We start from the raw sequence: 72,089 nt of genomic DNA, 5'->3' as shown, positions 1-72,089 counted from the left end.
CATTGAGGGAGTAATTTATTTCAAGAATTTGATCATTATCTATATGTTGGAACAAAATGTATGCAGGGTTGAGGAGTGACTAGTTATGTGTAATGACATTATGCTATTAAATTACAAAATTAATGTAATTAATTAATGTAATGAAATTCTGAATTGTGCACAAGCCCGTTGGCAACACATGATGGCTGAGATATGATTGGGTAAAAGCTCTAATGCAAAGTTACACTGCCAGAAGCACTACAGCTGAGAGACAGACAAGCCATAAAATCAAAAGAATAGGCTATTGGGAATAATTTAATAAGATTAATTGCAAATATTAAAATGTAAGTCAGTTATTTTGATGAAGTTTAGGCCAGCAGAGAAGGCTTTGCTGGGACTGACGGCCCACCACTGCGTCCGAGTTAGTCCTAGTGAGTTTTTTTTTTTAACCCCTTACGGACACTGCTATAGCAATACAGCAGTAACAAGGATCAGTATGGCCTAGCAAACCATTCATTAATTTTCTGTAACCACTTGGCCTCCAGAGGGTCGCGGGTTGGAAGTGGGGTACACCCTGGACAGGTCGCCAGGCCATCGCAGGGCTAACACAGAGAGACAGACAACCATTCACACTCACACCTATGGAGAATTCAGAATCACCAATTAACCTAACAAGCATGTCTTTGGACGATGGGAGGAAGCTGGAGAGAACTCACGCAGACACAGGGAGAACATGCAAACTCCACACAGAAAGGCCCCAGTCAGCCAAAGGATTTGAACCCAGAACCTTCTTGGTGTTTTTTAAGTTTTGTAATAAAACTAATCATAAAAATGGAGTGAAGCAGAATCCAGTAGTGGATGTGGTATCATTGCATGGCCTCTTCCTCAAATGATTCAGAATTTTAAATTAGGTAACAGAAACTAAATAGAGAACAAAAAAAGTAAAAATATCCTCGAGTCAAATTCCAACTATTCCTGTCATCATTAGACCAGAATTATGAATTACTTGCTGCATCTAATCCCGCTGTAAATGTGTTTAGAGCTTAAGCTTTCCTGAGGTTTACTGGCCATGCCGTTTGAAGTTTGAAAGCTATATAAACAGTTTGAGTGAAACAGTTTGCCCTTTATGATTGGTCTCACACAAGACTATGTGTCTTGTGGAAAAGCATTTACGCTAGAATAAGAGTTCACCAGTTCATCGCTGAAAACAGGAACAAAAACGTCATTGTCTTTATTGTCTCGACTCTTTCTCTGTGACATCCTCGTGCCGAGCAGCAGGCCAAATGCTCAATTTGTTGCACACTCTGTGAGTTTGGCAAAAGGCATTGATCCCAGTTGTTCAACCTCTGGCCATGCTGTGGGTAGCAATAATAATGTTTGTGTTCCTTCTAAGAGTCATTTACTGTGTGTTTTTTTGTTCGCTCGCTCCAAACGTCAAACTGAATTACACTGAAGCCACTTCCAGAAATTTGTGAACAAAGCCACACACGTTTCCATGTCATCTGAACAAACAGCTGTTCTCTTGTTGTTCCCGTAAATGGCTCGGTTAGGTTTGGTTTGTGTGGTCACTCGAGGGTAGAACAGTGCAAAAGTGGAAAGCTTTCTTTTTTGCATTTGACTCCACTATGAACTGATGTTTTGCAGAGAACCACGATCCTGTTTTCATCTTTCTAGTTTCACCTCGAGCCAAACTGAAAAGTGAAAAAGGAAAGCTATCTCTAATTGTCAGTGTGAATGTGAGGTGATTTCCTTATAAGAGCATGACTCATGCAGCACGTCTCCATGTTTGCATACAAAGAGGTTTTAAAGGGGAACTACTGTTTTTTACAACCTGGACCTTATTTCTGGCAGAAAATACGGTTGTTTACTCACCCAAATAACATTTGCACTCGTTTAGGAAATAATTAGATCAACATATATCCATATAGCGGGTGTGACAGGGCACCGAGACGCAGCCCTAAATAACGCATTATCTGCCACAAAACTCGTTCATTTCTCCAATATCTTGTTATGATACGCTAGTGCTATTCCCCGTTGAGTCCGGAGTTACCTGTTATCATCATCTGGGGTCTGTAGATTGACCTACAGACAAACAATACGCTACGTTGATCTAATTATTTCCTAAACGAGTGCAAATGACAAAAAAGTTCTTTGGGTGAGTAAACGACCGTATTTTATGTTAGAAATAAGGTCCAGGTTTTAAAAAACAGTAGTTCCCCTTTAAGGTCAAGAAGCTTTTGTTTCTTAAACTGTATTCTGTCTTTAAATCTGTACCTTTAGGCCGAAAATGTGTTGACTAGGAGGAAAAAAAAACTTGTTTAGTCCATGTGACTCATAGCCAGAATGGCTGGCAGGTTGTTCCGATATGAAGGTTAACTGAGAATTTGACCAATAATAGACTTAAGGTGCCTTGACTGTGTCTCATTTGATAGAAATACTCCATGAGTTAATTCTAGTGAGTGTTTTCTGCCCCTTACAGCCATTGCCTCCATTTAACATGAGCACACAGCTGATTCTGTTAGAAATGTGGTTTGTCTCCGATGCAGTGGACATGTTTTGATTCTGAAATAGTCTGGAAGAATTTTTATTGTACATCATAAAAATATTGTTGAGTGATTTGATGGTAACAAATGCTTCCACAAAGTCTTCTCACTGTCATGACTTGTAAGTGCTCTAGCACGCATGTCTCAAAAGTGTCTCCAGAAGTTGTGACCTAAGCGTGAAGGTCTCACAGTGCACTGTTTGCCATGTTTGCCTTTTTTTCAATCTATCATTTCTCATTTTCTTCAGTTCATGCACTCATGTCATTCACGGCTTCAGAGTAATTATTTGGGACAAGGTCATTTTTATCAAAGTCAAATCCACCAAATCCACTTATTAAATCGGAATCCGTTCAAATCCCTCATTGGAACTTATTAGGTTTATCTCTCAGCATCCGCCAGTAACTTAAGACCGTAATCAAAGAACGACTGTGAAATTGTTCAGTTGATCAATGGATCCTCTCTCTAGAGTTCATCTGTGTTTTAAAACAGCACAGCTTTTGGTGAAATCTTTAATTTTAATCTTTAATTAACTCCAGTCGATGTCTGCAGTTGTTAAGGTGCAAAAGAAGCTGCAACCTGTACCTTTTCAACTAGTTTTGCTAATAAAAGCATGACGCGAGATAAAAGGTTAGCGATTCCCTGCCGTCACGTCTCAGTGAACTCAGGTGCTTTGCCGAGCACCTATAAGAATCCATTCCTCCTTTCACTCTTCAGAATAAATCTCCAATTTAAACAGTACTGAACCGAGCCGTGAAACTTTGAAGTGAGGGGGACCAGGGAGAATTTGACTTAAACAGTTCTGCGCACGGGGGCAGCAGGTGACAGACACGGAAAGAAAACCGGGCCATCGCTTACACTCGGAGTCACACCTTCAGCCCCCTCTCTGTCATTCAGTTTTCTTTCTTTTTTTTTTGTTTCTTGCTGTTCTCTCCTTCACCCAGTCAGTTTCACCACCCTGAATAAAACATCACCTAAGAGTCGCTCCTCTCTCGCCTCCAAATGCCACTGCTTGTTTTCCTTCCATGCAACAGCTTCACAGCGGAAATCTAAACCCTGAGTCCCAAAACACAAACAAAGCGCCGAACCACAAAGACATGCAACAATAGATAGATAGATAGATAGATAGATAGATAGATAGATAGATAGAAGGGTGCCTTGTTTTATTATTCTCAGTCGACCCATTTTGTTTCACTTTTAAATTAAAACCACTGAAGCGCAGAGTGGCAATATGTACAGTCAAGGATCTAGAGATTGTATTTGTATCTCATTAAAACCTGGACTTCTGACTCCTGAACTTATCATTAGCTGGTCCTCACATCACTCCTGGATGAAAAGGATAGAAGTTAAGCAGGGAAAAAAAAAAACATATTCAAATGTCTTACAGTACAGCAAAATCAGAACATATGTTTTTATTAAATTAAAAGTTTTTTGCCCTTGCTACTTTTTCTACCTTGATCCAGCTGCTTCTCTCTCTAGGTTTTTTTTGTGCTCTTTTGTGCAAAATGTACTCTGAACTGTTCACCGGGATCAAGAATAAAGACATACCTGCAGTAGTAACATCATTTAGTATCTTGATGCTAATTAAACCAGCACAAAACCAGAGTGTGAAAGCAGAACTCTTGAGGTCGCGCGGGCTAGATTTGCAAAAGCTTTTTAATGAAAATGTGTGCGCCAGTAAATTGTTTGAGTGGACAGAGATTAGATTTAAGCAACCTGATTTTCTTTCCCCACAAAGCAGAGGACTTCAAAGACTCAAATTTTTGCACATTCAAGAGAGCATCTTGGAAATGTAATCAATATCACATTTTGCATGCATGAAAACATTGCAGGATCACATTTATTATCAAGATCAATCACAAGATTTATTTATTTAATGGATTTACTAAAGCAAAAACACTTGTTTGTATTCCTGTGGCCAAGAGGCTGTGACAGAATGCAGACAGACGGTGAGGAACATAATGGTGGAATTAATGCTAATGTGTGCGCAGTGCTTACAGTGGGCGTAATTAGAAACAGAACCGCTGCGGGCATGAGAAAACAAAATTAACACTGCTGTGTTGTGTCCCATGGGTTACACAATCAGATTAAGTTTGAAACAAGTGCTATCTGCTACCTCCTCTGCTCTACCTTTGATTGATTAAAGAAGTACTGTTTTAAGATGGGCCGCGCCCCAGAGCTGTGCATGTGTTTTTTCAAAAAGGAACATCTAACGAAAACACATAGTTCAAGAAATTAGAAGTTGAACTATTGAATCTGAGTTAATCGAACAGAATACGAGGTGGCAAAAACGAATGTCAGGAGCATGGGTACCAGAGAGAAAATCAACACATACAACACATGACCTCACACTCAACAGATATGCCGTGTTTTCCAGCATCTACCTCAAAGTCTCCGTGTTCTGCGTCTGTGTGCTGTTTTTGTCTCTCCATTGTGCACCCTCCAGATATTGCCTTCCCCTTCCTGGGGCGGTCTGTTGTGCACCTCTGTTCTCACTTGCTCACCCAGGTTGGAAGTGCAAAATGAGAGAACTGCATGTCATTAGATATCACGCAATTGCACCTAAATAGCACGCCACTTCAGGCACATTCTGCATGCCGCGGCATCGCGTTTCTAAGCTTTTCCCGTCTGATTTTTATGCCGTCAAACTATACATGTGACGGTCCTGATAACGTTACTGAGAGTATTACTCAGGGTTATTATTTTTTTGTTATTTCAGTCTGAGCTATAGTTGGAGATTATTTTAACCTTTTTTTCACTGCTGTTGAATTAGTTTCCTCTGTCTTCTCTTTCTTTTACATTTGTCGTCACCCCTTTCATCTACTAGCCCAATAATGGGGAAAATAAACGAGCTCACGAGCTACACTTGCAAAAACAAATGCGTTCTAATGTACCTGTCAGCATTTGTTTAAAACAATTACTCTTAATGAATCTGTTACTTAGTAAAACCCATTTTAGTGAGTGGGCTAGGCTGAGCAACAGAAACACCTCTCTCTCTAGTTCTGTTCAGTTTAACAGCGTCACAAATGACATCTTCCACAATGATTATAGAGTTTTTTCAACATAAACTCAACACTATAACAGACATGAAGTTAAGATTCAGTGCAGGGCTGTTAGATTAGAATTCATTTTCACTGGTGTACCCAATGTTGTGGCAAGCAAGTGTAAGTGTATGTGTGTATTTGGCGGTGGGAACACTGCAGGGACATTGGATTGCAGCACTATCACTGACATTTATACTCTTGCTCAGTATCAAATTGATCAATATCCTCCCTGCTGCTCTCTGTATTAGTATTTGATGGATAGCAAGAGACCTTTAACTCCGCTTCACTTCTTCCTGCTGGCTGCAAGCTTCACACTTGCCTTATGGGAAATAGGACACATGGGAATCTATGTAAAGGTCCCAGCTGCATGACCTCCAGGTTTTTATTGTCTTTTGTTGTAGCGATGGTGCAACCATATCTGAAACTAGCTATTAATTTTCTTTCTAACTGGAATATCGGTGTCTCCCACAATAATCCCGATAATCATCTACGGAAGATTTATGGCTTAAATTTGAGCCGTGTAATAAAAATAGAGATGAGAGACAGGGAGCAAACAAGAAACAAACAAACAAACAAACAAAACAAGGGCTCTAGTCTGCTATGAATGCCTAATAGCATAGGAGCGACAAATGAAGCATTTAAAAAGAGATCCACATTCTGAAATAACAACAAGCATGACTTGTAGTAAAAAGCCCTAATAAGTCATGTTCGCATATCTGATTAGTAATAAGTCATGCTTTTTAAGTAACAAATCATTCTTTTCATGAATCCCAAATTCTAAACGAGGACGATGGATACACTGATTATGCGCGGCCAAAAGAGCAGCGAGCCAGTGACACAGTCTTTTATAATACATTAGAAGCACACATTTCCTATCTTAGAGTGCGCAACAGCGTGTGTTTGTTTGTACAGGTCTTGTGCGTGTCTCTTGACTTGGCTCGCTCTCGTCCAACTGTTGAACTTGCCAAGCTAATCTTTCCCTGGCAGGCTGCTACGGCAGTGTTGTTTGTATACTGTCAGCAGTGGGACGCAGTTTAAGAAAGCTGTGTTTCCACGGACATCCCAGCGTGCCAGCTATGAGAAGGAGAGTCCTGGCTGGGCTACCGTCAGCCACACACCAGGAACAGGAAAACAGACACGTTGGCTTAACTGTCTTGTCTTCCTTTTATTCTTTTACGCTTTCCCTCTCCACGTGGCTCTTTTAAGAAACTCTGTCATATATTTCACATGAGCCTCAGGCCTCACTTTAACTTTCCACACTGATTATGGGCGGTTTAGACTTCTGCGTCAATTGATGCAGAATCTACGGCGACAGTGCAGAGCATACACAGACCCTAACGCCTTAGCTGACGTGCACCTCCCAAATTCAATCAATAAAGATAGAACACAACGAGCAAAGGTTAACTGAGGAGGTTCGGAGATACAGACATTTGTATGACACGTCATTATTGAAAGTGAAGTAGGATGTGGAAACAAACCAGACTGATGTTCGCACAAGTATGAATCGCTGGTACCGGCGTCGGCTATGTGTGTGTATACGGTGTCTATGTCCCGCAGTACTCTAAATGAGCCTTTAGAGCACCATTCATTACCGTCCCCCCTCAACAACAGCTGTTAACAGACACTAGTCATGCAAGTTGCTGATGGGCTACACCCACAGATGTTCCTGTTTACACCTCAACCCCCCACCATTCCCTTAGAACTTAAGAAGACACTCAGATGAGTGGCGAAACGTCTTCAAGAAACTCTACCTCTAAATCCAGTTGCATGTCTGACATTTTTGGATGTACTTGCATATATTTGGTGTTTTGCTTTGTTTGGTTCAGCTCGAATGACAGTGCCAGAAATGCAGCTGACTGTGTCCATGTTTCTGCTGTATGACTGGTAGAATCGGTCTGAGGCCAGAAACTATACCAGCAACAAAATGCAGTGGCCTATAAAAATGACGGAGGGAAGGCTCCTATATTTCAGTTTGCTGCACTCCATTCATTTTCATTCACATCAACTGCAGTTTTCTGCATGGAAAACTTGATTTGTTTGACATGATGATGAATGGAGGGAGACTATGCGGGCTATAAATTGCTGTATGATAGTGGTTATCGCCGAGATAGAGGTGGCTGTGAGGTGAAAAGTGGAGGTAAGAATCTGAAGCTGAAACCAGTGGGATAGGCGAGCAGAGCAAAGAGTAGTATTGGATTTATTCAACTTTAAATTATACTCTATGCACTCAATTAACACAGGTGCACTAGTATAGCTATTTCTCTGTGGAAATGTTCCTTATTAAAATCATAGCTCTAAAAAGAGTAGATGTATGTTTTTTCCTTTTTTTTGATAAATAAAATTAACTTGGCTTAAACTAGATTGAAAAAAAAAAGTTTTTAGATTGGTACAATCTTTAGTCTGCAAACGGCTTAAAGATTCCCTCCGGGCACATTTTAATTTATTTAAAAATAACATTCTTGGGAAAATAATTTAAGTCAGATGTGGGGGTTTTCCTCTCAACAAAAATATTCTGAACACAGAAGAAATTCTTAAAGTTATGTTGATTTCCTCTCCCTTATTGGAAAACCCAGCATGTATGGGGCTGATGATATATTACGTGTGGGGCCACTCACATAGTCAGGCTCAGAGGCAGGAAGGAAATGTGCATTTCGGTCAACTACTCACATAAAATAGATGTTTTGTGTCTTGGCCCTGACCTTGTCTAAGCTTCCCTAAGGACGACACCAGACGGAGAGCCTGTGTGTTCATGCTGCGCTGGAAGTGGGCCTTCTCAAAACCCTGACAGCTGTGGGAGCATAGTTTTCAGGTGAGCAGCGTGAGCAAGCGTGCAGCAGAAGACTGAGCGGGGCTTTGCAGGTTTAAGTACGCTGCCGTGATTACAAGGGCATGCTGGATGTGTGTTGCAGTGACAGGAGTCTTGTCGCGTCAATGTTGCAGCAGACTGGAATTGGGTTTGCCTGATCTAGCACACGGGCTTTGTTTCATTTATTCATTTATGTTCTATTAATGTCTAAGCAAGCACCTTCGCGTTCAATACGTAGCGAGTGTCAGACATGTAAAACCTGAGCAAATCCCAGTATGTATGCGATGTGACAGTGCTGTAGTGGTGACACCATGTCTTATAAAAACATTTCTTTTTGGAATATTATGTTAACAGCTGCAATGGAGAATAGTGCCAGAACCAATAAAATTGTAAAGGGAATGTAAAAATAAGTGTCACGCTGCTTTGAATGCTCCTCTTCAGTACTCCATCAGATAAAGCGGGCACGGATTGTGGTTTGGAGCTATGAGCCCCATGCACAAAAGCTGCAGCGTGCACAAAAGCTGAGTGGTGAATATTTTAGGGAAGATTTGAAGATTTACAACAATCATGGCAACTGTTGCACATTAATAACCCCAGGCTGCTACAGCGCACACGGTTACTGGTGCAAGCTGCTACCCAGAACTCAATAGTAAATGAGGTTCCTCCAAATGATGAGTGTTTCAGATTATCGTTTAGAACAGCAGGATTGTGGTATTGTTTTTTTTTTTTTTATTATTACATTAACCCTGATTTATGGATCTGTCAACATATTTTAACATATTTCTCTCGGTGTCTCCTCTTCAACCGTGACAGATTTGCTTCTCCTCTGTATTCTCCGCTTGCACGTCTTTCGGCATGAAATAAGATTCCTGTTCGTGGTTCTCTGTTTACCAAACACCTGCTTGTTGCTTGTGACACATTCTGCAGTGGCGCTCGGATGGTTGCAGAATTGCCCATCAAAGTGAAATGTATTCTCCTCTCCGTACCACGCAATTACCATATTTAGATTACTATATTTAAATGTAAACGCAGCATATTATTCACGTGTATGTAACGTTGCTATCTCTCAACATATCCCATTAAGGGAGAGGCTCAAAATAATGGAGAGAGGCTAGGAGAGCAAACTGAAAGGATAGGGCTGCCACATTATCAGTGGAGACGGTGATATATGGAGGGTCGGAGGAGGTTTGTTGTCCTTTAGCCCCAAACTCTTTAGCACACATGACAGCGCCTGCAAGTCCTGAACGTTGGTGCCTGAACCCTGGCTTAGTGAAATGATTTCAAAGTAAACAATCAAGAAGTTTTTTCATCTAATCCCTTTGAGGATTGGAGCCCGCCTGTTTGTTTTCACACATCTGTCTAGAGCGGATTGATCGGCACAAAGAAAAATCATCATCTGAAATATGTAAATATCTGAAGCCTGCTTTTCTCAGCAGCTTGACTTGAGGTGAGCAGATGGGAGAGAGAGAGATCTGTTACTGGAGTCACTTGTGATACTGAAGGAAAATAAAGGCGCTGAGGGTTAGGGAATGCAAATGTTTGAGTGTTGTGCTGTACGTCAGAGTCAAAGAGGTGAACAGATGGATGTATAAATGATGGGGGGACAGGGTATGTGGTGAGGGCAAGAGACAACTGGAAAATATGTGATCCGTATGCACACGGATAAAGGGTTGGATTAAAAGGGGAATCAGTGGATGACTATGTAGTAGTGCTCGGAGGAGGGAAAGACGGGTGATGATGAAGAGAAAACACAACGTTCCATCTGGCTCGAAGGGAGCTGAAGTCACAAACCATTATATCACGCGCAACTGAACTGTGCGCTGCAAAGTGTACATTTGGTGGCATGCGATGCACAAAATGCACCTTTGGGCTGCATGTGTCTCAAAGTGCTTCTTGTACATCGAAAGTAGAGAGGAACATTTTTAATTTTGACAGTTCGTGCTGAATCTGTTGCGGGCTGTTAGTCCGAGGAGAGGAATTAAATATAAATCAGAGATTTGTCAGTGTTTCTTGTACGTACAGTCACACAGCTTACGGCGCTTTATATGATCATTCTCACCTCCGTCTTTTACATGTTGACCCAGAATGAACCCTGTTGACACCCCGTTCGAGCCTTCAATCATTTAAGGCCCATTTTGCCACGCCATTTCCCACCTGTTCAACGTCGATGGCAAGACTTGATTTCATTACAGTGGCATTCATGAGATTGACAGGCAAAGTATTGCCCCCCTCTTTTCTATAGGCGAATTACAGAAGGTGTCAATCACAGCAGTTGTTCACCGCTCTGAGGGAGCAGGTGATTGTCAGGTCGTCTCCGGTCATTTGAGCTTTCAAGAAATTCTTGAAATTGATGAAATTCTTCTTTTGAATGTCACTGAATAAATGTGTCATAAATCAATAACGATGTTGTCTACCATAGTACAGTTTAAACCTTTTATAAAAAAAAAATAAATAAATAAAAAAAAAAATTTCACTATGTTAAGTAGATGATATACAATGGAGGGAATATAGTATACTATAGTATCTACTTCAGTTTAATCTCTAACAGAGCTCACAAGTCCTGAAAGTACACAAAGAGAACCCAATCAGACAAATGAAAGAAAAGAATTATACCTGTGTTTTTGTTTATTTGGGAAATATTACAAAAGTAAGTGTATCTGTGGAATTAAGTATTAATTTAAAAATAGAGTCCATCTGTTCAGAAGTACTTGCAGCCTTATGAGACCCAGATGTTGTTCAGTTAGTGTTTATATATCTGTGATTTTTCTACAGTCCAATCTTCACAAACACATGTCTGTGGAAGTGTGTGATGCCATGAACAAAGAAGCTTTCTTTCAGGAAAAGAGTCGTTGTTGCTCATCAGGCTGGAAAAGATGGTTACAAACCTAACTCTAAAGAGTCTGGAATTTGCAAATACACAGCACAGACTGTGAACAAATGGATTTAAGACGACTGCAGGAGTGATTGACCAACAAAGAGACTGTAATAGTCTGAGAGGTCACAAAGGAATCCAGGGTAACTTCTAAGCAACTAAAGACCTCTCTCACATTGGGTAATATTCATGTTCACGAATTCACCCTGAGAGGAACTTTGAACAACCATGGTGTGCATGATAGAGTGGCAAGAAAGAAGTCACTGCTCTCCCAAAATAATATTTCTTTCCATCGGCTGTTTTCTGTGGACAAGCCAGAAGATTATTGGGAAAATAATTTGCGGCCAGATGAGACCAAAGTAGAATTGTTTGGTTTAAATGAGAGGCATCATGTTTGGTGGTAAAAAAAAAACAAAAAACACTGCATTCCAGCTTAATCTCATCCTGTCCATGGTGATGTCCTTGTTTGGGCCTGTTTTGCTGCATCTGGGCCAGGATGACTTGTCATCATTGATGATGGAATGAAATCTGAATTATACAAGGAAATTAAAAGAAAATGTCAGAACATCTGTCCATGAGCTGGATCTGACGAGAAACTGGGTCATGCGGCAAGACGACAAGAACACAAGTCGTTAAACAAAAGAATGGTTGAAAAAGAAAGAAAAAAATCTGTGTTTCGATACAGCCATGTCAAAATCCTGACTTTAATCCAGCAGAAATGTTGTCGAATGATCTGACAAAAGCAGTTCATGTGAGGAAACCCACCAGCATCTCAAAACTGGAGCAGTTCTGTACTGAGGAATGAACCTTTATCCTGCTGTAGATGACTGATCAGCAGCTGCAATGTTTAGTTGCTGTTCTTGCTGCACAAGGGGATCACACCAGATCCTGAAAACAAGGGTTCACTTACTTTTGCAACTCACAGATATGATTCATTTTCTTGCATAAGCAAATACAACAGCATAGCATTTCTGTTTTATTTGTTCATAAGTTCATGTATGGGTTTTTGTGTGATTTAATACAGATAAACACACTTGATGGTCGTGTGCAAAGGCCGTGCATTTGCATGTAGCACTTTTCAGACCAGATTTTACGTCAGACACGTGTCCCGCTGCCTTCAAATAGGGATTTAATTGTATCCCTTGAAACTGAAGTTTTCGAGAGGTTGAATGACATGAGGATGAAAGCTGAAGACGTGAGATGGCAGAGGACGAGAAATGGGCTGGAACTAAAAGCATTTTGTCTTGCTCTTCTTTTGTTCCCTCGCCTCACCAAGAACCAAACGTCAAAAGGAACAGACTGGAGGAATGGAGGGAAAGAGCCACGGCGGAGGCTGTTTGTGGCAGTTTGTACTATAGTTTATCAAAAAAATGGACACGGTATTGATGAAATGACCCTGGCAGAGGTGATGTAGAGCAAGCCTGAAATCTGAATCGCTGCCAGCACTGAAAATACTCCTGACACCAACTGGCAACGTTACAAGTTAAAAAACAGCTCTCGCTGTGACATTTACTGTGAGTTATGACATCCATTATGCTCGCACATTAGTATTTCTAACTCCCCTGTTGTGTTTTGAAGATCTCCCAGTGATGTGTCCAGAGGGAGCTCTGGTTACATTCCAAATCCTTTGCAGAGGGTATTTGTCCTCCTGCGAAGGAGTTGTCGCCAGTGGCTTCTCTTGTCTACGAAACAGAGAAGCGGCAACAAAAAAAAAAAGCAATTCTTTCTGCTTATGAAATATGAAGATCGATGAGTTTGTACCACACAACACAGAGGAAGAGAAAAATAGAAAGTGTGGCAGTTGCAAAGGGGTCTCTCATCTGTAATATCTGGGGTGGGGGGGATAATCACTCATGTCCTGTTTACATAATCATGCTTATTTGTTTTAATTGGATCCCACTGTATCATGTCTTTGGGTCCAGACCATGCTCAGATCTTGAAGCTACATCCCTCTCTCTCTTTCTCTCTGCTTGTTTCTCTTCTATTTTCTGTGCATTGTGTCTTTCCATCCATGTGAAAGCATTTGGTCTTGTCTCAGTTTAGGTCACTGTAGCAAGAGACTTCAAGTGAATTCACCAGTTTAACTGTAATTGATCCACGAGGGCCAAGTAACCAGTTCTTTGGACTGTGAGCGCTCTGTTCTATCCGTTTGTGACCTTGAAAAACTGATTCCACGGCTTTATTTCTCCACAGCTGGAATAATGCAACGCCAGAACTCGTGCTTCCGCCAGAAAACACTTGTCCTACTTCCAGCTGACACAAGTGTGTAGGTGTTCAGCTTTGTCAGAATCCAACACTCATCATGACAGTATATTCCGCCTATCCTTGCCTGCTTTGGAGGTCAGGTTATATTGTGGATTTGTTTCTTCCTAAAGAGACTAAATGCAGCCTTAAAGGCTCCGATGAGGCCCTACTGGTTCTCACTGAACGCTGTGTAAAACCCTATTATAGACGTTCTTTTGTATACACTAGTTCTGATGCTTATTTAAAGGTGTGCTAGAAATTGTATTTTAAATATTAGGAGAGGTCAAACATGCGAGCCACTGCTTTTTCACCGCTACTTGGTTTTAAGACTTCTGCCCTCCACTTTGTTCCAGGTTATACTGAAAACTGTAATTTATTGTCTCTGTGATGCCCATACTCAGTCATTTGTTATTTATCTGGTCACGTTGCGCCTGCCGCAGTACACCAAGTGCATACTGAAGATAGGGCCTCTGAAGAATGACAGCAATGTGTGAAAGGAGGGAGAAGTATGTAAAGTCAAATTATGGTTTTAAATTGAGGAGGATATGTGCCAGATGGATGAGTGCTGCCTCGTGGAAATGAATGAGACGATCAGCGTTTAATCATGTGCAGGGTCTTGTCGTTGGCACGCAGCGCTGAAGAGCAATGAGCCATGTGGAAGAGAAATTATGTGAATGTGAAAAAAAAGTCATAAATGTATAGTATGGTATAGACTGTAGTATAATGTATAATGAATCTCTCCCTGGTAAGTTTGATCTTACTCTTTAAGTTGTGATTTCACAGACCTGAGCTGGACTCACTGAGTTTATGCCCAGACCAGATTTGTAGTTAATTGTGGAGGAAGATGTTTGGTCGGTATATGCACAGCAAACTGGCCTAACTGGATAACACCTTTCCCTCTTTTCTGTAAGCAGTAAAACGTTATAACTAACACATTTTAAAAAAATCAACATAATGAGGAGCTATTTGCAGAAATGCAGTATAATTTTTATAATAGCCCCCTTTATGGGCAGCACGGTGGTGTACTGGTTTGCACTTATGCCTTCCAAAACCATCCAATTTCTCACTCAAGACATGCTCATTAGGTGAATTGGTGACTCTAAATCGGCCGTAGGTGTTAGTGTGTCCAGGGTGTACCCCACTTGCGCAATGACGGCTGGGATAGGCTCCACGACCCTCCAGAGAAGGGTTACAGAAAATGAATGAAGTGGTGCATTCGGTGGAAATAATGATGCTTTGGGCTGAAGGATGGCTGACAGGGCAGGAAGCTTGGTGGTTGAGATGTGCAGGGACATCACAGAGACAGCTGTTAGGGTTATCGGCAATTTGCAATTTAAAGTAAGACAACATCCCGAATCTGTGCTCTTATCATGTGCAATCGACAACCGTGTTTCTGGACATCCTAACGTTGTTGAATGAATTCCTTTGTTTCCAGGCACAATAATCCTGCAACTTTAGTGAAGCACTCATTTAAGAAGTCTCAATCTGAGAAAGGTTTCCCGTTTCTGGCAGCGAGTTGAGGACCTCTGAACTGGCTATTGTAGCATTTTCCTGTGCTGCGGACTAGCCCCTCCATTTGCATAACTTTGTCCTCTCATTTCGGCACCGGCGTAGGTCTGACGTTTGGTTTCACGGCAACAGTTTCACTGTGGTGTGTGGAAAAGCTATGCACACACTCTCCATCTTGGGTTCCTTTGCCTCTGACAGTTTTGGTCACCTGTGTCAAAAGTCTTCTTTGATCAGTCTTGTTTTGCAGAGAAGCTGCAGCGTTCAGGACGCTAGCTGCTGTTAAAACTACTAAATAGTACAATATCAGTCAAGTGCACGTTCCATGTGTGGGACACATTGCAGTATATATTTAGAACTTGTCGTGTTGCTTGTGTTGCCGTGGGCCAATTAAAAATGGACCATGAACGGGGCCCACAGTTTGTACACCCCTGTTCTAGAGGATAAGCAATAAAACACAAGTCAATAAATAACCTCCCTTTTCTACAAATTTTGTTGTGTTTTTGGGGTTGTTGAGTAAGCCTTAACTTCATAGAAGCAGGTCCTCATCTGTGGAGTCCTTCGTGTTGTGCTGCCATGTTTCTACTGTACGTGGAAATGGACAAACCAAATACTTGGCAAGTGTGGGTTATTCATTTGGCTTCAATCAGCAGCCTCACAGCTACATATGCCTCCAAATCCTACTGAAGCCTGCTGTCTGCTCTGAAAACCCTGTACTTTAAACTTCACTGAACAAAATGGAAAGCTACTTACACTGCTGGCAAACATAATTCAGGGAGTAGTTTCCTCCAAAACATATTTTAGTAGGAGATAGGGTTGTTGTTGCTTTTGAGTTATGAATATCAATATAATGTTTGGTTAAATCAAACTATGCAAGAACACAAATTATTACAACTTTCAACATTGCAAATGTAAAGTGCTTTTACGTACGGCTGCTGGTTATGTTAAATTCCTTTACCACCCTATGCGGGGAGACCTGAAAATTAGTTTTATTCTATTGTACCACCTCCTGTAATATCACATAATCTCCTGAGATCTGCACGGAAAAATATGCAGCCAACTGCTTTTGGTGTGATAGAAGGTGTGAAGGTGACGATTTCCAGCTGGAAATACATGGCATGCGGCGTGGAGACTCGGGGGATCAGTGTATGAGACATATAGTAATCTGTTTCCCAGATGCATTCAGCAGAGACTTCGCTCTCTGTTCATTTCGTCTCTCTTAATCACGTTGGTGTCTGCAAGGGTATTCAATGATATGCGTGCACTGGGTGGACGCTTTCAATACCACTAAATCGTCCCTTTGTCCTATTTTCCTGTTGAGTAATCTCCATCATCCTGCTTTCAGTCCTCTGCTACTGACAGTTTCAGCTATAGGATTTCTCTCATCCTTCACTTGTCTTCGCATATTTGTTCCAGCCCCCCATTCTTTCACGGCACTTTCCACGTCCCTCACTTTTTTCCCCGACGATTTTATGGAATTAGAACGCTGCCATAAATCGTGCGCGCGCAATGAGACTCGCGCGAGCGCAAATCAAACATCCGCGCGCGCAATGAGACTCGCGCGAGCGCAAATCAAACATCCGCGCGCGCATTTTTGCCCCCCGAGCGCTTTTCCAAGCACTCGCGAGCTATTTTGTAGCTCGCGCGCGCGCAGAGTCCGCTCGCAAAACTTTCCCCTGCTCGCTCGCGAAACTCTCCTCTCCTCGCGCGGAAAACTGTCCCCTGCTCGCGCGCGAGTTATTTCTTTTACTGGGCGTTTTTGTCAGTGAGGGGGACGGGCCTGGGGGCATGCCAATCACCATTGTATCCCCGAATATAATTGGTTGAGCGTATTGGCCAGTTGAACAGCAGGGTACGGCAACACTACTAGGACAAACGGGACAAACCATACTTATTCACACTCCAGAACAGAAGGTGGCGGTAATGCACCAAAAAGCTGGTTGCCGAACCGCCATTCAGGTAACGTCAAAGACAGTACCCTGCAAACATTTCATCAACCTTGACGGCAGGTCTAAGGGGCGACCTCTAGCGTGAAACGAGTTTAAAATAGGTCTAGGTCGCGCTTCGACCACAAACCAACTTGATGAAAAAAATAAATGTAGGTCTAGGTTGCACCTCGACCACAAACCAACTAGAAGAAAAAATTAAATTATACAACCAATCGGATGAGAGCCCTTCTAGCCAATCAGAGGCGAAAAGGGCGGGACCTTCTACTCCAAACCTGGCAGCGGAACGACTGCAGAGAAGCAAGTACGGCACGTACCGAACAGTTTTTTCGGTAAGTTCGTTGACATAAAACATTAGAGACGGTTTATATGTGTTCATTATCATAGACTGTAGGTTCATATTGCAACTTTCTGTGTTTTAAAAAGTGTCATTGACCGACCGTGCGTTATGTGTTTAACTGTCGAGTGGATTTCAAGCTAGCTGCTCACTCGGCTAACATAAACAGGGCTCTTCAGTGTGCTTTCTGTCTAATATTCTGATATTTTTGGACTATTGGAGTTTAGAAATCCAGACATAAATCAGTGAAGCACTTATACAGACGAGCTGACATGGAGGTGTCCAGAAAATGCATTTTTTTCCCCAAGATAATTTGAAAATGTTAATTTATCTTCATTAAAAAACAAACAAACAAAAAAAACAATAGTAGCCTAATCTATTGATTAGCTGTTAAAATGTTAATATTCAGTGGATTGTGAACATAAAAATTTGACTCCCAATGCAATGCCTAATTGTCTGCTTTGTTAATCAACAATGTTTCTTCTGTTTAAGATCATGTAATGTTTTTATTTTATCATTATCTGGGACTTTATGGCCTATGTAAATATAACCAAAAAGCAATTTATGTCTGTTTCATGACTTAACATTCATGTGATGTATGTAGGTGAATTAGATGGTAAAACGGTGTATAATTTCCCAAGATGTGTTTAAGAATTGTTAAGTAATATACTTCAAATGTTTTTCCAGCTTCACATGACAGAGTGAGGATCTCCACTCCAGGTGAAGGAGCCATTGATAGGAGGGAGAGGGGGCCAGAGGAGATCGTGATCGCCTACAAAGTGTTTTTCAACTGTGTGGGTGTTTTTATGTTTATTGCACATACAGCTAAAAATAAAAGAGACCACTGCTGCGATTAAATTGGGATTATTCCACTAATGTTGATTTCTAAACTCCTCCTAAGTTTGAAAAGTAGTGTTGTGTTCTAAAATGAATATGAACCTGTTTTCTTTGCATTATACAACGTCTGAAAACACCAGAATTGTTTTGTCATTTTGACCTGTTGCCATTTTCTGCAAATACATGTTCTAAATGATAATATTTTTTTTTCCAATTTGGGAGAAATTTTGTCAGTAGGTTATAGAATGAAACAAAACTGTTCATTTTACTCAAACACATAGCTATGAATAGTAAAACCAGAGGAACTGATCATTTTGAAGTGGTGTCTTAACTTTTTCCAGAGCTGTATGTGTAAGAATCATGTTGGTCTGATTAGTTTTTAGTTTTTCAAGTGTTCTGATTGTTTGTGTAATAAAACTTTAAAGAAATTGCACTTTTGTGTTGTCAAACTTATAATTTCCCCCCAAAGGTAGGTTCTGTTAATACATTGTATTTATATAAATGTGTTAATTTATAGCAAAAAATATTTTTAATATCATTTATTATTCATTAAATGTATTATCTATATGTAAACACTAATTGTTACAGTTAATCAGTCAGTTTGAACAGATAACATTTCGACGTTGAACAAACGTTAAAACGACGTCGAGACCTAGACGCAGCCAGGGGCTTTAAAAGTAATGCTGAAATGCAGGTTGAAAAGACGTCAGATCGCAACGTCAACATCTTCTCTACCTGCATTTGTCAACCTCTTTTTAACTTCACTGCAGAAACAACATCTAAAACTCGACACATACAGCTGTAAATATATATCAGAATATTTACTGGATCGTTTTTAGAAGGTGAATAATGCGCGCTTAGAAGACATCTGTGTTACAACGGGACGTTGTTTATGACCGTTAAAAAGACGTCGAGGTTGCAACGCGACGTCGTTTCAATTTGCCTTTCAGCATTACTTTTAGACCTCCTGGCGACGTGTACGTTTAGACGTTGTTTCAACGTTTATTAGACGTCGAAATGTTTGCAGGGTTGTGTCTCTTAAAAAGAGTGTCCATGGGCATCTTTGCCTTAATAAGATTTTAATAAGAAATAGCCTACTATATTTTGACACACATCTGCATCTGGACCATACGTCTATATGCTGCTCTCATAAAGAGAGTTGCTGACGCCTATATAAACTACAGGCCTTCTATCTTTTTTATTTTTAGGATTTTTTAACATTACGTTTATAATTTTCAGGGAGAAAGAAGAAGTCTAAATCGAGAATATGAACAAAACAGTTTTACCAAAATAAAAAATGTCGTTGTGCAACAGAATCCAAGTTACAAAAAATGATCAGCATTTTATCAGATTAATGTCGACGATGGAGGGAAGGAAAGACAGCACTCAGTGAAACATACTGAAGTTCATTGCTCTGTGTGACATTTTGCAAACTTTCAAGTCAAGACACCAAATCACAATACATGTCATTCAGGCATTCGGGGCTGTGTGGTTTGTCCCGTTTGTCCTAGTAGTGTTGCCGTACCCTGCTGTTTAACTGGCCAATACGCTCAACCAATTATATTCGGGGATACAATGGTGATTGGCATGCCCCCAGGCCCGTCCCCCTCACTGACAAAAACGCCCAGTAAAAGAAATAACTCGCGCGCGAGCAGGGGACAGTTTTCCGCGCGAGGAGAGGAGAGTTTCGCGAGCGAGCAGGGGAAAGTTTTGCGAGCGGACTCTGCGCGCGCGCGAGCTACAAAATAGCTCGCGAGTGCTTGGAAAAGCGCTCGGGGGGCAAAAATGCGCGCGCGGATGTTTGATTTGCGCTCGCGCGAGTCTCATTGCGCGCGCGGATGTTTGATTTGCGCTCGCGCGAGTCTCATTGCGCGCGCACGATTTATGGCAGCGTTCTAATTCCATACGATTTTGTCCTCGCCGTCTGTTTGGCACCGCGTGTGTCTGTGCACGCCAGTGTGTGCGCAGACTGTACATTCGTGAGACGGCGTGGCTTAAGTTGTCACAGATGTCCTCTACAATGATTAGCCCCAATTCCACTATTCAGCTGCAGACCGACAGTCACTTTACAGCTTCCCCTCGCTTTGTATCGCACTTTCCCCCCTCTCAAACTTACAGCGGTGAGAGCTATGGGTTCCTCTCATGCCCTGCACTGCTCTGCTCTGCCACCCCTCTCATCTTGAGCGTCTCTCTCTTGACTTTATCCTCTCAGACTGTTAATCCTGTCTAGTCCCTTGCACCTCTGACACCGCTGACCCCTGACAAGTGTGGATCTAAAGAGGAGTTGCCAGCAGACCTGCGGAGCCTGCTCCTCATCTCTGCTCGGAGCTATCCGCTCGAGGCTACAGCGGCTTTTGCTTGCATCATGCTTTCAAATGTCTGTCTGAACCGCTGACAGACAGTTGTGCTGTGAGCATTCACCTGTCTTGTTTTTACAAATATAGAGAATGCGTGGAATAAAAATAGAGTCGTTTGAGACGAAGTGCGGCTTGCATGGAAAACAGAGACGCAGCAACGAGAGATGGCAGTGACAAAAAGCGTTAACAAAGGTAGTCACGACTGGCACGTCTTGTGTTTGGCAGAGTAGCCTGCAGCTCATCATGACAGGGTTTATGGGTTTATAGCTTATACACAACATAAACAAGAGGTTTGGATTTCATCTGTCGGCCTGCTGTATATAAATCCACTGCCCAAACAAAACTGGTGTGTATGTCTTTCTCAAGAGCTTCAAAAGACGAATCAATAGTTAAAATACACAAAGAGAGGACACAACCACCAGACAGTATTTTCTATCATTGATCTGTCAAATAACTAGACTGTCAGGGCCACACGTTAGCGAAGATGTTACTTTAAGAGTCCTCACACTCCACTTTATGAAAGTTTTCTCACTAGGGTTTTATACTTTTTAGATCAATAATTCTCATTGTTGACTACAACTAAGATTGTATGCCGTCTGGGAGAACAGCAAATAAAAATATATATATATATATAGTAATATTTGTGGGTTGTTTATGTGTGAGTTTTCTGATAAAAGTTGAATAAACGCAGGTGAATTAAACATACTTCTATAGAAACAACTGTGAGCAGATCTGTGGCACCTCGCCCCAAAATATTCAGCAGCCGCCTTCAGCTTGTGAGGAGACCGTTAGCTGTTAAGTCAGAAAGGGTCTGAGAAAAATCGATGAACTGTGCGTCGATCACCGATAATCGATTCTGTGCACGCCCGGCTCCTCGTGAAAAACAGACTGTCTGGTCTGGTGAGGGGCTGAAAAATGCCACGCAAGTTTTTATCATCTGTTAACATTTAGAGAAGACTTGCTGATTGTCCATCCATTATGTGCAGCCTGAACAAAAATATATACTGAATATTCAGTATGTATTCATTAAGGCACATGAAGCACTAATGAAAATTCAGCTTGGCTCCCATTTACACTCCCCTCTCTCCAAACACTCTGAATTGCGCATTAAGAGAAGTCTGAAAGTCTGAGTGCACTACCAAGAACTCATTTCATTCATCATTCATCTAAAGCTAACTCCTTTTCAATCTTCATGTCTCTGGGGATTTGAAGTTTACTTTCAGCAACAGAAGATTTTTATTTTATTTTATTTTATTTTTTCATCATTTATACGAGATATCTGCATCGAGCTGTCGAGACACTGAAAGGACAACAAACTTTTGACCCTAAAGTTGAGTAGGAAGAGAAATGGATGTGAGATTGCAGTTTAAACGGTTGGATGAACTTGCAGCTAACACAAGGCACCAGGAGTACCGAATGGGAACCGTATATATTTCTGAAAGACAATAGTCTGTAGTATAGATACAGTAGAGCTTTCTCTAAATGTAAGGTAAACCAAAGCAGCAACCACTTGGGAGCTAAAGAATGAAGCCATAATGTTAGCGTCACTCAATAAAGTTCCATGAATGATCAGTCAAGAGTGCGGCTGCCTTGAGCGACAGCTGGGCGCCGTCACAGGTCACAAACTATCTAAGCGGCACCTGCTCTCCTCGGCTACACTCACGCTCTGCGTCTTTGGCTGTTTTAGAACCAGCAGAGAATTGGGTGGAGTTGGGCACTGCTAAGATGGTGACAGTTTAAAAAAAAAAAAAAGCTCTTGAGAAATCATAGAAATTGTGACGTCGCGGAGGGTTTGTCCACCTATTTACACAGCCAATGTGCAAACCCAGTTATAGCTGATCATTCACTCATTCACTGTAATATAAGTGCTGTAAATGTTTAGATTGATTATTGGGTTACACGTGGGCATCAGCATTATCTGAGCTTTATTCATTTACTTAAACACACACTGTACCTTGATCATTCTCATTGTGTTAGCTGTGTGTCATCACTAATCCAGCCACTTGTGGAAAGTTACTACCAACATAAACTCAAGTACTGTACTGAAAGTGGAGTCACTAAGTATTTTGAGAACTTTTCACTTCTTGTTTTGCTCCAATGCATTTATTTCGCAGCAATAGCAACTAATATGATCATCAGTTTAAAAAATATAACACAGAATGGATTAAATTACCCCAAATTTTATAAAATGGTTGAAGGGTCCCACCAGTGGACATCATTAAATCCCCCCAATTTAAGAGTAATCATCCAGAGGTTCATCAATATGCAGTTCACCCTCAATCTAAATTAGCTTCGATTATTATAGCAAATACAGACCAAAGGCAAGGAAAGTCCGGATAATAAATGTTAAATATATACTCTCATGTGTTTTTACTGACACTGCGCAGTGTGTGCAAACCATTTCATCTTATAATGTGTGCTTTTTTCACAGCGTTGACACTTTTATCACCTACATGACTTATACATGAGCACGCTGTTTATTTTTTTTTTGTGTAAAGTAAATGCATTCTTCATCCATTTTTGGAACTTATCTTTGCACTCATTTCTGTGACATCTTATGCTTCCCTTGGGGCTGAATAAAGCGCCATCGTGCCTCATCTGTTCCCTGACCGCAAACTCTCTGGAACATCACTGGGAACATCAAAAGCGATAAAAAGGCTGCGCATTTCGTACTGTCACGCGGAAAAAGAGCATTTCTGGGACATTGTCAAAGAGCGATCTGCAAAACAATCTATCAATATGGGGTGCGGCTATCATGACCTGTGAGAAAATGTGTATTAATTAAGCAGTAATGTGACAAAATCGTCTTTGTAGATGACATTTAGACTCTAATCAGTGTATGTTGTACTTCAGAAGCCCTCCAAGCAAGAGACATACACTTTTAAATACATCTGCACATACTATACATGTTGGCACATTTCTGCACAAACCTGTGCAGGATTGTATCTGCCTACGAGCTAAACTTGGCCACATAAAAGTGTAATAGAAGGTCGAGACAAAATGCCATAGAAAAATCCCCCACCTCTGGTCCCCTTTGAAGATTATCTCCAGTGTGTGCGGTAATAGGGATTTAACCACAAGCAGCTCCACTCGTAACCCCAGGTGATTTAACTTGTCTCTTCCCTTTACAGGTAACGCCAATGAGTAAATAAGAAGACTGAATATATTTTAATGTTATCTCCTCCCATAAATTTCTTTCAGAAAGACTGCCTCAGCAGCTTGTCTTGGCTGCAATGAATATTGTATTGGCAGTGGCTCATACTGTGTATGCAAATTACCGCCCAGTTTCCAAGACAAGAGTGATTTTCAAGTGAAGGATGGCATTTCATTTCTATACCCTCTTCTCTTCCCTGCTCTTTAGTGACACTTTGTGTAGCTTCCAACAGATTGAAAAAGAAATAGGCGGGGACATAAGTGTCCTCCATTTGATGTTCGTCGTCACTGCTTGTAGTAACAATCGCAATTTGGATGTTTCTTTTATGGATTTAAGTAGTTATGAGAGTTAAATCTCATGAAATAATTTATGCATTAGCATGAATCTGAACCACTGGAATACTCCTGTCTGTCTGTCTCTGTTTTTCTCTTAGATGGGAAATGCCTCTGAAACATTTCTGCTCGTGTCCAGAATATCGAAAGACAATGACTTCCTCATGGGAACTCTCTACACAATTTTTGGTACGTTTGTTATTGTTTTTGGTTTTTTTAACCATATAAATGTGGATTCAAGTGCAACAGTTCCTGTATGTTCTGCTACTCTGTCTCCCAGGTGTTTTGTCAGTGCTGGGGAACGGGATTCTGCTCTTCGTGGCCTATAGAAAGAAGTCCTCCCTGAAGCCAGCGGAGTTCTTTGTGGTCAACCTGGCAATCAGTGACCTGAGCATGACCATAAGTCTGTTCCCACTAGCAATTCCTTCAGCCTACGCTCATATGTGAGTGTCCGTCGTTCTTTTTCCATCTTTGACGCAATCTCCCTTTAACGTCACACTCAAGGGGCGAGGAGGGAAAGAGACCAACAAAAGATGACGGTTGGGGAAGTGGTTAGAAAGGTCGGGCTGGAGCTGCCACTAAAGACTATATGTCCCTGTAGTTCTGAAGATGGTGGGGCTTTAAAGACCTGAGGAGGAGTTCACATTCAAGGCACACTGATTTCAAAAGGGTTAAGCATTTCTCTATTGCATTACAAACAACAAATTGGGGTGGATCTTTGGAGACACTTATGCATCAGTTATGGAGATTTGCAGAGGTTGTGTCTAAATATGCCATCACGCTTTAGAGTCTTATTCCCCTTTTCAAGAACTTATTTTTGCACACATTACAGTAACATTTACTCGCTGAAATCTTTCCAAACACTGTCCTCTGACTGTTGAGCTGCCAGATGAAAGAAGGTAAACAGAAATTTTGATACTTCAATTTGACACGCCTTTAGTTGTGACTGCGCGCTCAGAGGCAGGTCTTCAAAACAGCAGTGAGTGATTTCTTGGTTTTTTAAATTCCCCCTTGTGTTTTTACCTCTGAGGCTTCTTAAAATGTGCCCCACCTTGTAGGTGAAGATTGTTGAGCCCATCTGCACCCTGAGAGGATAAATACAGATGCTACCCAGTGCTTAAAAAAATACACACACTTCCTCTGCATGAAGAGCTCGCCCTAAAATGTTAATGTAGTGTTTATGCAATAGCACAATTTTGCGCTATTCTACCATTATTATTGTATGCAAAAGTACCTTTTGCTAGATTTATACAAATGGAGCAAATAGCATTTACTTTACCTGATTTTAAACGTATTCATATATTTTTAATGTATAACTTTTACTGGTATATTGTCCAGAAATTCCCTCTTCTAAAGAAGCTTCCTGCCTCCATCACCTATAAAACATGCTATGAAAAAGATGCATTAAAAGGGTCAATATAATGTTGCCATTTTTGTCTCTCGAGTCTCCTGCTTCATCCCTTTGACCTTCCCTGACTACTTCTCTGATCTCTGAGATTGTGTGTCTGATAGCTGTCATACGTGCAGCACTGGGTCAGATTGCACCGCTGCTTAATACAGCGGAACATGGCCCAGGGGAAGGTCAGCAAAATGTACAACATTGCTTGTCTTGTTTACAGGAATGCAACAGAAGGATTCTGTAGAATAACAGTTACTTAATGGGGAGCTGTGAGGTAGAGGTTAGATAAGCAGCTTTGGAACTGAAGGGTAATGGGTTTGCATCCAGCCTGTTTCGAGTGTACACACTACAGCGTGAATGAATGGATGGGTCACGCAGAAAAATAACTTCCCCATGTGGGATCAATACAGTATAAATGATTATTATTAATAGTATCAGGGTGCCAGTCAGTAACAAATGTTTTTCCCATTATGTCTCTCTCCACTCCACTCAGGTGGTTGTTTAATAGGACAACCTGTATGGTCTATGCCTTCTGCGGTGTTCTGTTCGGCCTGTGCAGTCTGACCAACCTCACGGTGCTCTCCTGTGTCTGCTGGCTGAAGGTCTGCTGCCCAAACTACGGTAACCAGTTTTTATGCTTTACTTCATTATTCCGTATAAAATTACCATCCCCACTTTAAAGCTAATTCACTGAGGCAGTTACAGCTTGGATGACTACATATGCATCTTAACATCCCATTGAGATGCATTATTATTGTGATTTTATTTCATTCTTTGCGTCCATGAAAATCACAGTTTCACCCATCTACGAGATACATTAAAGTTGTATTGTATATTCTACCTCAAAATGTACATTTAAAAAATATATGTCTTTGTCATTAACATTTATTATGGAACTTCCCATTTTTTCTAAAAGGCTGGCTCTCCCTATTCTGGTCCCCACATTGTTGATGATCTGGATTCTTGCTCTCCCCCGCAAGCGAAAAAACCTTGAATCTGAAAACACTCACACAATAAAGTAGTGAGGCCAGCGACTCAGGGGCTCATTACAAAGTAAAAGAGGCCATGCTGCAGTAATGTTAATGTTCAAGGCCATGGGTTAACCTCTTCAACAGCAGCATATGTAAATAAGGAGATGTTTACAAGGGCCCCATAAGATATTAAACTTGAAAAAAAAACACGAACCATCCAATTATTGAAATTGCATTATTCCTTGGCTGCATGTTTTGGCTATACACATGGTTTTGGAGCTGACTAATGAAATTCAAATTGTGTTGTTAATTTTAAAGAAGAGCAGAGTGAATCTTTTGCAAGTTTAGAACAATGCTGTAACTCCAGCACTTTTTCAAAGGCATCTGGGCCACTTTAATAGATTTAAAACCGTGTTTTACTATATTGTCTTTTATCTTTTATTGTTTATTGTCTTTTATCTCATTCGTTAAACCATTTATTAAATATGTACATACATCATATATGGAGACTTACAGGAGGTTGTTTAAGTCAACAGAGTTTAAGAGATTTGAGTCACCCATATGTGACATTTCACTACACTCTGGGTTGTAAATGATTAGACGTCATTTCTCTCATGTCTTCCTTTCATCTGAGAGATCTGTGTGAATTTACCAAGAAGTATTTCTCCACTGGGAAACGAAAAATGAAATTAAACACTTTCCCTAACATCTTTTCTCAAACAACGCTGATAGACATTCAAACAGTTGACATTCAATCGTAAAGCCAGCTGAAGGTAACCACAGAAAAAAGTGCTTAATGGCACAGCGACTTCCATTTCCATTATTATCCAGCTGTGCTTCAGGGAAATTGTTCGCAGTTATCAAAGAAAAATGAAAAGGTACTGTAAATGTCAAGGATGGCTGACCCCATTTTCAAGTGTCAGACTGGATTTAATGCGCTTTCATTTAGAGTTAGTCACACACGTGGATGCTGTTTTGTTAGCCGGATCACAAATCTGATTGGAGTCCATCTTGGTTGTCTAGAGGCTACAGGACTGAGCCACTCCAGTTCAGAAGGACATGTCAACACACCTGTTGTTAAAAAGCGTCAAAAGAGGAATAACGTATTCACTGAAGCAATATCAAGATTTAAAGACGGCAGCTCAGCCTGCTACCAGCCACCCATCATCTCACACAAACACATGGATCAATCATATTTATTAGGTTTACTGTTTTAACTCTAACCTCATTTATAAAGATCAATGCTCTCCCACCCACTACAATCAGTAACTGAAGAGGGCAGGAATCAGATAACGGAGACAGCAGCTCTGTGTAGCACAAAGAGCCTTAAAATGGTGAGAGTCACTTACAATGAACGCTCCCTGTGGAAGCTATTTCTACAAGCTGATGCAGTTACAAAGACTAGAAGTGCAAACATTATGCATGCATCTACACCTTTTTAACATCCCAATACTAACTCAGGCTGTCTCAAGTGTTTCTTGGATCCATTTACGCATTTTTTCTCCAGCTCTTTGATTTTCCTCAGCCATCCGATGTACGCAAAATGCACAAAGTGTAGATGATAAGTAAACTAAACTCAAACCAAAGTCAACTCAGCGCCCAATTAGGCCTGGTAGCTTCTTTCAGGGCTTTCAGCTTCATCAGCTTCATCAGAGATTAATTGCTCGGTTTTCACGGAGATCTGTTGCCATGAGAAGCCCGACTGCGTCAAAAGCCAAAACAGGCAAGAGGTTTAACGAGTACGGCTGCAAGAACAAAATCTTGGGCTTCTGTATGCTCTCCATGACAACTGAGAAAACTCAGTTTAAACTGATGAAGAGCATGTGGTGTGGTGGAAAGCTCTTGAAAGCTTCGAATTAGTTCGTCAATGAGGAATTCTAATTTGAAGAATGAACATCAGTTCTTAAAATGAAAGATACAGTTGTGTGATATGTTATCGAAGTCTCCTGTAGGCTCCTGAGCAGTCGGTATTGCGGTCCGATGTTTGAACCCGAACCTGTGAGGGGTTGTCGTGTCTTTTACAATTTTGCCCACGTTTAAAAGAAAACATCTGCAAGTTAAGTGACTTTGATAAAATTCCCATTAAGGGGGCTGAAAAAACATTAAAATACAAAGCTTGGTTTTTGTAATTAAAGCAACAGAAGGAGGCTTGGCAGCAAACACCGTGATATTGTCAAAGCAATACAAAACAACTGACAAATCTCTAATGAGGGCAATCAAATGTGGCCAAAATGCAAATGGGCTGATTAAAAAAAAAAATGCACGAGTGTAAAGAGGAGTCGTCCTGTAAACTCAAACACAGACGGAAAACGAAAAACTCAACTGAAAGGGACAGGCAGCTTCGATGTGAATGTTTCTTAGACTTTGTGGGGATTATCAGTCACATCCAGCAAATATTCCAATGCTGTCACACTAATGACTTCTAATGTTATTCAAGGACATTCATATAAGAGTTCTCCATTCTCTCTCTGAGAGAAACACATTTCCAGATGAAGTGGCACTCGTCCCTCTTGAAACCATAGTAACCATAGGACAGGGAAACGAGCCATGACATATCCATCCTATGATTCGAGACATTTACGCAACCAAAAGAAGCACAGCTGCATCTGCCATAAAATATGCTTTCAATAAAATACTTGAAGAGAAGAACTCAACGCGTCAAACATATGTGGAAAAGATTTAGTTTGCGTTCTGTAATATTTTTCTGCTTAGTGGTTAAACAGGCTCATGGCCGCACTGTGGCCCCTCAGCGATCATGCAGTTTCACTTAACATTAACTAGTCCTTCATTGCTAGAATGGCTCTAAACTGTTAAGGCAGCACATTGTTAAAGATCATAATTAAACTTTTTTTTTTCCCACGGCAGCCATGGAGGATTTATTTAGTGTACATGATTGGCTGTGTCTAATCCAACTATCCTCGCTGCGCAGACAGTTGAGTTAGGGTTCATATCTATTTTTAAATACTCTCTTGACACTCCCAAAGATTCTTCCATTAGCTATAGATTTATATATATATCAGTTTGAGGTTAATTCAATTTCAGATTTGTTCAAGACTCATCATTCCTTTCTAATTTGCTCATTAAGCGATCCCGTTGGGTTTTTCTTTTCTTTTTCAGTCGTTCTGTGAAAATGTGATAATTTGTCACAGCACTGCTTGGCTATAACTCATAAATCATGATTAATTTAGAAACAGACTGCAATACATCCAAATTGGTATTTAGTTTCAGTTCATTCAGAAGCTGCTGTAGTCACTCTGTGGATGGGTGTACATTTACACCTCGCCTTACAATCCAGCGATGCTCCCATTTATATGATTCACACACATACAGTCCGTGTGCCGATACACGCCGGAGATTGACAGCGCTTGATGCACAAGATGAACAAGCCCTGCGGGAGTATAATTAGTATAAAAGGAAGGTACATTTGTTCAAGGAAGAAATTAGCACAACTAGAGACAGCAGCACGTGTACTATGACACAGGAAACGTAGCAGCATGGGTGAGCTTTCAGGCACAGCTGGACTGCACGGAGCAGACGAGAGGCAAACACCACTTGCATGTCACATTTCAACTAATTCTTTGTCTAAATCCCACTTCACAAGGCCAGAGCAGAATGAGAAATGATTTCCGCACTCCAGAAGGTTTAACGATTGCACCTAAATAGGCACGCTATAATGGAAGGCTGCGTTTCTAAAGAGTTCCTCTTGTCTGTTTTCCTGAGGAGCACCGATTATAATGCACAGTGTAAAACCCAAGGGGACAACGAGCCTTGCAAATAAAGGTGTTTGAAATGCAAATGAGCACAAATAATTACACTTTTATGAGAATTCCCTGCTAGGAACCTTGCACAAATGTACTGTCCTCGTGCCTCTAAACTAGTTTATACACTGTAACGGACAACCCTCCTAGTCGAATCAGGGGTACGGCATCACTGATGTGAATATCCTCACAATCACAGCGGACGTGAAAGCAGTTTCACATCAACACAAAATCAAAATGATCATTTTAACATATGATCAGATCTAGATTACAGTTACAAACAAATCCATTTTAACTAATAATATGCACATAACTGCTCAATACCGAATGATTTATCGACAGCGTTGGATTGTAAGACGTGATCAACAAAGGCAGGGGTTATTTTGAGTGTGTTACTCACAAGTACCATCTGTTGATATGAACCACGCATCTAACAACAAGGAAAAACAGATCTCGGGAGACGAAACATTCTGGAACAGTTGTGTTACAGAGTTATCTCAAAGCATTTCGACTGCATCCGAAGGGAATCTGAACCAACGCAAGACTAATTAACTACTCAGCTGAGTAGCACAATGTCAACACATCTAAACTGCAACTTCAGAAAAAATAGCCACCTTAATAGTATCACAAAAAGATTATAACCGACTGGTAAATAATTTGCCAGTGTCGTGTATAAAACTGAACCATTTTCTCTATTATTTTCATTTACTCTCAATATTTTTGAGCCAGAGAAGTCCTTGATCTTATAATGAGGATAATTTGTCTATGCGTTGTGTTATACAGATTTAAAATTTTAGGAAATTGGATAACAAGTATCAGATCTAGAGTGCAAATGGGTGGACACTTAAGCGCAGTTTATACCTCTGCGGGACCTAGATGGCCTAATCTACGCACGCAGCCTACGCCAGTGTAAGCCATTTATACTTGTGTGCTCGTCAGTCTGGCTTGCTCTGTAAAAACGCCACTGAAAAGCTAGTCTTTTTTGCCAGTCTGGTTAATCTTTGTTTCTTCCTCCTGCTTCACTTTCAACAATGGTGACTGAAACTTTCGCCGATAGCTCTTGTGGTCTGCATCGTCGTGACGTGTAGTTACATTTCTGGCGAGGTGCACATCAGGCTACGGTGTTAGGGCCTGCGTAAGGTCTGGGCTGCAGCTACAGCGTCAAATTGATGCAGAAGCATAAATGGCACATAATTCACAGTTCAGATATTAGAATCAGGAGAGAAAAAAGCGTTGATGCATCTCTATTTAAAATGTTTGAGCACATATTTGAGGAGTTCGGCTCTCCACGTAAAAAGTGCTCAGGAGCTGTAGATGGAGTTTCTGATCAGGTATTCTCTACTTGAGACAAAAAGCCATCTGTAATGGCTAACTACTCCCATCCTCTGCACCAGACAGTTCAGTGAGAGCAACCGGGCGTAATCACCTCCCCCCACCCCTCAGCTTGAACTGTAAGAGGGGTTGACATCCTGCTGAAGAGGCTGTGTGGTGCCACAGATAAGGCTGCATGTGTTCTCCTCCTCACTGATTGCACACTGAAGAAGCCGCTGCCTAAATCAATTATAGTAGACTGTGACTGTTTCAGTGATTCCCATGCACCCCTTTATTCACACTCTGGCATGAGTGCAGTTAGCACAAAGTGCTGCACCACTAGTCATATAGATAAATAGTAATGTGCCATGAAGGCAAGTTACACATATTTAGAAGGTCCTAGTAACACACAATAACACTGTTATTAGCATTTATATTTACTCTCTTTTATAATCACGAATGACTGTACAACTCCAGCAAATACCTTCAGAGGAAGTCAGTCGCATGGTGAGACATTGCTTCTTTAACTGAAACGAATGGCTAGCTTTGTACTATTATGCACAGGCTCTTATGCTTGTTTACAAGTTTCCTGATATATATATATATTATTACTGTTAAGTGAATATGAAAAACAGCACAAGGACAGGATGCATGATTACATTACAGAGAGAAAAATCACATTTTACATTCACCTTTTAAACTGGCTAGAATTGCCAGCGTCATCAAATTTTAGTTGATGATTAACTGTAATAAAAATAACTGATTTGTCTTTGTCAATCTTTTGTTTTGCAGCGTTTTTATTTAATCTGTGCTGAACAGCTGCAGATATTTGGCTGAACATTGTCCCCATTAAAAAAAAAAAAAATGAACACAAATAAAATGGTCGCTGCCACTAATTAAGCAACGAAATAACATAAATAAACGAGCGCCAGTCAAACCTCATACAGTGGAAACAGTGACGGTGATGACTGCCGTCAGTTTAAGCAATTGCAATCAAGCGACTGTGTAATAATTGTGTCAGGCCTACTGGTGACTGTGTTTCTCGGGGCATAGATGGCTGAGCCTCCAGGGGAAACGGCTACGCCTCTCAAGTGTTTTTTTTTCTCGCATGTGTCAGCCCTAGGCAAACATGCGGCTCCAACGATAATGTTTATGTTTAAGTCGCTGGTATTACGAAGTCTACTAACTTCACATGTGCTTTCCTGTGGTCCATGTGATCGAAACACGCCTGAGGTAAAATACGCATCGGCCGCAAAACTTGATGAGGAAAAAAAAGCTTTCTCATCCTCCTCACATATACACATTCGTCAAACGTCCTGTTAAATTATTTCACCACTCACTGGATGATATCTCTTCACTCCCTCCTTCTTCTCTCCTCCTCACTCATTGCCTGTTATCAGCATCAGGTAAACCAGACTCAGTATGCTTTGGTAGCATATTGTTGTTCTGCTGCTGTGCTTATATCCTTCCTCTATGTCCTCATCTGACTGTAATCATTCCCTCCTCTGTACCAAGGTAACAAGTTCTCGTACTGCCATGCCTGCCTGCTGGTCGCTGGCATCTGGTGCTACGCTGGAGTGTTCGCTGTGGGTCCCCTGTCGGGCTGGGGAGAGTACGGGGCTGAGCCTTATGGCACGGCGTGCTGCATCAACTGGCATGCGCCCAGCCAAAGTTCCGCGGCCATGAGCTACATCGTCTGCCTCTTCTTCTTCTGCTACGTGGTGCCGTGCACTGTCATCTTTCTGTCCTACACGTTCATCCTGCTGACTGTACGGGGCTCCCGCCAAGCCGTGCAGCAGCATATGTCCCCGCAGAACAAGATTACCAATGCGCATACACTTATCGTTAAGGTAGAGGCATCGGCTTTCTTATACACTGAACATTATTAAATGTATGAATTCATGTTTACATAACAATTTTTTTGTGTGTTGTCGTATATCTTTTCAGCTTTCCGTGGCCGTTTGCATTGGTTTCCTGACAGCATGGAGTCCGTATGCTATTGTGTCCATGTGGGCTGCGTTTGGCAACCCAGCATCTGTACCACCTATGTCTTTTGCTCTGGCAGCTATCTTTGCCAAGTCCTCCACCCTTTACAACCCCATTGTCTATTTGGTCTTCAAGCCCAACTTCCGCAAGTCCGTGTGCCGGGATGTGGCTCTGTGCAGAAGGTCACTCTGCGGATGTCTGTGCCAGAGCAGCTCTGCGCAGAAGGGAACTTGCATGCAGCCTCATCACAAAGAAGAGTGCAACTCTACAAGGTTATCCAATGGACTACCAGAGAACCACGGGACCTGCAGACACTGCCCTTGCCCTGAAACAGTCACTGGTACAAGAGAAAATTGCATAGACTACAGCCCCCAGCAGACTGCCAGGATACTGAAAGGATCTCTGCACAGTGAGGTCGCTGTCAGTCAGCTCTCCAACGAGCTGCAGAGCGACTTCCTCTAGAGAAGCAAATGCAGCCAGAAAGAAAAAAAAAAATGGAGGAAAAAAAGATGGCAAGACTGCACACTGAAAGACATTAATCACGTTAGGAAAGCGGGAAAATGAAAGAAAAAAAGAGATCAAGACTGACTGAAAGAAAAACTATATAACTTTACTTATGCCTCAAATATGTGATACTGCCAAAAAACAAAAAGAATAAAACACAGAGAGAAAAAACACATGACAGTTAAGTTAAAAGCCAATACAGGAGGATTAGGAAGCCAAACAGTCCACAGATGTGTGCGTCAATATCACATCAGGTCAAATTAGCAGCAACAAGCATCTGACCAACATCCAGCAACCAGGACAAGAGGAGTCACAATGCAAATCAATGTACGCTGGATTTAGAGGGAGGAACTGATGCTGAAACTTTCCGCTCCCTCAGCCACCTTTTGTGTGTTTACTACAAAGTACTGTATTTGACAATGTATTGGATTCGATATGTAATTTATTTATGCATGCCTCAAGCTGAAGGACCACAGGGTTGCTGTTGTTATATTGTAAGAAATTAGTGCTGTCTCCTCATTGCCGAGGGTAGATTAAGGTTTCAAAGCCCCGATGCATTGAACTACAGTGTGTCAGCCTCAATATTCATCCTAACACAACCAGACCCCTTGGGGAGGTAAAGAACAAGGAACTGAGGAAGAGATTTTGTTTAGCGAGCCCCCCGTTACCGGTGTAAAAATTGACATTTTGCCCTAGAGGTATTGTATTGACCCCCCTGCAGAAAGGCAATGCCAATTTTGTCAATGTCTATATTGTCTAATCACCTCTGTCCAGAACAGAAAGCATGACTCAATTACGGTGTAGAGAAAGAAGCTCTGGGGGCACGACTTCATATATTTCTAACGCACATGAAGCTCCACTCTCTCCCAGTGTACTCTGTGTGGAGACTTTCTGTTTGGGACAATCAGCTTTACAGTTTCCGAAGACCACCGGGTGAAATAAGCTACACATTTTAAATTGTGTAAAAGATTTGTTACAAAATATTTGTATGTAATGTAATTCTTTTTTTTTTTTTTTTTTACAAATAATACAGTTTCCATTTCTGACATAAAACCCAGGCAAAAACACTTATAGTATTAATCGAATGTTAATGAAATGAAAGTGATGTTTATTGAAATCACATTAATCTAGGATTACAAGACTGAAGTTATGTGGCTGTCTTTGGTTTAAAGTCTTTATGTGTTAAACGGAGAGCTTGACAAAGACGAGAACGGGGAGCTTTGGTTTCCAGGAGGTTAATCGTGGGCAGTCAAGTAGCAATCTCATCCTAAAAACGGACTGCGGCAGTGTGGACTTTGAAGGATAAATTGTGGGTCTTATTTTCATACGTTTGGTCCTGTGTTTTATTGGTCATGTGCTCACCAGACGTACAATTAAGCCTGGTATGCCAAGAAACAAGCTGACGAGGCGGCTGTAAGACAGCCAGTACTTCAGCCAGGTCGGGGATATTAATTTTTTTCGTTCATTAAATGTGGCTGCTCCAAGGCTTTCGTAAGAGGTCAGACCGTCACCTTTCCCTCGACTGCTTTTAATAGATTTTGCTTCATTCCTGAATTTCAATTAACGTGGCTAGTGTCTTATGATTACCGACGGCAATGAGGTCCATTCCTGTAAAAATAAGACCCATAATAGTAAGAAAAGCAGAGCGATCGTCTAATCGGATAAGCCTGTTAGTGTCTGCGCAAGAAGAGAGTGGGGGGAAAAAAACGTGGTTTATTTATACTGTATGTGAGTGTATTTTTCTCGTGTGCCTCTGTGAGAGTGGGCTTCATGGGCAGGATGTAACAGATTCTTAGTAAATTACTTTGGGTGGAATGCCCAAAAAGAAAAGAGAACACTAAAATGTTCCTTAAGCCATTATAACAAAACAGGAGACATTAACTTTATGTCTATGCATGAATATAGACCACTTGCCTTTAGTGCTCCCTTTACCTGTTGTTCAGTAAAAGAGTTTGTAATAATAGACACACAAGGCTTCGCCTCAGCACCTGCCAACATTACTCCAATAAAAAATGCCCAGCGAGCATAGCTGAGCTCGTGTTTGTCCAGCAAGCGATTTTGTACTTCCCCTGGCAGCATAGGTCATCAAATGGAAGTACAAAAAGACCTGCCATGGACAAGATTAATTAGATGTGCTGGGGTGCATGTTGTGGTTGACTGGCGTGACTTTCATGCCATGATTCCTTTCTTTACTGTGCTACCGAGTGGCAAGACTGCAGTCCCGCGCAGTTTTTCCACTAAGTACTTGCCTATAAAAGCGGCTCCCATTTTGTGTTCTCACTTTCAGATTGTCATAAAATAATGTGCTTCATGTCACGCACAAACGGCACGGTCAGCACATGTGGCTCACTCTGCCGCTTGCTACGCTCCTCCACTTAATGCTCCATAATGGCTGCTTCTTGAAAGACCTGATAATAAATTGGCATCGCCAGCTGAACTAATACCCCACTTGGGCTTTTCACACGACATTTAGCTCTGGGGTTAGGCACTTGTTAGCTCAGGGCTTACATCTCTATTACCTGTGGGCTTCAGATGTGTTGAGACTGATATTTGCGCTGCACGAAAGAGAGAAAAAAAAAGGGTCCCCATGGTCATCTCGATGAGGCACCGATGCAGGAGGCTTCAGTAAAAACAAACACAGCGTCATCTGGCAAAACTGGCTCAGTTTTTATCATAATGCATCCAGCAATGCACTGTACTGAACAATCAAAGCCATGCAAGTGGTCTTTATCTTGTCTCATCATATTACCATATCTGAAAAAGCTTTCAAATTTATTTTTCATTTTCATATATTATTTAGAGTTTTTCTTGGTCAATCAACCCCGTTGTCTCCTATGTTGAATGACAAAGCCCTGGATTTTGTTCATTCATGTTTTTACTACAGAGAGCCATTTAGAAGAACTAAACAAATATCCCTTTAATGCCCATTATTAGGTAACTACAATATGATTAATATTCATATATATGTTAGAATCAGGGTCATGATTGCAGTCAATTCCAGGGTTAGGTGACATAAACACCATACCACGTGTTTCCCATCGTCTCTGTTACTTCATTGCATAACGTGCACACTCCTTCCTGTATCAGCACTGCACAGGTGCATTCAGTACAAAACTGACTATTTCTTCATGCACCGCACCGCGATCAGTGCAGCCCTTATTCATTCTCTACTGCAGTGCTGTTCTCAGTCTTAACACCGGCTCAAGTTGTTTCACCCCTTGATTGAGGGATCTCTTCAGACAATCTCAGTGTTCACCAAACCCACATGTGGGGAAGTTTTGTTCAAAGCAGGTTATTCCAACAGTGTTTAATGTGACACGAGACAACAGGCCATCTGTGGTCCGATCAAATAAAACCAGCAACTTTGAGCATTCTTACAACTTTAACCTGCGATGTAGAGTTTGAAATGCTTAACCTGGCTGGCGCTAACTGTGAGACAAGGTGGAGGACGCCTCAGGTTATCTGTAGCCTGAGTTTATTTCAGCTGACACATGTGAAAACCTTCCTGCTATTTAAAAAAGAAAAGAAAAGAAGCACCATTCTCAGATAGACATTTCCATAAACACACTGCATATACGGACCCTTGTTCCTATCAGGATGTTAGAGGCAATAACTGTCACCTTCAACTGTTCATCTGTGTATACAACAGCTACACAAATACTTGGATGTGCAGGGTAGCAGCTCACCACTGTTTCTTGCTTTTGTAACCTTCAGAATGAAATGAAAAGTTGTAAGTACATCACGGTTATTACTTCCCCAGAAAAACAGATCGATTGTACTTACTACTCTGATGTGTCGAGAATGACGTTGGCGTTGTGTTGGCTATGATATTTCGAAAAAAATTGAAAAAGAAAATTATGAAAAAGGCTGAAGAAGGATCCTTGAAAAGCAAGTGGAATTTCTGTTTGTTATTCTCTAACCAAAGGTCACGGTCTCCTTTACACTCACTGTCAAAGCCAAAATGCTGTTTTGGACACTCATATTTTTCTACCAATATGCAGGTTACCATGAGAAGAATATACATATCAAAGACTTGGCCTCAAAGTCCCGTGCTGGACGATTGGCCCAACGTTTTGGGCAAAGATGGACACACAAACCAGGAATCATAACTGTGAATACGGAATCTGATGTCTCTTTTTTCTATTCTGTTCTTCTCTAAGAACAAATACTGCAAGTACCTAGGTGTGTATTCTGTATCACTAGCCATTCCCACCTGGGTCATCTACATTACTTTTTCAGAATATATATATACAGTATATATGTATTGCATGTGTGTAGATAATATGTGTTTGTAAAGATGCCAAATTGAATTCATATATAATTATGAATATCAGCCCAGGGGACAGAGACGCCCCTAGCAGTGTCTTGAAATGGGGATGATGGGTTTTATTTTTATGTTGTTTCAGCTTCTGACTGGTGGCTTTCAAGGTGTTTCCCGTAAATGCTTCTTATTATGAGGTTTCAGTCCAAAACGGCCGCCAAGTCTATGGCTTCCCTTGCTACAGCTGGAATCCATTTTCCTTTCGCTCTTGCTGTGTGTGAGAGAAGGATAGACTAAAGCTTAATATTCTAACAGAGAGATCACCAGTATTAGACTTCCATAAAGTAATGGCTGTTATGGCTGACCGTTAAAAATTTACCTTCATTTTCCACCTCTTTGTTGTGGGCTTCTACGGAGACGCAGCAATCCAAGTGGGAAATTTAATCTATGGTGACGTTATTGTGTATGCAAGCTTCTATGAAGGCGATTGTTTCTACCTCCCAGTTAATTACAGAATGTATATGTCGCCGAACAGGAAGATTCGAGCATTTGTTATTAAGAAATCCAAGTGTCGCAAGTCTTTGACACGATTACAGCCACTTGGAAGAGCAGTTTACTGCAAAGAAGCTTGATTACAGAGAAATTAAGGTGTGGACGTAATATTTCGGAGGATGAAATAGCTCAAGCTGGATGCAGTTGTCATCTAACCTTGTGCGTTTAAAAACCCCCTGTTGGCACCAGTTTAGGCATCCTATCAATATCAACACCTTAGTTTAATGCATTCATCTTATCTTTCTGAATCTTACCTGTCGCGATGCAGCCTGGAAACATGACAAAGACTTTGTTAATCCCATTCGGGACATAAGACTCTGAATCAGGAAAAATACCATATGCAGAATTTATAGTCGTTTATATTTCACGTCCTGGATGCTCTAAGCCCACACGAGGTATGAATAATGGGATCAATCCTATACGCACTGCTGTCTATATATTCGCGCTAATCCGCTGTAAATAAAGTGCAATGAGATCAGAAAGATTCAACAAGAATTTAGAGTTGTGTTACTACAGCAGCAAAGTCTTTGTATGGATCCTTATTTTCCTTTTGTCTTCTGCAAAGCAAATGTTCTGTCCTCAGGAGATTTGCAGGTTTGATCTGCACTGTATTATACACACACACATCAGACGTTTAGGAGCCCCTCTCCCCCAGTTTCTAAGACACAAACGAGGCTGAATGTGATGTGTTGTACATATATGTATGTTTGTGTCTGGCAAGATTCTGTCTATCTATATGGGTTTTAAAATATTACATCATAATTATTGAAATTATTATCATTGTTGTCAGTGAAGTTTCAGATGCACTGTGAAAATGTTTACAACTTATTTTTTCTTTTTGCTTTGTTTTGTTTAAAAAAATATGAAGGATTGTATGAAAAGAGTTAAATACGTCTACCTAAGGGCATATAATTTGTTCTGAAGTAAAATGGAATGATAAATAAATATAATTCAGGATTCAATTAATGAATGTTTCTGTGTTTTTAACTACAACAGGCAGTTGACACGTCACTGACCAGTCATTAAGTTTTGACCTGATGCTTAAAGCTTAAATGTCAAGGATCACAGTTCCTGGGTTCGTATGTGCGAGAATGGACTGTTTAAATGTGTCAGTTGTTAATTCTGGAGGTGTGCCATGCACTGTTCAATAGCCTGCAGCAATAACAATCGAGTTTGTTGCCATCCCCAAAGCACAGTGGGCCAACATAGCTTCCCTGGTGCACGCACAATCACCATTCTTGCAGTGTACACACTCACACACATGATCTACAAATGTTAGGCTATACAAGGATCTTGGACATTCACAGACTTGGGCAGATGACAAAATGTACATCAATCAGACCCTGGCAGAAACACTGAATGCATGAACTGGCCTTGAGGATTCTGTCTACAGAATTTAGAGGCACCGAGTAGTGAGATGGTGGTTTGCCCTCCCTTTCCAAGAGTGTGGGAGAACCTACGATGGCCAGATGAAAATAACTAGTTTGTCTATTCTGGGCTACAGTTAAAACATATTGCATTATCATTTTCATAGCACCACTTATTTTCCAGTTTACCTAAGACCGATTACTTAAATTCTACACACAGCAGAGCACTTGTAGCAGACATAACAACAAAAATAAGATGCAACGGGACCCCTGCTGTACCTACAGCAAAGATTTTGACACAAAATAGTAGTTGTGGATATGCCAGCCTGTGAACCAATCATTCCACAATGTATCAAATGTCCAGTAAATACCCTGGGCATGTTGTTGCAGCAGGTTTGCGTCTGAGTGGTTAATTTCACATTTTCCAATGTGTGCCCTGGTATTATTTCTGAGGATCAGATTTCACGTTAGAAACGTTGAAGGCCTGGAGCACATCTTGAGGTAGAGATCAGACCTTTGTTGCCTTTTCCGCTTCTGCAGCCCCTCATGCCTTTTTCCTAAGTGCCTATCCGTGTTTCCGGCATAATGTAATGCATATGTACAAACACACACACATAACGTCTTGCTGGGCTTTCTGAGCACACAGGCATGGATTTTTAGCTGTAATTGGTTTTGTCACACTGTTTTGCGCCTCCAAAACAAGATTGATCTAGATTCATGAGCATTTCCTGCTGTTTGAGATAGCCGGATCTTTCCAGCCATCCTTCTCTGAATACCACCTTACATTCATGTATAGTTTGTGTGCATGTTGTGTGAAATGGACAACAAGTTGAGAATATTAATAATAATAATAATTTAAAAAGAAAAGAAAGAAAAGATTAGGGTTTTCACATTTCATTAAGGGTGTAATCCATAGTTTAGCTGAAACTAATACCTTAGAATTGCGTAACAGGCTTTAGTGCAATATGAGCTAACGTGCTAATTTGTAATCTTAATCTTTAATCGCAGTTGCAGCAACCTCTCTGACCTTGAACCAACATCAGACAGAAAACTTGTTTTCCAACTTCATTCCAATGAGCATGTATAGAAAACGTATGTGCCGCTGGTTCTTCCTCCTCTACACATTCTCCTCCCGCATCCCCCTTGCACACCTGGCCTTTTGCATTAACCCCACAGACTTCGATGTAGCTGAGAGCAGTTGCACTGTTCGGGAAACAGATGGACATGATCCGGCTGCCTCACCTTATCAAGATGTCCCTGCTGAACGCCATCTGCCAAAATATCTACACTCTGCCAGGTCTGCATTAGAGCAGATTGGAAAGGTGTGTGAAAGTGAAGCGACGACAGCAGCTAAGCATTGCATGCGCCTACCGTGAACCAGTGCAACAGACAAAGCAGCTTTAGGGAAAACACTGTAAAAATCACCACACCTAAAGGGGCCTAATTCAAATCTACTATTTGTTTGATGGCACAAAACTGTAAAGTCCATTTACACTAAGCTTTCTAAGCAAAAAAAAAAATTTAAAAAAAAAAAATTAAAAGTTGCTATGTTGAAATATATACACATTATATGTACACGTACAAAAGGAAATTATCGCATTTCCACAATTTATTGAATTTGCCAACACGTTTCAGGTGCTGTTTTGTATTTTACTTTCTTTTCTAGATTTAAGTGGGAATGTGTCACAGAGATTTTATATCAGCTGCTTGGAATAATTTTCGTTTGATTATGTGTTTATAAGTATGCTGACTTGTTAGCATGCGAATCCAGTAGTAAGCTAGTTGAGCTAGTAAACTGCACTTACATTGAGCGCAACTTTGAAACATGTACAGCCTTTTAACCATATCATTTCTCTGTGTGCAACATCCTCTGAAACCTAGACACATCTTCCAAACCTGTAGAAAAGTAATCTTTGACTTGTACTTTGTCAGCAGTAGAAAGTGGAAGTTAAAATATCCAATCCTTAACATTACACACAAATTATACAATAAAGAGAAAAACTTCCTTGCTCAGGCACACCGATATGATCTGATTAGGCATGAAAATGACTTGGTGCTGAATGATGAGATGTGGAAATTAACTCATCCACCCTAACCTTCGTTCTCTGTGGACAAAGTGTTATTATGCTGCACAACATTCAGAATTCCCCCGGCAGAGGCGTTTAAATGTTAACCATATGTCTTTAGCAGGTATCTGCTGAAGGAGCTGATGCCACATTCTGCACATAGCCAGATAAGACAGATGGCCTGAAAGAGGAGCGAAGGGATCTGTCTATGTAAAACTGGAAAACAGGGGAGGTGGATTGGCTTCTCAGCCACTTACTAATAGTATTAACTTCTCTACCATTCACAACCTGAGAATTATCTTAATGAGTTGTCAGAGAACCATTAACCTTGAAAAGAAGATACCACCCAGGTTAATCTGATTAACATCCTCTAATGCCAGTGAGTATTGGGTTGTTAACCATCCTCGGCTGAGTGTGTTAAATGTAGACAACATCCACAAATGATCCAGATAGAGCCCTAATATTTGCACAAGTCATTTGGGACTTAAGAAGCCATTTGGATGAGTGGTGAAGCGTCTTCTAGACACTCTTCCAGTTGCCTTTCTTTAACACTTCTGGATATTAACTCTTCCAGAGACGGCCGTATTCACTGTGATGATGTTATTTCCACTTTTTAACAGGACACCATAATTTGCTTTCATTCCTCTCAACTTAAGGCTCATGTGAGGTACAGCGGGACCTATCCGCCTACGTAGCCTATGCCGGTGCGAGCCATTTATACTTGCGTGCTCGTCAGTCTGGCTCGCTCTGTAAAAATACCACCCAAATGCTCGTCGGCGCTGTGTCTTTTTTGCCAGTCGGGTTAATTTTTGTTTCTACTTCCTGCTCTACTTTCAACAGTGGCGACTAAACCTTTCACCGAAATTTTGCAGAAATTTCGCTTAAGACAAGTCATACATCTATTTGTATCTCCGAGCCTCCCCAGTTAACTTTTCCTTGATGTGTTCCATCTTTATAGATCCAAAACGATCAATTCGAAAATTGTGGAGATGGAGAAGCACATGGAAATACTAAAGCGGAAACATGCTACTACCAAGCGGACCAATCACAGAGATTTGCCTCGCTTTCTGGGGAGGTGCACGTCAGGCTACGGCGTTAGGGTCTGCGTAGTGTCGCCGTAGCTACACCGTTAAATTGACACAGAAGCCTAAACCGCCTATTTAGATAGGAGACATCCAGATGGCCATCATAAATTAGGGACACATTCCTGCAGTGACTTGAATCTAGTTTCCTTTGACATATGTTGTCTTAATGGGTTTCAACCTGGATAATAGCAATACTAACGTATAGATTAGCATTACTTTAATGACTTTAATAAAATCCTTTTTTTTTTAATTCCCTTCCTTAGCTAGAGATTATATAGCGATAGTTAAGTAATTTCCTGTTCATTTTTTTTCATGTTCACCATTCACACTGCTATATGTAACTGTATTTTACTTGTCATATTGCAATTTCTTTTACTGATAGTGGTTAATAGGCAAGTTAATAGGCCTACAAAAAGACAACAAAATCATCTGGAGTGTGCTAAACCAAAAATAATTTTCCAACTTTACAAATCAAAGAAAAAATACTCACGTCACTTGTTCATTTGGTTCACACTACATTATTTTTGTCCTCAAAGTAGAGTGAATAGCCGAGATAACTCTTGAGTGCACACCCAGTTTCCTCCTCTGTGATAAAAGATGAGTATACAACATGCAGTCTCCTCATTTTTTACTTCTGACCCTTCTTCTTACACTCTTCCTCCAAGGCCCCGTTCAAACTTTGCATTGACATCTGACTTGGGCAATGCTGTCACATGTGGCCAGCTTTAAGTACCAGTGGTCACACCTGACATTAAAATGAGCCCCCAGCCAGCCCAGTGAGATTGAGATCCAATCAGTTTGGGGCCCTGTATGCAAATAAACACAGACTTCATTTGATACGCAGAAGAATTTTATAACATCTGCTGTCTCTAATGGATCTCTGCCTGCCACTGTATCACAGCCATGAACAGCTGTTTGTCGTGTGTGCCAGTGATACATAAACTGGAACAAGCTGTGAAGTCTCTCTCTCTCTGAAAGCACACATGTTAAGGCTACTGTTTATTTACCTCCACCCTGTCATTAGTAATTCTAGAGATCTGCATAAAACACAGATTATCATAATTTCAACTCTGAAAACGTCCATATGTACAGTAATTTTACTGCTGTGCTGTTTGTTTGAAGCATTGACAGATACATCTTTGGTAATAAAGATAAGTACTGGTGATTATTGACAGTACACATAACTTAACCACACACAGCTCCTTACAGCCTACATCAGCGTGATCACAGCAATAATTAACCACATGCTGATATGTTCTCTTAATGACAGAATCACACACAGTGTACCTTTATTAAATGTATATATGTATATATGATACAGTTAGCTAACAGCTACAAAGTCTGAATATTTTAAAAGGCTCTCATTGCTAATGAACAGACATCACTTGCATTATAAAGCGCGGTTTATACCTCTGCGGGACATAGATGACATAATCTACGCATGTAGCCTATGCAGCCATTTATACTTGAGCACTCGTCAGTTTGGCTCACTCTGTGAAACGCCACCTGAGCCCTCGTCAGCGCCGTGTCTTTTTTGCCAGTGGGGTTCATTTTTGTTTCTATGGCCTGCTTGACTTTCTAGTTCCTGCTTCACTTTCAACAATGGCGACTGAAACTTTTTCCAAAATTCGCTGAAGACAAGTCATACAAATGTTTGTATCTCCCGACCTCCTCAGTTAACCTTTCCTCGATGTGTGGGCTACGGTTTTAGGGTCTATGTAGGGTCCGGCCTGATGCTGTAGCTATGGCGCCAAAGTGACGCAGAAGTATAAACCGCACATAATAGTGTTTTTTGTTTTTGAATTAATGGCTGAGGCTAGAGCAGCTCTGCTGAGTAGGTAGTCCTTAATGTGACCCAGGACCCATTGTGTGTTCACACTACCAAAGGAATGTGGTCAATGCATCCCAGACCACCCCTGTATGTGGTCTGTGATAGGATAACCCAATGCATTCTCAGTGCACCCTGGCAGTGTTCACATCTCTACGTAAAGCTGACCACTTGCAATTGGATTGCCATGGATGTTAAAATAAGGTCTGAAAAGGGCATTAGTTTACGTCTTGCTTCTTCTTAGTATATCTTAGTCTCCTATCGTTTTATACTTTTCACTTTTTTTCTAGTATTACTTTAATTTCAGTCTTCTTTGCTTTTTGTTTCCATGTAACGATGTTCCATTTTAACTTGTTTATCATTTTTGTTCGTAACTGACTGCCAAGTCCCCTTTTGCTCCAAGTCATATTTCTTTTGCCCATGTCTGTGCGCACAGACACCTCTGCCAGTGTGGCCATTGTTAGCAAGAACCAACGTCAGCTGTTTCCCTGCTGACAACTCTTTGCCTTCAAGGTTTATCCTACAAGGCTGCAGCCTGCCTGAACCTGCGTCATCAGCTCTGGAGGTAAATGCCAGAACTGCTAAAAGCAGCTGTTGATTCACCTGGCCTGCCCCGGGAAGAGCTGCGTAACACCAGCCCAGTACAACAGCTGTGGTACGGAATTTTTAAAAGGCTGTACAGTTCTTTTTAAATAAATCCCCTCATTTATTACAAAGTCTGGTTTTGTGTTCCTTTATTAAAGAGTGTGGAGTCACTTAAATCGGCTGGCAGTACGTTTCGGTGCAGATCTTTTAGATATATCATGGCATGGGGGAAGGATCTTCACAGACAAACTGATACATGTCTCTCCTTTCTCTAATCAGAAGGTGTCAATAAGAACAGTGCATTAAAGTCACCATTGTGCAACAACTGGAGAAGGATAGCAATTCCATTGTCCAGCGTCAGCTTCTAACACGCCATTGATGTGTAAATGTACTCGGACAAGGCAGATAATGGCCAAGGATTCGGTAGTATCAGTCCCTTGGAACTGGTGCCTTAAAATAACCAGCTACTTTATCGTATTTCCAATGAAATAATGACATAGAGGAAATAGGGTTTCAACATAAATGATGTTGGTATTTATAATAAACATTCGTCTCCAAAGGCCACAGCTTGCAATATTTTTCAGATTTTTTATTTTCTTTCTACACTTGCTCTTTTTGACTTGGTTGTAATGCCCCCTGGATTCAGTGTTTTTTTTGTTTTGTTTTTTTATGGTCCTGCCCCCGTGCCTCATAATGTGAAAATGTGTTTGCCGAGACCTAAGCCAAGCGTCAGTTGCCCGTGGGCAGACTCCCTGAAACAGTTCATTTGGAATGAATGTTCTTGTCTCCGCTCTCACTGTCTGCTTGGTGTATTGCACCAAATTGCACGACATTGTCAGTAAAAAATAATTCCATCATTGAACACTAGGATCCAATCTCCCACATGTGAACATGTCACCCACTAACACTGGATATTAGACTAATTTGATTCTCTGCCTGTCAGAGTATTATAATAGATTAGACAGCATTCAAATACACATCTTAACATGGCACATGACTATTTCTACATTTACAGTGTGTATGTAAAAGTTGGAGCTCGACTGAAAATGTTCTTTTTCTCCTAGCTGTAAGCCATCAAAATGAAAAGAAACAGATGAATAATATGTTGACTTTGAAAGCATTTAATAAACCCAGAATCCTGTGAAATCCTACTGACGATTAACCTGAAACCAAAGAAAACATAATTTTACCATTGCACATTCTTTATTCAGTCCTTTGAACATCATCCAAGAGCAGCAGATTTCCTCTTATCACCCCTGTCATAAGGTGACCAAAAATTATTAGCTCCTTTTGAAAAATTCCACACCACACTGATATGAAACAAAAACAAACAGCCTGGTTCACCCTGAAGATATAGCAAATGTATACGCACCATTTCACACTCTCTGCACGCATACAAAGAAAACAAAAGCATTTGTTGAGTTTTGGTATCAACCTATACCTTGAGAATATGTATAGATATTCGTTATCGTTTAAAATACCCTGAGCTCATCATTGTGTGAGATTAATCCTTGCCTCCGAGTTAATTATGGATATTTCTTGTGCCTGCATGAGACGCGATGAGATACTGTCGGCTTTGAAGCATAACAGTGTGATATATGAAATGCTATCCCAGCAGACTTTTCGAATCAATCCAGACGGTCACATGCTCTAACAAAGATAATACAAGATAAAATGCTGATGGTAAATTACTACTGTGACGGATTTACTGACATATCACAATTCATACATTTTAAAGACTATGGAACGTGTCGGGAAAATACGCCTCCAGTAAAGTAAAGTATGTGCAGTCTACAGTAAATCAGCTAAAATATGAAACAGTGCGATGCTTTAAATATAAGAATGTAAGTGAATTACAGATAAGTGAACCAATCTTGAGCTACAGCTGAGTTAACAACCCAGTGCTCCAGGCAATGAAATGAAAGTGTACAGTGAGTGTGTCAAAGGCTGTAGTCCTCTGGAACCAACTATTTATAAGAACACCATGTAATTACTATTCACAGTGACTTTCAAGCTAAACCACTTCTGAGTGAGGTTAAAGTAGCTAAAATATACATTAATACATTTAATCAGAGAACTCGCTTTGAAGGGATTTGCAAGGAGTTATGTCTAAAAAAAAAAAATGAAGCATTCAAATCAACTCCAAACTGGGTGATGGAAAAGAAATAGTTTAAGAAGCATGAACCAACTACAACTTGAACCCGTGGTTATCTTTGCCAAGTAGACACTGGATAAGTGAAAACTCAGTCAAAAACTGTTTGTTGGGATTCGTCCTCCTAGTATTTGGATCTGTATTTGACAATGTTTCAACACATTTTATACAAGCAAATAAATTCTTCAGTTTTATATGAAATATTAAGGGTTTCAGGGATTTCCTGCGTTTTAACATTATAGTGAATCAGCTACTGGCTCACACTTATTCAAATCTATGCTAAGGGTATGTGATTTAATACCTTGAACACCTAAAAACACAGTTAATTACAATTTTGAGTGCAGCTAGAACTGACCATTCGACAAAAAAACGTACAGGCCTTGTATTTTTTTTTTTTTTCAAACATATTTTTATTAGCTATTTTCAGAACACATTACAAGAAAGAAAAAAAAAGATACAACATGCAAAGATCACGAAACAATAACAGGCAGTCGTACAAAATAAAAGGCAAATTACATTTTGTTGTGAAGTGCTATGAGGACAAAGATACTTAGGATAATAAAAAAAAAAAAGGCCTTGTATTTTTAAAACGAGAAACTCACATAGTTACAATTAAAAAATAAGACAATGCAATAATAATGGGATGAGCTCATCCTGTAGTAGCATGTCTGTCAGAAGTGATTATCGAGACTGGACAGGCAAATCAGACATTTTTAGTCGTTCAAGTGAAAAAAGCTCAAGGGATGACCATCTGTGATGTCCCGTCATTGTGATCCGTGAATCGCATACTTAAACCCTACTGGATGAAATTTGTGTGCAGGATTGTGTCCCCTCTGCAGGATAGCGGGGATGTGCGCGTATGTGTTTGTGTATTACTCACATTGTGCTGTCTGGCTTTGTTCATCTTTTCAAACACTTGTCACAAACAACTTGTCATTTGATCAAGTGTTTTGCAGTGGTACACCTGTTTCTCCAACTAGATATGTTTTTCCATTTTTTTCAGGTATCTCAAAACAAAAGACAAACAGGATATCAAGGTAAAATAAAAAATTATAAATGGTTTTGTATTTATATAGCTTCTTTTCTACCTATTGTTCCTCAAAGCTCCGTACAGTCACAATGACACATCTACCCACACACAGCGCGCTCACATTCACACGCCACTGCCAAGCACTGGGAGCTACTCAGGGTTCAGTGTCTAAAAATACTTAAATTCATGTGTCACATCAGTGCAGCCAACTGCACCGGTATAACACACAGCAGCTTTTGGTTTTGAAGTTTATCCTTTATTTTTAATCAATCCAGTTTGTTTTCCATGTGTACACAGGCACAGAAGAAAAAAAAACTTGATACACAGTTGTTATTTCAGCTTTGCTTGTTCCGGCTGAGGCAGAAGTAAGAGTGAGAGTGTGTTACTCCGTCTTTAAATAATAACTTTTTAAGTTTTGCTGACCTTGTACACTCAGACACCCACCGTGACATTCCTCACAGGGGATTTAATAATTTGAAAAGTACAAATTTAACCGGATTAAACCTTTAAGCCTCAGCAGCATCTGAAAATAGAGACTCTTGAACACTTATGTGTGTGTGTACTTTTATCATCGCTCATTTACAATATATTACAATATTACAATACATGTGTGCACAATGTCAGGTTGCTGGGACTCCACATTCAATTAATTCCTTATTGAATCATTCAATCTCTGTGTTACAGTTATAAATACTTCATAAACATCCATATACGTCTCATGCAAATTATGCAGATGATAATCAAATGTATGTATAATTTTTCAAACTTTCACGTTCTTTAATGTCTTGTCTCTGTATCCTCCTCACGAATCCTGTATCATTCAAAAAGTCAAACCTACAAACTAAGCATCCCCATCAATCTTCTACTAATTCCAACAGTTGGCACTGCAGTAAATTGCTGCAGTAAATCTCCTCCCTCCAACATTCAAACCTCCACCTTTTTTCTAATTCCATCACTTGATTTGAAGATGCAGTTCTGCAACAGTTTGTGTCAGTATTCACCTAAACCTTTTGGATGTGTGCCAATAATAATATTTTGTAAAGATTGGATTACTTAATCTAGTTATAAGATCCCTGGATGTGTCTGAAATCACCACATCATTCCCTTTATATGACGGACACCTAAATATTTACCCAGTACTGTAGTGTAGGGAGCAGTAAATTGAGACTCCCGGCACTAATCATCATTTTGCTTCATCAATGTCAGTTGTATTTTTTTATTTTTGCTGTGGAATCCTTTCTTTACACCATACAAAAGGAAGAACAAAATCAAATGGCCAAAATTACACAATCATCTACCTGCCCCTCGCTCAGTGAGAGCTGGGATAGGCTCCAGTGCCCCGTGAAAATGAATGAACAATCATCTATTTGCATGTGGTTTATGAGGTTGCAGTGATTTGAGTCTTCTTGGCCACACAGCATACAGTATATGTATGCCTGTAGCCAAAGCACAGTCTCCAAAACTCAACTGCAAGCTGCCTGACAATGCCTAAATATCCACCTAGAATGGGCAAAACATGGTCAAATCATCCACATGCAATATCTTAGCATAACTCCGTGCTATATGTCGGGGTGCAGCAGCATCAGTAGTTCAACCTCACATGGCACTGAGTGCACCTGTTGGTTACAGCCTTTTTGTAAACACTTTAGATTTCAGCCAGTGTACACAACAACTCTTCCACAGATTTAGGTGAACAAACAAGCTGCATCGCAGATTGTGTCGCGAGTCGTCTGCCTCTGTGTCACCTGGTTGCCTCAGATTCACTCATATGCTTTCATATGTTTTTTCAGTTTAAAAGCTACCGTACTCCACCACAACAATGAACAGCACCCGTAAACAAAGTACATAGAGACTGTCCTCTTTTCTATGGACCTCTGTTATTTCCAAAGTACACAAATTTGCTGTTTTCTATGAGGGGCCGTTAGGGACATTATTCAGAATTAGCCTCTCACATACACACGTCAAACGCAAAACTCTTACACACACACGTCAAACGCTCTCACATGCACACGTCAAACGCTCTCACATACACACGTCAAATGCAAAACACTCACATACACACGTCAAATGCTCTCACATTAACACGTCAAACGCCCTCACATTTATATGTCAAATGCTCTCACATATACACGTCAAAATGCTCTCACATATACATGTCAAAATGCTCTCACATTAACACGTCAAATGCTCTCACATTAACATGTCAAACGCTCTCACATTTATACGTCAAATGCTCTCACATATACATGTCAAAATGCTCTCACATATACATGTCAAAATGCTCTCACATTAACACGTCAAACGCTCTCACATTAACATGTCAAATGCTCTCACATACGTCAAATGCTCTCACATATACACGTCAAACGCTCTCACATTAACATGTCAAATGCTCTCACATTTATACGTCAAATGCTCTCACATATACACGTCAAAATGCTCTCACATATACACGTCAAAATGCTCTCACATTAACATGTCAAAATGCTCTCACATTAACATGTCAAAATGCTCTCACATATATACGTCAAAATGCTCTCACATTAACATGTCAAAATGCTCTCACATTAACATGTCAAAATGCTCTCACATTAACATGTCAAAATTGAATAAAAACGGAAGGCATTTGAGTAGGAAAGGAAGTTGTTGAAAGAGGCGAAAAAAGAACAGACGCATGCGCAAAACGGCTTAACTAACTGAAACTGTACTGGTGGTTTGCAGTCACGTGATTCCAATGACGCGGAAATGATGGGGGCAGGAAGTGGAGAACGGTAATTAGAAATGATGGAAACTCGAGTAGGGTGAGCCTGCACGTAGCAGGTATTATTAAGAAGTAGAAAAATATGTAGGATATGACCCATACACACTAAGTAAAGGTGATTTTTCGTACCTGTTGTCGGACTTGCCTCGTTTGGAGGCCATCGACATCACAAATTATTCATCCTCCCGACCTCCTACACCGCTAGCCAAATGAAGGCATACAAGTGATTGGGTCAGCGGCCTCGGATCCAAAGCAGCACTGAATGACTCCTGTCATATTTTTGCCCGGGTGAGTAAATGTAATTCACTCTCTTTACATTGCTGTTTCAACTTTAATGTAACGTTACATGAATGCACCACTGGCACCAGGCTACAAGCTAACTGGCTACCTGTAGCTAACTGGTTTCTACCTAATGTTTCTAGGTCAACCATTGTCAGAGGTCTACTGAGACACCGTTGAAAACGTGGGTCGTGGCTAAGGACAACGGAGAAGTTGTTACAGCACATTGCAATTGTAGTGGTTGGGTACGTCATAATAAATGAACACCAAATCAACATGTAAACAGTCAAAATTAGACCACCTTTATTCCTGCTTTAGTAATTTGTCCAGTTGTTTGAACATGACAATGTGACAGCATCATATCATAGAGGACTGTCTGGTGTTTAAGAGTAAGTTCAGAAAGCAGAGAAGCACAACTAAATTAGGTTCTCAGCAACGTAAACAAAGCAGTCTGTTAGTTGTTTGTTACTTAATAGTATCACTGTGCATGTCACTGTGAAAAACAGATTTGATCTGTAAATGCATAATTCCTTTTCTCTGTCCCTTTTACCAACAGATTGTCAGAATCCTGCTCACATGTTGGAGCAGTTCTATGTGCCATGGAAGCTGGTGTTAAAATGAAAGAGTGAATCTTGTACTATGGAAAAGTGCAAGTGGATATCTAACTATTATCACCCACTCTCCAACACTGTCAAAATGAATCAAATGTTTATATGTTCTCATGTCTATACATGTATGTCCATAGGTTTTCATAGAATGTGACCATAATGGGTCAAAATCTTATCTATCACTAAAAAAATAAATGAGTTTCCGAAATATGCCAAGGCCACTTTGTGATGTCAATTTAAATGACTTTTATGAATTAAGTATGGCAGGGTGATAACTCAATATTGTCTATCATCTTTAGCTGGAAGTAAGTACATCAGGATGATTTTGGGATATTATGACACAGTTTCTAGACAAAGTATGAAATATTTTTAATACCTATCTGTAAGAAAACAAATATAAAAACACGTTAAATATACAGAGGAGCCCAAAGTACACATCTTTACTCAATTGGAAGAACAGATACTTGTGTAAAAACAGCCTCACAAAGGTAACTCAATTGATTCAAATTAATTTACTCAAGTAATAGCATTAAAACATTTTAGGAGTTTCATATATAGAATATATTTGGCAAGAGGATGAGAGGGAGTAAGATAGGTTAGTTGTATAATTTACAAATTGTATTCATCAAGGTGGTGGTAATTGTTTAGGATGAATTCTGAGGTAAACAAATACATGGGTATGATACATAGTTATCAAAACAGTTAATGTAACATGGCTACATGCAACCTCCATGCATTATTCTGTATTTCACGGAGGTGGAGCAATGCATCTGTGGTGTCGGTGCACGTCGCTTCTGCATCAGTGTTGGTCAGATCAGCTTTTCTGGCCCTCAATCTTTCATGTTGACGTGATGCCTCTGTCACTGGTTTACCTCTCTGGTAGCCAGGATGAACCGTACATCTGTGACAGCACTTGGGCAGCCTAGATAAAATAAATGTGATTAACACCATGCACTGAGAGTAAGGAGGGAGAACTGCAGTTTACATCATGTTATTAGTCTATGAAATAATTCTCCACCGTTTTCATATTAAGTCTATAGGGCCATCTCAATCTCAATCTATCTCTGTACACTGTACAGAGATAGACAATGTCATCAATTTGAGAACAACTGGTTGCGATAGCTAACGTTAGCTAGAAATGCTAAAAACAAAGACACTGGAGATCGCCACATAGCTTAACGTTAGAACTCCAGAGGGTTATCAGAAATGTATAGCTATGTTGTAATATTATAATACCCTGCTCTGTATTTTTGACAGTTTTAGCCAGCTCTGTAAGTAGCTTAATCACTGTAGCCTTACCTTTCACGAAGTGGTCACTGCAGACACAGGCGTTGTCGGACTCCGCTCTCTCTGACCGAAGACGTGGACCGAAGAAGTTTTTCAGTCACGTCCGTCGCCGTTTTTGGTCATTTTTTTAAATTGATCCCCTTTGTGGGTTACCACTTTGGGAATTCTAAAGACACTTTTTTTGTTTTCCCCGGTTAGTACAGCCATATACTACACAAAACTTGAACATTTTCCTGCCGTTGTCCTGCCGGTATCCTGCCTGCAAGACACTTCCTGCCCCCCCATCTGAAATTTGCGCGTCATTGGAATCACGTGACTGCAAACCACCAATACAGTTTCAGTTTACTCGAACGCCTTCCTTTTCTACTCAAACGCCTTCCGTTTTTATTCAATTTTGACATGTTAATGTGAGAGCATTTTGACGTGTATATGTGAGAGCATTTTGACATGTTAATGTGAGAGCATTTTGACATGTTAATGTGAGAGCATTTGACATATAAATGTGAGAGCATTTTGACGTGTTAATGTGAGAGCATTTGACGTGTTAATGTGAGAGCATTTTGACATGTATATGTGAGAGCATTTTGACGTGTTAATGTGAGAGCATTTGACGTGTTAATGTGAGAGCATTTTGACATGTATATGTGAGAGCATTTTGACGTGTATATGTGAGAGCATTTGACATATAAATGTGAGGGCGTTTGACGTGTTAATGTGAGAGCATTTGACGTGTTAATGTGAGAGCATTTTGACATGTATATGTGAGAGCATTTTGACGTGTATATGCGAGAGCATTTGACATATAAATGTGAGGGCGTTTGACGTGTTAATGTGAGAGCATTTGACGTGTGTATGTGAGTGTTTTGCATTTGACGTGTGTATGTGAGAGCGTTTGACGTGTGCATGTGAGAGCGTTTGACGTGTGTGTGTAAGAGTTTTGCGTTTGACGTGTGTATGTGAGAGGCTAATTCTGAATAATGTCCCTAACGGCCCCTCATAGTTTTCTAGAAACAATGCAGTTTACCCTCTGTTTATTAATGTCTGCATCATTTCTATAATTTACCATTTCTTATAATAAATTAGTTAATGTATTTTGGTTATTTCTTATGCCCACTGAAGCCAGTATTAACACAAAAACACCCTCTTCCATTTTGTTGCCTCTTTATTCCAAAATTGCACTGGCACATCATAAAAAGTGTTGAAATGCCTACAATCTAAAGCGCTTGATTGAAACCGTGCTACATCAATATCTGCAGATCCGTTGTTTAGTCGCAGTCAGCCGTTTCTTGTGCTCATTTTCTTGTACACATGCTGAAAGTTGCTTAAATTTATTCAGACGTTTTCTGGTGTGTCCCTTTGTGGTATATCAGCATGGAGTAGACGTGAGTTTCTGTGATTTCTAAAATGCCTTCTTGCGTTCCCTTGAGAATGTATTTGCCGCATCCTACAGGAACTGGAGCCTAAAAGCTGCAACAGGAACATTCCCAAAAGTGACAGCGAGAGAGCATGTTTTCGTGGTGAAAAGGAAAAACAACTACCGCAGAAAACATTAGTTACAGGCTCTAACTCACAATGCTCTATTAAGTTGCATTGCAATGACAAAATTACCGTGTCTATGATTTCCCCCTGAGGGATTGTTGAAAATGCAAATAGTGAGCCCTTGTTCTTGGACTAACTAATAGAAAAACATGATTACTAAAATGATTAAATGGCAATTGAGTGACATTACATTATACATTTATATAACAAGCTGCTCTGCTCACATCAATTATTTTGTATGTTGTCAAGATGTTGTCTATGTTGAGATTTCTATTCAGTGATTTATTGTCCTGTGGTTACTGAACACAGCCGTGTCTCAAACAGTGATCTTCATCGCTCCAGTGACTTTGCAGATCCCGTTAAATCTTCTTGGAATTGCACATGAGTGAGGCCTAGAATGTACTTTTTTTTTTAATCTCTTGGATCATAAATGTATTAGTTACCATTACGTGACAAGAGTAAGGAACTGTCCTTGTCCTTGTGGACAGATTCCCTTTCACAAACTTTCTGTCATCCAAGCAACCTTGACTTTTTATGTGCAGTCTTTGCATCAGCGTTTTAATGTTCTGTTTAGGCGTGCAACCCTTGGTTTAGGATGGGAAGAATTTTTGCGGTTTTGGTTTAACTTTGAAAATGTCTGAACAGAAGGTCAGCTCTACTTGGCGTTTAACTGAAACCATGATCTTTTCCCAAGAAAATGTTCTTGTTGTCTAAATTTAACCACACTAGATACTCAGAATACAAAACCAGATCTCCAGCATCAAAATCCAGTGATTTGCAAGCCCGCCATCCAACCTAACTGCCTCGTATATGCTTGACAAAATACATCCTATATGCCGTGCCTTTTACTCAAAAAGGATGTTTCTAGTGAACATAATCAAAGCAGCAAACATGTTTCCATCACACCGAATTAGGCAAGTATCATACTATCTATACATATAAACATGAGTGTTCGGAGACAAGATTGGAACAAGCCTCTCGGGAGGTGCACTACTAAATCTGGTGTAGTCTTTTAATTTGGGTTTTGTTCGCCATGTGAGAGGTAAATTAATCTTTGCAGAATTGCTTTCAGACATTTTGTTCTGCTGGATCAGGCAGAGGACGGGGAATCACATACCAGAGGACTACCAGAGGTTGTTCGTTCTAAACTGATGATATTACACGGAAGATTGATAATGAATATAAAACCAGAGCATAGAGGCGTAAAACTGTTAGGGACAACAGCACTTCTATTACAGGGGAGTTAGCTGCTGTGCTTATTGATTAAAAGGTATGTATAGGCAGGTCGGAGAGTCATGCATTCAGGTTAAGGATAAGGATCAGATGACGGGAAATCATAAAACAGGAGGACTACTTGAGGTTGTTCATTCTAAACCGGACCTCGTCAGACAAATCTAATGAACATGTTGAGGCGTTTTTCACTTTTACCATGAATGAGCTACAGAAAATTGCATTTTGCCTCCGTGTCTATTCAACGCCATGATAACTCAGCTACCTCTGGGGGCTTTTTCTTTCATATAACTGATGAAAGTTAACAAACAGTTGTCAAGTTCTAGACTCGGCTCAATTTGCTTGCAGTGGAAACGGTATTAATGCTAAAACAAATCAGGAGACAGATTGTGGGCATGTTAGGGAGACAGTTGTGCAAATAATCTTCCACAGTAATTGCTTCTGCTTGTAATAATATGTTATCCTCAGTGGCCAATTTTCATTCAAACGGAAATGAAGATAAGATGCCAGCTGAATCAAAATATTGTAATCTCAGTTAGAGCAAACAGGACAAAAGTTCATCGAACCGTTTTGCAAGAACACACAACTCTCTATTGTGTTAAAATGGGCCAGAGGGATTTTTCTAGGAAAGACCGGCAGACTATGAGATTTAAGATAAAAGTCTTTAGCCATTTTAATTTAACAAGTAGATGCAAGGTCAGAAGAAGCCTGAAACTACAAACAATCCCCATAAACACAGTCTGTGATAAAAGACTGTTTGATCACTTTTTCTATGTTCGAAACTGGTGAGTTTAAGTTTCAGCTTGTTGAGTATTGAAAAGGGAGTGTAGATAAAAATAGATAAGGGAAAGTAACCAAAATCACATGTCACCAGAGCGGCACTTTGTTGCTTAGCTTCCGGGGTTTAATGGAAATTAAAGACTCTTAAAATCTACTCTGACCTTTTGTCTCTCTAACCACATTTCAGCATTTGTCTGCTATTAACCCCTCTGTCTCATTTAATCAGATGACAAAAATCAGAAGCAAATTGGCCATGTTTCCCCTACAGTTAGAGTTAATTTGTGATGGGCACATTCATGAGAGCTATGTTCCTTCATGTCTGTTTGCACCCTACTGCACCCTAGTGTCTTTGGGTGGTGCACAGGTTTGATCGCCCTAACCCAAGCGTAAACAAAAGGTATTGTTGAGTTGGCTTTCGGAAACCCCTTGCTGCTGAAGTTGATCCGTTCTCATTTTGTTGCTCTTGAATTTACAGAAAGAAACACTTTATTTTTTGCAAGTCTTATATCAGGTCTCTGCTTTATGTTGTGGCCCATGATTCGGGCTGTCGCAGTTCTTGTCAGAGAGCGTTAGAAAGCCAAGAATTAAATTGAAAAATAATCTTTCAACAATCACTTAGACCACCTATGTACAAGGTGGGTACATGCAAAGGAAGAGGCAAGTTCAAGACACACTACGAAACCTACGAAACCCTCCAAAACTAACATGTTGATGAACATTTCAAAATGTACATGGTTTGCCATAACTTCTCAGAGTTTGCACAAGGGAAGGTGCAGTTGTACACCAGCTGGAATCTCAGGCTTACCAGATTTTAGCATGACCTCAGGCACCAAACCAAGCACTGATCACGCCTGTTCCAGTAGCAATAAATTATTCGAATCTTAATTATCGTAAATCTCCGTATTTGAGTTGCATATTTTTTCTGAAAGTTTGGGTCTTTTGTGCACTGACAGAAAAGTACACAGAAAGCTATTTGGACCTAATTGACCACTGACACTTGTATTATTGTATTAAGATTTAAGTCAATAAACTAACTGGATTTTGATTTGCCTGATGCAATCTTCTGTGCGGCGGAATTGGACCTGTACGCTCTCCTGATACCACAGGTGGCATTTGAAGGCTACCAAACTGAGGACAGCCTGATGAATTTATCCACTTGTGTTACCAGGTTCTGATAAAATCACGACAATCAGCCTTCAGTCAGTGAGTTGATTTATGTGTTGGGTAAATGCAATTTAGCTAAACTGACAGAATAAAGCCTATTTGCATGCCAGAGCATAACACAAGGCGATGCTTAAAGCTAGCGCAGCGCCCTGTGTTATGTTTTTAGATGAGCAGCTTGCGTTAGTTCAGCCCTCTGCAGGACATGGATGACTGCACATAAAAACCACCACCGCCATGAAGTCGAGTGCCCATCTTCACGCCAAACAACTTGCCACTGAAGGTGCCTTCTAGATGTGGAGAGGGAAGGCTAAAACCCTGACAGCTAATATGACAACGCCACTCTGGGAATTTCACCCAGAGAATATACACCGCTTTCACAGGTTCTTATATGTAGAAAGGGAGCAGAGACGTGAGTTTCCAGTTTCAAAGATATGTCATTTATTTAGACACAAGTCAATTAATGACTATAAACAGGGTCAAGTTAAAATTTAAGGTTTATTGCAGAACCGTAGATAAAATTTACTAAAAAAAAGGACATCCTACACAGCTGATTACCAGTACAAGATGGGAAATGTCAGGGAAGCCTGCAGGAGTGAGAGTGAGGGGAATAGGAGGGGGGCGTCACCACCACCAGGTATGGGGAAGAAAAGGTCACACACACTGCAACACAAAAAAAACACACAGGTTAGCACACAACAAATTTAAGCATGCAATAAGACCCAGGGAGGAAGAACCCGCCACCCAGTGGCTCACCACCTGCAATCCTGTGACAGCCCACCTGTACTGGCACTAAAAAGGGGCTGAAATGTCACGACCTCAAGAGGTTGGTTTAGGAAAGAAAATATAACAAAAAAACGAAATAACTAAATTAATGAAACCAATGAAATCAACCATCTAAGATTAATAACCAAAACAATATGACCGTAAAAATGTAAAATAAATTTGTAAAGGGGCAAAAACAGCAGTAACCAGAGCTCCTCCTTTACACATACAGCAACTAGGTCATGCGGGAGCCGACATCATCACTTTCATTCCTGTTATGAAAAGCACATGTTAGAATATCATAACATGGAGATAAAAATCACAGACCTATGGTTGATATGTAATGTTTCAATGTTTAAAATCTGAAAACCACTGAGAAGGATGTCTTTAACAAAACATAAAAACCAAAAAGTTGCGTACCTGGGAACTGTGAGCTACATGACCAAACAATTTATCCAAGTCTGATCTGGCACACATAACCACCACACTAAGTGCTGCACAGCATAAGGGGGAGCAAGGGGAGCAGTCACCGCCAGTTAGCTCTCATTCCTGAAATCACACCTGTACAGATGCAAGGGGTGTGCTTAATGCATGTGCCAGCATTTATAAAACAGACAGGACCACAAATGCATACCTTAATTGGATATCGGCATTCCGCAAAAACGTGGAGTCAGGACAGAGTGAGGCACAACCTGCTGCTGGCTGCTCACAGCTACATTTAACAAGAGGGGACCACGGAAATGATTAGTCTCACCTGTTAACAATCGGTGATTGTGGGGTGTGGCTGAACTAGAAAGGAGGGAGGGGGAAATGCTACCCATCACAGTCTACCCCCCCCACTTTCTATCGGCGTCCCGTCGATAGAATAGAAAACATAACTAATTCCAAAGCCTAGAAATAGCGGAAATCATATTACCAGACCCAGGGACCCGAGAAGTTGCAGTCTCCCTCCCCCTCCTCCATGCTGTCACAGGAAGATTGTAAGGATTGATATGCCTCCCTGCCCCCTCACGCTGGCTTCTACGAAGGGGGGCTGCACTGGGTCCTTCCATAGGGTCCTCCGTGTCCACGTTTAGTGGGGGGGTAGTGACAGCAATGGGCTCTGCTGATGTAGATGGCTGAGGAGGGGGAGCAGAGGGATCAAGAATAACTGTCACTGGTCGAGGAATAATCCACTCACCACTCGGTTCATCGTCTCCGTCGCTGGTGGAGGGTGTGGCCGGCGTCCCAGAGTCTGACTCACAGCTAGGAAGAGTGGTTAGCGGCACTGGTCGCAACAGAGTTCGATGAACATATTTGATCTTTCCTGGATCATCCAGGGGCGTAATAGAGTACACGGCCCCACTGCCAGAGGGGGTTGTAACAACTCTATACTTCCTGGGACCCCAAACATCCTGGATCTTTGCTCTTCCTCGAGCGCTATGGTCTTGCAAATAGACCACTTCACCTTCTGTCAGGCTGCCACCAGACAACTGTAGGTCATGCCGTTCCTTCCTGAGGCGAGCTGCCGCTTGAATCCGCTCCTTGGCACCATCAAAGGCAGTCTGGAGCCGCTTCTGATGCTCCTGCAACCAGTCATTAACCGTACCTCTGATCGGTTCCTGAATTCTGCCAAGGAGAAAATCAACAGGGAGTTGGGGCTCCTGACCAAACATTAAAAGGTACGGTGACTCACCAGTAGTTTGGTGGGTGGTGGTGTTATAGGAGAAGGTGACATGTGGAAGATAGTTTGGCCAATCCAGCTTCTTGGCAGGCGGGAGGGCCTGCAACAGGCCATGTAGGGTCCTATTAAACCTTTCACACTGGCCGTTCCCCTGAGGATGGTATGGAGTGGTGTGTGTTTTTTTTACACCATAAAAACTACAAAGCTGTTGGATTAACAGGCTCTCAAAGTTTCGGCCCTGATCTGAATGTATTCGGGCCGGCACCCCAAACCTGTAAAACCATTCCCGAACCAACACCCCTGCCACAGTGGAAGCCCTTTGATCACGGGTAGGTACAGCTTGTGTGAACTTTGAGAAGACATCAGTCATGATTAGGACTTGTTCTCTCCCATCCCGAGAGCGTTCTAGCAGAGAAAAGTCAATGGCTAGAATCTGGTTTGGTCGGTAAGCCATCAAATGACCCATAGGTGTTTTCACAGCAGGGTGTACGGGTTTAGCCAAGGTGCACCGTTCACACTTTTGACACCACTCCTTAACATCCTTATACAGACCTGGCCAGTAGCACCGCTCTCTCACCAGGTTAGTGGTCCTCTCCACTCCCTGATGGCCATGACCCTCGTGCAGCTTATGGAGGACCTCTTCCCTCAAGGAGGCTGGTAGCAGCAGCTGGTAAGTTTCCTCTCCACCATCCGGACGGAGGATACGCCGATACAGGAGCCCTTCTCGCTCCACCATTCTATTCCACTGGCGTACCAGCTCCCGTACTGGTTTTGAGAGGGTCTGACGTTCCCTCTTGTCAGGAACGCGTTTGCTGCGCCAAAACTGGAAGAAAGCTCCCAAAACGGGGTCTGCCTGCTGCAGAGTGAGAAGATAGTCTAAGGTGTAAGAGGGCAGGGCCGACATCGACATTTGGGCTACCTGTAGTGGTTGTTCGGTCTTCTGGCACCTCAAGAACTCTGGGAGGGCCGTTCCAGGGTGGGCTGTACCCAGGGCAGCAGGTGTATTGGCACTTTGGTGTTGCCTGGAAAGGGAATCAGCATTAACATTAGAACGGCCCGAGCGGTACCGAATGGAAAAATCAAACGCTGCTAGCTGGGCAGCCCACCGCTGTTCTGTTGCTCCCAGCTTTGCAGTGTTCAGATGACTAAGCGGATTATTATCAGTCCATACAACACACTTTTGGCCCAACAAATAATCCCGAAACTTTTCAGTCATTGCCCATTTCAGGGCCAGAAACTCAATCTTCATGGAGCTGTAGTTGGGCATGCTTCTCTCTGCTGGAGTCAAGGCCCTACTGGCATATGCTACTGGCCTCACTTTACCATCTTGCTCCTGAGAGAGAACTGCCCCCAATCCGCTGAGACTGGCATCCACTTCTAAAATGAAAGGCAGAGAGAAGTCAGCATAGGCCAACACAGGAGCACTGACCAATCTGGACTTAAGGTTCCGGAAGCTCTCTTCACATTGTTCAGTCCAAAGTTCTCCAATTACCTTCTGAGATGCTTTTTTTGTGCGGGAGTCTGTCATTTCGGCAACCAGACGATGAAGAGGGGCTGCAATCTTAGCAAACCCCTCCACAAAACGTCGATAATAGCTACAAAAGCCTAAAAATGATCTCAACTCTGTCACCTTCGTTGGCCTAGGCCAATCGGCCACTGCTGATCTCTTTCCCGGGTCTGTAGCCACCCCATCTTTGGAGATCACATGACCAAGATAATTTACCTCGGTACGGAAAAAACAGCATTTCTCCAACTTTACTTTCAGGTTTTCCTGTTGAAGACGAGACAGCACTGCATCGAGGCGCTCCAGATGCTCATCTACTGTAGAGGAAAAGACAATCACGTCATCCAGGTACAACAACAGTGTCTGGAAATGCTGGGCACCAAAGATCCGTTCCATCAGCCTCTGAAATGTACCTGGTGCATTACAGAGGCCGAAAGGCATGCGGTTAAATTCAAACAGACCAAAAGGTGTACAAAAAGCCGTTTTTGCCTTGTCCTTCTCTGCTACGGGCACCTGATTATATCCACTGGCCAGATCCATTGTTGAGAACCACCGCGCCCCTGCCAGAGCATCAAGAGACTCTTCTATCCGGGGTAGAGGAAAAGCATCCCTGCGTGTCTTACCATTAAGTTGACGATAATCCACACACATCCGCAGGCTGCCATCCTTCTTCTTAACAAGGACTATGGGGGATGCATATGGACTGCAACTTTCTCGGATCACCTGGGTCTCTAAAAGCTGGTTAATATGGGCCTTAACAGAATCATAATCTGAGGGGGGGATTCTTCTAAACCTCTGTCGCACAGGCACATCATCAAGCAGTGGGATTTCATGCTCAATAAGATTAGTACATCCCAGATCCCCTTCAAAAGCCGAAAAGACAGCATGATGTTTCTTTAGCATGGCCCTTATCTTAGCCTGCTCTGCCTCTGGGGCATTGCCTAGATCAAGGGACTCTATGGCATCAAACGTGCTGCTCACCTGCCCTACCTGAGAACTCATGGTGGCCGCGATACCCAGTCCTTCTGGCTTCTGGGGTACTTCATTGATGCCTGTAGGTAAGCTCACTATTTGGGCCTGGTTCAGCATCCCTAAGGCACAGCGAGGATAGAGTTTAGCACCAGTATTACCAACATTCACCACTGGGATGTAGGCAGTACCATGATGAACTGTGACCATTGCAGGAGATACTAACAAGCCCGCAGGGAGGGCATCGGGGTTAGCAAAGGGTTCAAATAAAGCATGGGCAGAGGGACAATATATTTGTGAACAGGTTGCTGCCACCAACTTAACTGTCCCCCCAGGTATGTAGACTGGATGTCTCCCCCTCACCCTAGCAACTCCGCTGGCACGTGCTGATGTCGTGACCCGGGCCTCATGGCACTTCTGGAGAGCCTCCTTCCACGCCGCCGGAGCCTCCTTCACAAGTGGAATATCAAAGAGGGATGCGGCATATTGCCCAAACAACTCTACATAGCATTCACGTATCACATTCATGCCTAGCACACCCGGAATGTCATCTTCAGGTACAGACCCAGGGGGATCCTTAACCACTAGGATTCCCCTTTTCAGAATGACTGTGCCCAATACAGAAACATCAAGCTCTACATACCCCACATATGGAATGCTAAGCCCATTAGCTGCTGTGAGTTGTAGCCACTGGCATGCATGAGGAGAGTTGCTAAAATGTTGGCGGAAAAATGACTCTTTCATAGTAGAAACCATGGACCCGGTGTCAAGTAGGCAATTTACCTCTACCCCACCCATGCCTACTATGACATGCGGACAAGGGCTAACAATCTGAGAAAGGGACTGTTCGTCTACGGGATGACTTGAGCCTGCAATGCCCCCTTCTGAGTTGTGGCTCTGCAAAACAGAGGGCATTAGTTTTCCGACGGCTGATTCTGTACGGCTGACCTTTGCGTGGGATGGGACTGGGGACGCTGTTGCTGAGAAGGAACCCTTTCATTATCACAGTTACGGGCAAAATGCCCTGGCTGCTGACAGCGTCTGCAAATAACAGGACCACTATTAGGAGGCTGAGACCATCTGGGAGGGTTCTGGAGCTGTAGAAGGCGGGCCGAGAGTTGATTAATTTGCTCTTGTTGTTTCTTTAGCATCTCTTTTATCTCAGTCATGTCAATTTGAGACGGTACAGGATTTTGATCTGACACCCTCGAAGTGTGGGTAGCACACATAGAGGGGACTGAAAAACTGCGTGGCCTACCTTCGGACTGTCTACCCTCCCTCTCCCATCTGATCGCCTCACTTCGTACATCCAGAAGGGTAGCTGCTTGCTTGGCACGTACAACCTGTTTTAAAGCCCTGCGAAGATCTGGATCACCAACATGTTCGACAAACTGATCTCTCAATAAAATGGCAGAGTTAGGTATAGCCTGAGGAGCATTTCTCATAATTTTCTCCATAAGCTCAAATAAAGCATGGGAGTATTCTTGTAATGACTCACCCTCTAGCTGTTTTCTAGAAAAGAAGTCCTTCTGCAAAGCAACATATGACAATGAACATCCATACATTTCCTGCAGTATAGCCAAAACCTTCTCTGGGTCCTCACGATCCTGTTTAGTCCTATACTTTATCTCATCTTTGGCGGACCTTTCCAAATGATCATAAATAAAATATGCCTGCTCTATGGGAGTTAGATGTCTGGCCCGCATGCTGGCACGAACCTCTTCAACCCATTCTACTATACTTAAACCCCCATTCCCACTAAACATGGGGCACCTTCTCTCTCTGGGAATGTAGAGGCGTTCAGAGGCTACACCAGGGAGGCCAGCAGACCCAGAAAGGGCAGAGGGCTCAGAAGACTCCAAAATGGGGCTTATAGGGGGGACTCGTCTGGCCGAAAGCTCCTGTGTGAGCTGTTCATTTTGAGCCCTGAGTTGTATCACCAAGTCCCGCAAGTCCTGCTGTTCGCCCTCCATATCTGTAACGTAGAGTCTGGATGTTGAATTGGCACCACGGAACCAAAGTCCAGGACGGGAATGAAGACTCCTCTCCCAAAAGAGATGCCTCTTCAAGAAAAATCCAAGGTCAACTGCTGTTTTTGCCCAAAGAAAACCAGGTTACCCCTTTTTTAAAGAAAAGCAAAACACATCAAAAATTATATACGCACATAAACCAACGGTGAGGGAATATACTAGAAAGACACATCTCTGCTTTACAATCCTGCCGACAACGCCAATTTGTGGAGAGGGAAGGCTAAAACCCTGACAGCTAATATGACAACGCCACTCTGGGAATTTCACCCAGAGAATATACACCGCTTTCACAGGTTCTTATATGTAGAAAGGGAGCAGAGACGTGAGTTTCCAGTTTCAAAGATATGTCATTTATTTAGACACAAGTCAATTAATGACTATAAACAGGGTCAAGTTAAAATTTAAGGTTTATTGCAGAACCGTAGATAAAATTTACTAAAAAAAGGACATCCTACACAGCTGATTACCAGTACAAGATGGGAAATGTCAGGGAAGCCTGCAGGAGTGAGAGTGAGGGGAATAGGAGGGGGGCGTCACCACCACCAGGTATGGGGAAGAAAAGGTCACACACACTGCAACACAAAAAAAACACACAGGTTAGCACACAACAAATTTAAGCATGCAATAAGACCCAGGGAGGAAGAACCCGCCACCCAGTGGCTCACCACCTGCAATCCTGTGACAGCCCACCTGTACTGGCACTAAAAAGGGGCTGAAATGTCACGACCTCAAGAGGTTGGTTTAGGAAAGAAAATATAACAAAAAAACGAAATAACTAAATTAATGAAACCAATGAAATCAACCATCTAAGATTAATAACCAAAACAATATGACCGTAAAAATGTAAAATAAATTTGTAAAGGGGCAAAAACAGCAGTAACCAGAGCTCCTCCTTTACACATACAGCAACTAGGTCATGCGGGAGCCGACATCATCACTTTCATTCCTGTTATGAAAAGCACATGTTAGAATATCATAACATGGAGATAAAAATCACAGACCTATGGTTGATATGTAATGTTTCAATGTTTAAAATCTGAAAACCACTGAGAAGGATGTCTTTAACAAAACATAAAAACCAAAAAGTTGCGTACCTGGGAACTGTGAGCTACATGACCAAACAATTTATCCAAGTCTGATCTGGCACACATAACCACCACACTAAGTGCTGCACAGCATAAGGGGGAGCAAGGGGAGCAGTCACCGCCAGTTAGCTCTCATTCCTGAAATCACACCTTAATTGGATATCGGCATTCCGCAAAAACGTGGAGTCAGGACAGAGTGAGGCACAACCTGCTGCTGGCTGCTCACAGCTACATTTAACAAGAGGGGACCACGGAAATGATTAGTCTCACCTGTTAACAATCGGTGATTGTGGGGTGTGGCTGAACTAGAAAGGAGGGAGGGGGAAATGCTACCCATCACATAGAGAATCGTGTCCACTTCTCAAAACAGAGCACTTGTTTTCCAGCAGTTGTCTTTCAGTCTGGTCTTGAAGAGAGACAGCAGTTTCTTCTCTCCAGGTGAGTGAATATCCACAGCTTCATAGCCACAGGCAGGCAGTCACAGACTCGCTCCTGTGATGAGTACTGTAGTATACACTCATAAGCATATGCGAAAGGGGTGCTCATGTAGTAAAGTCCCAGGGGAAGGTCTTAAAGTCACTCTGACTGCTCTACAATAATGTCACAGGAAAAAAAAAAAAAATGCTCTGCCTCTTGGTAAGTTCCTCAAGAGTTGCAGACCAAGTGGGGACAGGGGCAAATGAAATACAAAATGACATACGTACATATCTGGCAGCTGTTTGTCCTGACTTGCCTGAAGTGGAACTGCATAGAAGGCTTTGCACTGGCAGTGTCAGCTAATCCAATCACTCCATTACTTCTTCCTGCATGTGGACAGCAGGGCTGCAGAGGCACCAACAAAGGCGCTCTCACCACCAAATCTTTCAGAGAAGGATTCCTTTGTGTTCGCACATTCCAGACCAATCCATGTTTGACAGAAACATGAACATGTAATGTCTTACCTGCAGGAAATAAAACCCTTTCAAATGTAAAATATCAACTCATATTTTTTTTAGATAATGCGCTATGACTTGTGTAGTTTAAAGCGACAAATGGATTTGAACTAAAGCTACGGCTCCTGTGGTCAAAGGTGGTGCAGTGACTCGGCGGCTTGTCAAATACAAAAACAGGCTGTGGAAAATTGGAGTGGAGTCTGTGACATCCTCGGGGCCCTTTGGAAACACAGCTCAAACTGTGCCATAGAGGTCTAAAGAAAATTAAATATCTCTCTTCTCAGATCCCTGACCCGCCTTCGTCCTCATCCTTTTACATGAGCCAGCCTTGCGCGCTATCATCTGATCTGACAGATCATGAGGCTGCGTTTGGGTGAGTTTATATGGTCACATATGCTGAATACATGGGCGTACACTGCTCCCCTCCACAAACACACACACACAAGCTACACAACCTTACCTCACAAGTTGTCATCATCGTTCCGCTGCAGAATTTACACCTCATTAGAATATTGTTTGATGAATGAGTATGAGTACATCGCTGATAATAGAAAATGTATGGTGCAACTAAAAAAAGATAATTTTAATGGGTTTTTCCCCCCAAATTCCCATAATTTGGGGGCTTCGGAAGTGTACATGTGAACAGAATGTATAATACTGTGTAAAGGAGTCTGTTATTACCCTCAACTTCACCTCTGGGCTTTAATCTAGAAAAGTTTTTTATTTTTCTGACAAATTGGCTCCATTAAAGGTAAACTAAAGTTAGTAAATAAAACTTCCAGTTTTGAACTGGGCCCAGTGATGCAGCTAGAACTATTACCGGATTATGTTGATACTAAAGAAAACTCAAAAAGAATGAATGTTCTTCAGCCAAATGCTGTTTTTATAGATGGTGTAATTTTTATGTGATTTCTAAGCAGTTTATATGGGTGTTTATTCATGAAGATAAAATTATCCTCTGGACGTGTAATCTGAATCCGTTTGTTCAGATTTGACGTTTGAAGTTTAACTACTGACGCATAATGATGGATGAGCTGCGCTTTATAAGTTTAATCTCCCTGTCTGCGCTCTGACAACACGTATTTTCATGTACATCATTTAAAAGGTTTTTGTGTCTGAACCCAAACTGAAAATAAGACGTTAATCCAGCACTTTTTTTTTTTATTTTTTTGGCCCGCTTGAACTGGTACATCCTACAATAAGACAACAAGTATTGTGCCAAAGGATGCTGCTATACAAGTGAGATAATCCCAATCAATGGGACCATGTTCTGTTCTGTCTGAATGAACTGAATGAAGCAGCTTTACATAATCGTGTGTGTGTGTGCATCTGTGTGTGTGTTCTCGTTTTTATTAAGCTCTGGGGGGGCAATCTATAGCAGAATACTAAAGTTGTGGATCCATGTTGTCTGTGTGGGCTAATTTCTCTGGGCCTCACAGACAAAGGGTTGGAAAGAGTTGGAACCTGACAAGACTTTCTTTTTGCGTGAAGGTGACAGGTTAGGTTAGGGTAACTTCAGATGGTTGGGGTGGGAATAACGGGTAGGAAATGCATTACGTCAGAGGGGTTGGGGTTTGCGTTATCTACCCAATATACCTTCTAAATATAGAGACTCAGGTTTGTGTGTGTGTGTCCATGGCTGACCCTGCATCCTTATTCACATCCGCATGTTAGAGCCTGCCTACGTGCCTTCTGCTACAGTGACTATGCCATATGTTTCTTTATCTGCTCCTCTCTTTTACTCCACACCTAATTTCACCCCACATTCCCAACTGCCATAGTGACTCACAACCCAGCGCAACTGAATTTTGAAATGACGTACATCCACTGAGAACGTTAGCATGCATCCCAGTATCCCAGTTATGAGTCACATCCTGTTGTTGATCGTATTTGAGAAATTGACTCTTAGTTTGTATGAAATAAACCAGCCGTTTATCATGTTGTGTATGTAATGTTATTGGGGTTTACGATCAGTGTCTAAGAAGCCTTGACAGTTACGATTTCTGTACTGAACTGGCAGCTGATCTTAGCAGCTGGGCATAATGCTGTTTGGTTTGTGGATGCCAGATCATATCACTCTCCATTAAATGCAAGGATGTCAGTTTAATCCCTGGCTCTTCTCCTTCTTCCTTTATATCTGAAGTGAAAAACATGCAATACCAATTGCAAGTAGGCCAGAGCCGTGCATGGTGGTTTGTTGTCAGTTGTGTGTCTGTGTGTTGATCAATGAATGAGAAGCAAGATTGTTAAGTTCGCTGCCTGTATTTACCAGTAATAAATCAAGAACACGTTCACTTCACCATAAATTTCTACTCACTTCATCCTTGAGTTCAAGTGGACATTTATACAAAAATATGACGAAATTCCTTCAAGACGCCCCTGAGATATAATGTTGACAGGAACTGGGACTGACAGACGGAAAACCTGAAGATGCACTACCCTCAACAACAGCTGTCACCAACACAGAGGTATGACAAGACCTCAGTTCAAGAGCCTAATCGGGTTAGTTGTGCATTCCTACCATTAAAACTGTCTGAAGGTCAGGAGATGGTGGGCTGCTACCCCCACTGAAAGGCTAATGTGTTCATATGGTTTTAGCATAAAAGGTTCAAGGTGACTACTCAGTCACAAGTGCATCTGCAGTAAAGGAGTATTTGCCATTACAAATTACAGAAACAAAACAGAGACAGTGCCAATGCGGCAGACATTTGATTCTTGAAATATTTCACATTTGCTGGCGACTGCAGCATTGTAGCACGCCGGTATTTGCTGTTTGGGGTAGACGTGTAGGATTTTTATAGGAACATGCAGACACTGGAGATAATTCTCAAATTCCCAGATGCCTCATTTATTTCCATAGACACAGTTGAAGCACTTCATGGCCTGGATTGGCAAGAAACTCCTCAAGTTTATTCATTCACAACTGAACAAAACTAATAAGGACTCCATGAGAACATATCTGGTTCTTTGGGAAAAACATCACAGATAGAGATACACACTAACTACGACTCCTGTGGTGCATTTCAGAAGGAAAAGTCTAATCAATGCGCTTCAGATTCTGCGCACACCTCATTCCAATAACCTGCGCACATGCTACAAACGCCAGAAACAAATTAGGTAAAATGGTCTGATGCAAAGATACAGTTGTTCGTGATCAAAGCAGCCTCACAATGTTTTTCCAAAAACACAGTGTATGCCATCGACCTCCCTTCATACAGTCTGAAAGGTACCTCCTCATTATCATGCTATAGTGAACCGATAAGGCTTGCAGCTGTCAAATGGACTACAGCTTATCTCCCTGGAAGGGATCCTTTCGCAGGCTGCTGTACATTCAGCTTCATTGTGGAGTGATTTCTGGTTCTAATCTCTCTGCTCACTCGTCAAGCTACAGCTAATCAAGACGTTTCCTTACATTTCATTGAACGTATCCATCCTCACGTCCACCTGAGCTCCTCAGCCTTGCAGGGGGCATGTAATTAGAAGAAAGGGCACGAATGGGAAAGCATGAATGGAAGCAAGCAGCAATTTAATGGAATCTGCATAGTATGTAAAGGACTTAATTAACATTTATCAATAGCTAATGATCAATTCCTCTGTTGCATCATTAGGAAAATTGCATCTTGACGTTTTAATGCGTCTAACAGTAACACACAGTACACATAACTGCTGTTTTCTCAGTTTACACGCGCACAGTGTGTGTTTTTGTTTTTACTTGTTATATTGTTGGGGAATTGTTAAATGTCATTAGTCATGATGCTGCCCAAAAGAGTGTGCATTGAGCCAAAAAGTCCAACTGCCTGGAAATGTTCTTAAAGGCACCCTGTGGAGTTTTTGGAGCCACTGGCAGCAACAAGACAAAAACAATGTTTTTTGTGGCAAGATCCCTGCTCTATTTGCATTGTGCGAGTGAACAAGAGCACACTTGCACAAATAAGGGGGACAAAACACACATTTTATGCTGTTCAAATTCAAATTTAAAGCAGACATGTAGCCATGGGTATAAACACAGCAATGCACCAAAAAAGTTACTGATACATTTGAAATGCTTATCATGAAGAGTTTATTTTGAATGTCTGTTAATTTAATAAATGTTAACAAATATCTTCACTATTACATACTAGATGCTGACATTCATGAAATAAATGGCCGCACCAAGCTACTACATCTGGATATCTTTTTACAGAGGCAGAATCTGAAATCGCTGCCAGATGATTGCCGAACATTTCCTACTGCCGCTGCTGCTTCATGTTTAAAGAAAAATTGAACTGGTAAAACAGGAGCCGGCGGTGGATCGGTTTGACATACTGCACAGAAAACTGTTAGAAGAAGAGTTATAGGCTGCACGCCTTCTCAGCGAGCGGACTCCTTTCACTTTGCTCTACTGTTACACAATCCCATGCTGTGTGCAGCATAGATTCAGATCAAGACTGCACACAGGAGGTTACAAAAAGGCCAATTGTCTGACATCTTTATTAAAATAACATTAGTTTGTTGTGCTGCTACCAGTGAGCTGTAGTATTAAATCATATTAGCCGTTACAACCAGTAACTACAATTGCTACCGGATAATTTTACATATAATATGTATATTATATATAATAAACAATATGTTACAGTGAAAGTAACGTGCCACATGATTTCTGCATACTGGCCCATTGTATGACTTCCACTGCTTTATGGGCAAAAAA

The 72,089-nt window shown here is 41.3% G+C and overlaps 1 protein-coding gene across 1 annotated transcript; it reads left to right on the top strand.

The window, feature by feature from the left end:
- Positions 1-24,055: 24,055 nt before the first annotated feature.
- opn7b (opsin 7, group member b) lies at positions 24,056-34,149 on the top strand (the record flags this gene model as incomplete). Its single annotated transcript, XM_084553980.1, has 5 exons — positions 24,056-24,143; positions 24,235-24,397; positions 25,847-25,974; positions 32,909-33,243; positions 33,341-34,149. 5 exons carry the CDS (start codon positions 24,056-24,058, stop codon positions 33,839-33,841), a joined length of 1,215 nt encoding a protein of 404 aa, XP_084410106.1. The 3' UTR covers positions 33,842-34,149.
- Between the last annotated feature and the right edge of the window lie 37,940 nt (positions 34,150-72,089).

This window comes from Chelon labrosus (assembly GCF_963514085.1).
Source record: "Chelon labrosus genome assembly, chromosome: 10".
Lineage (NCBI taxonomy): Eukaryota > Metazoa > Chordata > Actinopteri > Mugiliformes > Mugilidae > Chelon > Chelon labrosus.
This window is presented reverse-complemented; position numbering and strand designations above follow the sequence as displayed.